Source organism: Elephas maximus, chromosome 2, assembly GCF_024166365.1.
Source record: "Elephas maximus indicus isolate mEleMax1 chromosome 2, mEleMax1 primary haplotype, whole genome shotgun sequence".
In the NCBI taxonomy this organism is placed as follows: domain Eukaryota; kingdom Metazoa; phylum Chordata; class Mammalia; order Proboscidea; family Elephantidae; genus Elephas; species Elephas maximus.
The window spans coordinates 200276792-200348880 of NC_064820.1; the positions used below are offsets into that span (position 1 = coordinate 200276792).

General features: G+C 39.9%; 2 protein-coding genes across 2 annotated transcripts in view; both read left to right on the forward strand.

The window, feature by feature from the left end:
- The window catches only part of LOC126067398 (olfactory receptor 2T1-like), a 7531-nt gene extending 3811 nt beyond the window's left edge, over positions 1–3720 (forward strand). Inside the window, exon 2 of the mRNA XM_049869215.1 lies at positions 3668–3720. Within this exon, the coding sequence (XP_049725172.1) occupies positions 3668–3720 (53 nt within the window). The remainder of the gene's footprint in view (positions 1–3667) is intronic.
- A 20694-nt stretch (positions 3721–24414) lies between these two features.
- LOC126070353 (olfactory receptor 56-like) lies at positions 24415–25362 on the forward strand. Its single transcript, XM_049874484.1, has one exon. It carries the CDS (start codon positions 24415–24417, stop codon positions 25360–25362), a length of 948 nt encoding a protein of 315 aa, XP_049730441.1.
- The last annotated feature ends 46727 nt before the right edge of the window (positions 25363–72089 follow it).

Consider the following 72089-nt stretch of genomic DNA (forward strand, 5'->3'; position numbering starts at 1 on the left):
TGTAGTCACACCTCAGCAAAAGAGAGATGAGGCACAAGTGCAAACCTGAGTGATACTTTTGAAAGACTGTGATGACTAGGTTGGTGTTTTTCATGGAAACCTGTATTTAATTAAACCTGTGTTTAATTTCGTTAGGAATTCATCAGCCTTTACACTAAAAGGGTTCTTTCATTGTAGCTTCTGTGACATGCACTGAGAGTTGGATAAAGCCAAGTGGCTTCAATCTTTATGTTTTTCACCATTTTGTATCTGTCCAGGCCACAGCCAGCCTCTGTCAGGGGCTGACAGTTGGCAAGATGAGTTGAGCAAAAGGGAGTCAGTAAGGATACCTAGAGGATAGAGGCATGTCATCTTAATGTTTGACCCTGGTGGAAAGACAAGAGTAGAAATGCCTGGGGTAAGTGGGTGAGGGTGGAATAGAGTGAGGATTTTTTTGAAAGATGATGACATCTGACTTCTAGATTAAGGTGCTATGGTGCATTCACAAATTGTAAACATCTCTTCTCAAAAACATATAGTGATAACAGATGAAATAGTAAAAGAGGAAACCAAAAGGACACAGCTGCTTTCAAATATAAGCAAATTCATAGGATAGAGAAAATAGAGAAGTGCTAAAAAGTGAGCAGGACCAAAACCTTGGTCTTGCTGAGGTGTAAGCTTTAACATCTCCACGGTGGAGAAGAGTCCAGATCCTGTAGAATGAAGGACACTAAAAGATTCCATGCATGACGAGGAACAAGAGCCACACTTGCAGGCTGGAGCTAACAGCTGTGGAGGGACTAACACCCCACCCCACCCCCAAAACAAACTGAAAAATCTGCTGCCAAGTGCTGCCCGGGGTCCAGTTCCCAGTGAGCTGCAGGCCAGGGGAGGCACAGCTGGAGTCTGGTGGCAACCACTTAGCTCTGCCACAGTGTCAGCGTCGCATGGGAAGCAAGTCCAAATTCTCATTTCAAGACTTGCTTCAGAATATGGTACCCAGCAGTCTGGAAAGAAGCAACCAGAAACCACTGAGCAGAGCACGGTGGGGGCAGGGTATGTGCTTTTTTGGGAGGGCATGCATGTGAGAGACCAACAACAACAACAAAAAGATAAAAATATAAAGCCTCCCCTTCAAAACGAGCCTGAAAACAAAACAGAACCAAAACAACTTAAACCGTGAGCCAAATTTTGATGGTAATAAAGAGAGGTAACAAAATTAAAACTCAGAACTATAATTCACTGAAGATAAAATTCCTTTTATAGAAGCATTGGACAAAGAATTTAAAATAATATTTTGAAGGTGTGTAAAGAGACAAGCGAAGGTGTATTTCCCATCAAAATAGAATAGAAAACAGTAAGCAAAAACAGTAAAAAAATGAGCTATCAATATCGGCTGTGCAAAAGAACCGATTAAGATATTCGAGATAAAAAATCACATTAAAATAAAACATTGCAATTATTGGAATAAACTCCACACTGGATCCAGTTGAACAGAAAATTGGTTCATCATAAGATGGTCCCAAAGTATTCACTCAGAATTCAGCCTAAAGAAGAATAGAATATAAAAATATGAAAAGTTAAGAAACCTGGAATATAGACCAAGGTGCTTCAAATTAGTTTAATGTGAATTCTAGCAGAAGGATTCAACCATTTCAGGAGGCAGCATATGAGCACATGATCAAGAACCGATGGTATTGAAGGAAAAAGTCCAAGTTGTACTGAAGGCATTGACAAAAAACAAGGCTCCAGAAATTGACATAATACCAAAACTGAGATGTTGCAACAAACATATGCAATGATGGAAGCTCTCTCTGGTCTATTCCAAGAAATTTGGAAGACAGCTACCTGGCCAATCGACTGGAAGAAATCCATATTTGTGCCCGTTCCAAAGAATGATCAAACAGAATGTGGAAATTATCAAACGATATCATTAATATCACATGCAAGTAAAATTTTACTGAAGATAATTAAAAAATGGTTGCAGCAGTACATTGATCGGGAACTGCCAGAAATTCAAACAGGACTCAGGAGAGGACATGGAACCAGGAATATCACTGCTGATGTCAGATGGATCTTGGCTGACAACAGAATACCAGAAAGATGTTTACCTGTGTTTTATTGACTACACAAAGGCATTTGACTGTGTGGATCATAACAAATTACAAATAACACTGCAAAGAATGGGAATTCCAGAACACTTAATTGGGCTCATGAGATGCATAGATCAAGAGCCAATCACCTGATAGAATAAGGAGATACTGTGTGGTTTAAAGTCAGGAAAGGTGTGCATCAGGGTTATATCCTTTCACCATATTTATTCAATCTGTATGCTGAGCAAATAATCCAGGAAGCTAGACTGTATGAGGAAGAACGGGACATCAAGAGTGGAAGAAGACTCATTAACAACTTGCAATATGCAGATGACACGACTTTTCTTGCTGAAAGTGAAGAGGGCTTGAAGCACTTACTGATGAAAATCAAAGACTACAGCCTTCAGTATGAATTGCACTTCAACATAAAGAAAACAAAAATTCTCACAACTGGACTAATAAGCAGCATCATGATAAATGGAGAAAACATTGAAGTTGTTAAAGATTTCATTTTGCTTGGATCCACAATCAATGACCATGGAAGCAGCAGTCAAGAAATCAGGGGACATATTTCATTTGGCAAATCTGCTGCAAAAGCCTCTTTAAAGGGTTAAAAAACAAAATGTTGAGGACCAAGGTGTGGCTGACCTAAGACCTAAAAAAAAAGCCATGGTTATTTTCAATTGCCTCATATGCATGTGAAAGCCGGACAGTGAATAAGGAAGACCGAAATAGAGTTGATGCCTTTGAATTATGGTGTTGGCAAAGAACATTTAACATACCATAGATTGCCAGATAGGTGAGTAACACCTTTTCTAGGGTGACTACTGTCAGGAGTAGAGGAAAAACACCAGAGAATGGAAGGCTGCCACTGATATGAGCACCTTTTCCATGCTGGGCATTTCACACCTCTTATTGTACTTATCTTTCTAGCAGCTTTATAAAGTCTTTATTTCTATTTTACAGCTGAGTATGTATCAGTGTGTCATTTCTTTTTTATACCTGAATAATATTCCATTGTACAGATATACCACATTTTGCTTACCCAATCAGTTGCTGATGGACATTTGGGATGTTTCCACGTTTTAGTTATTTTGAATAGTGCTGCTATGAATATGTATGTACAAGAATTCATTTGAGCCTGTGTTTTTAATTCTTTCCGGTATCTCCCTGCGAGTGGAGTTGTTGAGTCATACGGCAGCTCTATGTTTATATTTTTGAGGAACCACCAAATTGTTCCACAGTGGCTGAAACATTTTACATTCCCATGCCTGTCTGTTAGGCCTAGTGGGTTTCTAGTGGGTTTGTTTTTCAAATCCTCTATTTCCTTATTGATTTTCTGTCTAGATCTTTTACCCATTATTGTAAGTGGGATATTGAATTCTCCAACCATTATTGTAGAACTGTCCATTTCTAACTTCAATTCTGTCAATTTTTGCTTTATGTATTTTCAGACTCTCTTGTTAGCTTCATATATGCCTATAATTGTTATATCTTCTTGATGAAATGACCTTTTTATCATTACATAATAAACCAAAAACCAAGCCCATTGCCGTGGAGTTGATTCCAACTCGTAGCAACCCTATAGGACACAGTACAACTGTCCCATAGGGTTTCCAAGGAGAAGGTGGTAGATATGGACTGCTGACCTTTTAGTTAGCAGCCAAACGCTTAACCACTGAGCCACCAGAGCTCCATCATTATACAATGGCCTTCTTTACCTCTCGTAACAGTTTTTGACTTAAAGTCTCTTTTGTCTGATATTGGTATAGCCACCCCAGCTCTCTGTTGTTTACTATTTGCACGGAATATCTTTTTTCATTCTATCACTCTCAACTTACTAAGTCTCTTGTAAATAGCATACAGTTGTTGTCAGATGCCATTGAGTTGGTTCTGACTCATAGTGACCTTATGTACAACAGAATGAAACACTTCCTGGTCCTTCACTATTCTCACAATCATTGTGCTTAAGCTCATTGTTGCAGCTACTATGTCAATCCTTCTCTTCATGGTCTTCCTCTTTTTCGCTGGTCTTCTACTTTACCAAGCATGATGTCCTTCTACAGGGACTGATCCCTCCTGATAACATGTCCAAAGTATAGTGTCACCATCCTTGCTTCTAAGGAGCATTCTAGATGTACTTCTTTCAAGACAGATTTGTTTGTTCTTTTGGCAGTCCAGGATATATTCAACATTCTCTGCCAATACCACAATAGAAAGGCGTCAATTCTTCTTTGGTTTTTCTTATTCCTTGTCAGGTGATTGAAAACATCATGGCTTCGGTCAGGCACACCTTAGTCCTCAAAGCGACATCTAACTGGAGGACTCCCTTTAGTATTTCTTGTAATTTTGGTTATAATATGTCTTGGTGAATTTCTTTTAAAATCTACCCTATGTGGAGTTCGATGAGCATCTTGAATTGATATCTTCTCATCTTTCATGATATCAAGGAAATTTTCTGCCAACAAATCTTCAACAATTCCCTCTGTATTTTCTGTTATCCTTCCCTGTTCTGGTACTCCAATCACTCGTAGGTTATTCCTCTTGATAGAGTCCCACATAATTCTTAGTTTTCTTCATTAAAAAAAATTCTTTTATGTGATTTTTCCTCAAATAAGTTGGTGTCAAACACTTTATCTTCAATCTCACTGATTCTGACTTCCATTGCCTCAATTCTGTTCCTATGACTTTCTATTCAGTTGTCTAATTCTGAAGTTTTATTGCTAATGTTTTGGATTTCTGTTTCCTGTCTCTGTATGGATTCTTGGAGCCTGTTAAATTTGTCATTATGCTCTTGTATAACCTTCTTAAGTTCCTCTATTTGTTTGTCTGTGTGTTCCTTGGCTTGGTCTATGTTTTGTCTGATCTCCTTCCTGATCTCTTGAAGAGCTCTGTATATTAATCTTTTGAATTCTACCTCCTGTAATTCCAAGATATTGTCTTCCTCTGGGAGGTTTCTTGGATTTTTGTTTTGGTTACTTTCTGAAGCCATCATAACCTGTCTTTTTATGTGATTTGTATTGATTGTTGTCTCTGAGTCCTCAATATGTACTTACTTATTTTATGTTTGCTTAGTGTGTCCTAGCATTTTGTTTTGTTTTGATATGCCCAAATAGGTTGGTCGTGTGAGCTACTTTGATTATTGGCATCTTTGAAGCTCTCATGTTCTGTGACCATGTTGTTAGAGCCATTAATAGGATTGTGAGCCCTGGAGTTCATTTGCTTTTCTTGTATGGATTCAGCCCACGTGTCCAGGCCGTCAGTCACTGAGTGTGTGGTGCAGGGTCTCACCTACAGTCCTAGATGGGCAGGGGTGATTCATGTAGGCACAGGTATCTGGCTGCAGTAAGGGGTCATGTGCTGACAAAAGTAGGGGGTTGACAGCTCCCCGAGTGTCTAGATAGAAGGTGTGTCCCTGTTCCCTTCAGAGCTTAGATGGGTGGGTTTTGCATCTGGATTGTGGGCACCCAATGCTGATGGCTGTAAGGACTGGGAGGCACCACTTATTCTTGGACTCCGGTTGTGGGTGGCTATGTGGCATGGGTGGAGCCACCAGTCCTTAGGCCCTTGATGTGGGTGGGTGAGGACCCTGCTTAATGGGCAGTGTGGTTTCAAATGTCATGAATCTGCCACTGTCCTTTATAGCCAATGCAATTGAAAATAGGTTTCATGTATATAGCCTGTTGTACTGCGTTAATTAGGGTCTACCCTGTTGAAATGGGCCCACACATGTCTGTGCAGGGGTGAAAAGCATCCAGAGCCTGTGGACCCCTTATGCCTGTGCCTAGGCAAAGGGGCTGTGCCTGCTCTGAGTTCCTGGCTTAGGAGAGCTGGCAGATTATTTTTTTCTGTTTATTTGTTCTCTCTCTAAAACTGGGAGAATGGCTCAGGATGAGCAACGGATCTTACTTCTGGCCAGGGGACAGACACCACAATCACTGAAGCCAGACCGGAAGTGGAGTAGAGCAGGGAGGGGCAGGTAAATGGGAGAGAGGTACTTCCCAAAGGGTTTTTAAATTAATTTTTTTAAATTATGCCTAAGGGTTTTTTTGATCCATGAAGTAGGTTAGACGCTTGTGCTTATCTTTCGCCTATTGATTGCCGCTTCTCTCTGGCTCTGGAGGCTTGATCAGACTCTTCACCACTCAGGCTCTCCTGATGTGGAAAACATGTCCCAAGTGCCACTGCTTGCCTCACCCTGCATGTGCCAGCTGAACCAGCCTCCAGGGTAGTGCTGGCCAGGTCAGTTCTGGCAACTCCTTGCTGCTTCTGAACCGTCTCTCCCTCCCCCTGCCACTCAGCCCAGTTGCTCAACTTCAATGTTCTGGGCTCCTAGATTGTCATATATAAATGATTCTTTTTTTTTTTTTTTTTGGTCTTTGCTGTAAGAGGGACCACAGAAAGAATCTGACTACTCTGAAGTCTTGGCTCTGCACCCTGAGTATAAATTTTTGATTGAGTAATAACTTATGCTGTAAACCTTCACCTAAACACAATAAAAACAAAACATTAAAAAAAAAAAAAAAACACTAAAACTACGAGGAAAAGGCAAATGATTCCAGACAAAAACATGGAAATTGAAGAGTAAAGAGAAGGGCAAACATGAGAATAAATTTACATGACCCAGGGGAAGATTGATAACAAGTACTTTCTCCAGAGCCACCACAGAGGGAAAGAATTCCCGTGGAGTTAGCCTCCTAAACTGTGAGAGAATAAATTTCACTTTGTTAAAGCCACCCACTTGTGGTATTTCTGTTATAGTAGCACTATACAATTAAGACATTTCCCCACAGTACCATTTTCACCATCATCCCTTTCAAAATATTGTTACCCAGTTGGAGTCCCTGTCCTAGAGCAGTCGAGCCAATGACACATACTCCAAGTAAGAAAGAGAGAGAAAAGTTTACTAGGAGGTGATGCCAATGGGCAATTTGGCAGCAATGCAGCCTGTCTTTATGGTGTCCTGAAAGGCAATTACTACATCAGAACTTATATATCATTTTTGCAAGTGTTACATAGTATCTGGAGACATGTAGCCCACAGACGGTCGGATGACTATACATTACCAGACAATTTCAAGGAACTCTTCATTAGACTAAAGATATGCATGCCAGACATATAGACTCTAATCTTTATTTATGTAACAGGCAAAAAATTTATATAAATATCTCTCAGGTAGTGGTACTCGCCTGTGAAGTTTACTCTGACTGAGATAAGTAGCAAGAAGGAAAGAAAGTTGCAGACCAAAAGCACCAGACAGCCTTCCTAGCTGCCGCCCTGTAGGCTCAAGGCTATCCCCCAAGAGAACAAAGAAAAGGAGGGAAACCAAGGCCGCAAAAGCTGAGAAGGCACCCTCCTCCGGAAAGAGACCATTGCAGCTGGTGTAATAAAAAAAAGAAAATTGAAAGTGAGAATGTACAAAACACTATGCCAAAAAAAAAAAAAAAAACCTTCTAGGTTACTTAGAGTATCATTATGGTGTTAGTTATGTAAAACCTCAATAGCCTGTTTTGAAAAGGAGAAAGCATGCTGTGACGTATTAGGGTTACAATATTGTCCTATTTCCAGGGATTTTTTTTTTTTATTAACTTTTATTGAGCTTCAAGTGAACGTTTACAAATCAAGTCAGTCTGTCGCATATAAGTTTATATACATCTTACTCCGTACTCCCACTTGCTCTCCCCCTAATGAGTCAGCCCTTCCAGTCTCTCCTTTCATGACAATTTTGCCAGCTTCCAAATCTCTCTATCCTTCCATCCCCCCTCCAGACAGGAGATGCCAAAACAGTCTCAAGTGACCACCTGATACAATTAGCTCACTCTTCATCAGCATCTCTCTCCTACCCACTGTCCAGTCCCTTTCACGTCTGATGAGTTGTCTTCGGGGATGGTTCCTGTCCTGTGCCAACAGAAGGATTGGGGACCATGACCGCCGGGATTCCTCTAGTCTCAGTCAGACCATTAAGTATGGTCTTTTTGTGAGAATTTGGGGTCTGCATCCCAATGATCTCCTGCTCCCTCAGGGGTTCTCTGTCGTGCTCCCTGTCAGGGCAGTCATCTATTGTGGCCGGGCACCAACTAGTTCTTCTGGTCTCAGGATGATGTAGGTCTCTGGTTCATGTGGCCTTTTCTATCTCTTGAGCTCTTAGTTGTCATGTGACCTTGGTGTTCTTCATTCTCCTTTGCTCCAGGTGGGTTGAGACCAATTGATGCATCTCAGATGGCCGCTTGTTAGCATTTAAGACCCCAGACGCCACATTTCAAAGTGGGATGCAGAATGTTTTCATAATAGAATTATTTTGCCAATTGACTTAGAAGTCCCCTTAAATTCTGGTCCCCAGACCCCCGCCCTTGCTCCGCTGACCTTTGAAGCATTCATTTTATCCCGGAAACTTCTTTGCTTTTGGTCCAGTCCAATTGAGCTGTCCTTCCATGTATTGAGTGTTGTCCTTCCCTTCACCTAAAGCAGTTCTTATCTACTAATTAATCAGTAAAAAACCCTCTCCCTCCCTCCCTCCCTCCCTCCCCCCTCTTAACCACAGAAGTATGTGTTCTTCTCAGTTTATACTATTTCTCAAGATCTTATAATAGTGGTCTTATACAATATTTGTCCTTTTGCCTCTGACTAATTTCACTCAGCATAATGCCTTCCAGGTTCCTCCATGTTATGAAATGTTTCACAGATTTGTCACTGTTCTTTATCGATGTGTAGTATTCCATTGTGTGAATATACCACAATTTATTTACCCATTCATCCGTTGATGGACACCTTGGTTGCTTCCAGCTTTTTGCTATTGTAAACAGAGCTGCAATAAACATGGGTGTGCATATATCTGTTTGTGTGAAGGCTCTTGTTTCTCTAGGGTATATTCCGAGGAGTGGGATTTCTGGATTGTATGGTAGTTCTATTTCTAACTGTTTAAGATATTGCCAGATAGATTTCCAAAGTGGTTGTACCATTTTACATTCCCACCAGCAGTGTATAATAGTTCCAATCTCTCCGCAGCCTCTCCAACATTTATTATTTTGTATTTTTTGGATTAATGCCAGCCTTGTTGGAGTGAGATGGAATCTCATCATAGTTTTAATTTGCATTTCTCTAATGGCTAATGATCGGGAGCATTTTCACATGTATCTGTTAGCTGCCTGAATATCTTCTTTAGTGAAATGTGTGTTCATATCCTTTGCCCACTTCTTGATTGGGTTGTTTGTCTTTTTGTGGTTGAGTTTTGACAGAATCATATAGATTTTAGAGATCAGGCACTGGTCGGAGATGTCATAGCTGAAAATTCTTTCCCAGTCTGTAGGTGGTCTTTTTACTCTTTTGGTGAAGTCTTTAGATGAGCATAGATGTTTGATTTTTAGGAGCTCCCAGTTATCTGGTTTCTCTTCATCATTTTTGATAATGTTTTGTATTCTGTTTATGCCTTGTATTGGGGCTCCTAAGGGTTGTCCCTATTTTTTCTTCCATGATCTTTATCGTTTTAGTCTTTATGTTTAGGTCTTTGATCCACTTGGAGTTAGTTTTTGTACTTGGTGTGAGGTATGGGTCCTGTTTCATTTTTTTGCAAATGGATATCCAGTTATGCCAGCACCATTTGTTAAAAAGACTATCTTTTCCCCAATTAACTGACACTGGTCCTTTGTCAAATATCAGCTGCTCATATGTGGATGGATTTATATCTGGGTTCTCAATTCTGTTCCACTGGTCTATGTGCCTGTTGTTGTACCAATACCAGGCTGTTTTGACTACTGTGGCTGTATAATAGCTTCTGAAATCAGGTAGAGTGAGGCCTCCCACTTTCTTCTTCTTTTTCAGTAATGCTTTGCTTATCCGAGGCTTCTTTCCCTTCCATACGAAGTTGGTGATTTGTTTCTCTATCACCTTAAAAAATGACATTGGAATTTGGATCGGAAGTGCATTGTATGCATAGATGGCTTTTGGTAGAATAGACATTTTTACTATGTTAAATCTTCTTATCCATGAGCAAGATATGTTTTTCCACTTAAGTATGTCCTTTTTAATTTCTTGTAGTAGAGCTTTGTAGTTTTCTTTGCATAGGTCTTTTACATCCTTGGTAAGATTTATTCCTAAGTATTTTATCTTCTTGGGGGCTACTGTGAATGGTATTGATTTGGTGATTTCCTCTTCGATGTTCTTTTTGTTGATGTAGAGGAATCCAAGTGATTTTTGTATGTTTATCTTATAACCTGAGACTCTGCCAAACTCTTCTATTAGTTTCAGTAGTTTTCTGGAGGATTCCTTAGGGTTTTCTGTGTATAAGATCATGTCATCTGCAAATAGAGATAATTTTACTTCCTCCTTGCCAATCTGGATGCCCTTTATTTCTTTGTCTAGCCTAATTGCTCTGGCTAGGACTTCCAGTACAATGCTGAATAAGAGTGGTGATAAAGGGCATCCTTGTCTGGTTCCCTTCTCAAGGGAAATGCTTTCAGGTTCTCTCCATTTAGAGTGATGTTGGCTGTTGGCTTTGCATAGATGCCCTTTATTATGTTGAGGAATTTTCCTTCAATTCCTATTTTGGTGAGAGTTTTTATCATAAATGGGTATTGGACTTTGTCAAATGCCTTTTCTGCATCAATTGATAAGATCATGTGGTTTTTGTCTTTTGTTTTATTTATGTGGTGGATTACATTAATGGTTTTTCTAATATTAAACCAGCCTTGCCTACCTGGTATAAATCCCACTTGATCGTGGTGAATTATTTTTTTGATATGTTGTTGAATTCTATTGGCTAGAATTTTGTTGAGGATTTTTGCATCTATGTTCATGAGGGATATAGGTCTATAATTTTCTTTTTTTGTGGTATCTTTACCTGGTTTTGGTATCAGGGATATGGTGGCTTCATAGAATGAGTTAGGTAGTATTCCGTCATTTTCTATGCTTTGAAATACCTTTAGTAGTAGTGGAGTTAACTCTTCTCTGAAAGTTTGGTAGAACTCTGCAGTGAAGCTGTCCGGGCCAGGGCTTTTTTTTTGTTGGGAGTTTTTTGCTTACCGTTTCAATCTCTTTTTTTGTTATGGGTCTATTTAGTTGTTTTACTTCTGAATGTGTTAGTTTAGGTAGGTAGTGTTTTTCCAGGAATTCATCCATTTCTTCTAGGTTTGCAAAGTTGTTAGAGTACAATTTTTTGTAATAATCTGATATGATTGTTTTAATTTCAGTTGGGTCTGTTGTGATGTGGCCCTTCTCATTTCTTATTCAGGTTATTTGTTTCCTTTCCCGTATTTCTTTAGTCAGTCTAGCCATTGGTTATCAATTTTGTTAATTTTTTCCATGGATATTTTTAAAATGAATGATCTAAAAATATATTTTTAAATTCCAAACACGTAAAAATTTTGTAGCTACTTCTTAATATTGATTCCTAGCTTAATTCCACTGTGGGAACGTCATACACTTTAGATGATTTCAATCCTTTCATATTTTTTGCTTCTTGCTGTATAGTCCACCATAAGGTAAATTTTGATAATTGTTGAAACCAATAGGTTTTCTGTAGTTGCTGTGTGTGATGTTCTATACATATTATTATAGATCAAGTATTGCTGATCATTTTGTTCAGTTTTTCTTTATACTTATTGCTTTTTCGTCTTTTCATTCTATCAGTTACTAAGAGAGGAAAGTGAAAATATTCTATTAAAATATGAATTTAACTATTTCTTCATTTCTGTCTTTTTATGTATTTTGAGGCTATATTTAAATTCATACAAATTTAGAATTTTATTTCTTAGTTGATTGGCCCTTTTATTATTATAAAACATTTCTATTTATTTTTAATAACGCTTCTTGCCTTAAAGTCTCTTTTGCCTGATATTAGCTTAACTACACCAGCTTTGTTTTGCTTAGTGTTTCAAGATACTACATGCCATAATATATGTCTTAGTCATCTAGTGCTGCTATAACAGAAATACCACAAGTGGATGGCTTTAACAAAGGGAAGTTTATTTCCTCACAATAAAGTAGGCCAAAAGTCCATATTCAGGGCATTGGCCCTGGGGGAAGGCTTTCTCTCTGTGTCGTCTTTGGAGGAAGCTCCTTGTCATCAATCTTCCCCTGGACTAGGAGCTTCTCTGCACAGAGACCCTGGGTCCAAAGGACATGCTGTGCTCCTGGCACTGCTTTCTTGGTGGTATGAGGTCCCCATGTCTGTCTGCTCACTTCTCTCTTTTATATCTCAAGAGATTGACTCAAGACACTGTCTAATCTTGTATATCTCATCAGTGTAACTGCCACTAATCCATCTCATTACATCACTGTGATAGGATTTACAACACATAGGGAAATAACATCAGAAGACAAAATGGTAGGACAATCATATAATACTGGAAATCATGACCTAGCCAAGTTGACAGACATTTATGGGGATACAATTCTATATGTATGTATGTGTATGTATAACTCTTCTATACCCTTATATCTATTTGCAGTGCATTGTTGGTTTGACTGTCTGTTTTTCCATCTAGCTCAGCTCTCTATGTCTTCTAGTTGTTGTATTTTTCCAATGCAGTGGGTTTGGTTTTTGGTATCTTCCTCAAAAGAGGACTCAGTTTTGCTCTAGGAAGATAATTGTTGTAGTTAGGTGTCATCAAGTCAGTTCCAACTCATAGCAACCCTGTGCACAACAGAATAAAACACTGCCCGGTCCTGAGCCATCTTCACAATCCTTGCTATGCCTGAGCTCACAGTTGTAGCCACTGTGTAAATCCACCTCACTGAGGCTCTTCCTTTTTTCTACTGACCCTTACTCTGCCAAGCATGATGTCCTTCTCCAGGGACTGATCCCTCCTGACAACATGTCCAAAGTATGTGATGCTCAGTCTCAGCATCCGTGCCTCTAAGGACCATTCTGGCTGTATTTCTAAGACAGATTTGTTCGTTCTTTTGGCAGTCCATGGTATATTCAATATTCTTCACCAACACCATGATTCAAAGGTGTCAATTCTTCTTCAGTATTCCTTATTCATTGTCCAGCTTTCACATGCATATGATCCGATTGAAAATACCATGGCTTGGGTCAGGTGCACCTTAGTCTTCAAGGTGACATCTTTGCTCTTCAACACTTCAGACAGGTCCTTTGCAGCAGATTTACTCAATGCAATGAGTCATTTGATTTCTTGACTGCTGCTTACATGGCTGTGGATTGTGGATCCAAGTAAAATGAAATCCTTGACTTCAATCTTTTCTCTGTTTATCATGATGTTGCTCATTGGTCCAGTTGTGAGGATTTTTGTTTTCTTTATGTTGAGGTGCAATCCATACTGAAGGCTCGGTCTTTGATCTTCATTAGTAAGTGCTTCAAGTCCTTTTCACTTTCAGCAAGCAAGGTTGTGTCACCTGCATAACACAGGTTGTTAACGAGTCTTCCTCCAATCCTGATGACCCATGCTTCTTCATATAGTCCAGCTTCTCATATTATTTGCTCAGCATACAGATTGAATAGGTATGGTGAAAGAATACAGCCCTGACACACACCTTTCCTGACTTTAAACCAATCAGTATCCCCTTGTTCTGTCCAAACAACTTCCTCTTGATCTGTGTAAAGTTTCCTCATGAGCACGATTAAGGGTTCTGGAATTCACATATTTCACAATGTTATCCATAATTTGTTATGATCCACACAGTCGAATGCCTTTCTGTAGTCAGTAAAACACAGGTAAACATTCTTCTGGTATTCTCTGCTTTCAGCCAGGATCCATCTGACATCAGCAATGATATCCCTGGTTCCACATCCTCTTCTGAAACCACCCTGAATTTCTGGCAGTTCCCTGTTGATATACTGCTGCAGACATTTTTGAATGATCTTCAGCAAAGTTTTACTTGTGTGTGATATTAATGATATTGTTCTATAATTTCCACATTTGATTGGACCACCTTTCTTGGGAATAGGCATAAATATGGATCTCTTCCAGTCAGTTGGCCAGGGAGCTGTCTTCCATGTAACTTGGCACAGACGAGTGAGCACCTCCAGCCCTGCATCCGTTTGTTGAAACATCTTCAATTGATATTCCATCAATTCCTGGAGTCCTGTTTTTCGCCAGTGCCTTCAGAGCAGCTCGGACTTCTTCCTTCAGTACTATCGGTTCCTGATCATATGCCACCTCTTGGAATGGTTGAATATGGGCTAATTCTTTTTGGTATAATGACTCTGTGTATTCCTTCCATCTTCTTTTGGTGCTTCCTGCATCATTTAATATTTTCCCCATGGAATCCTTTACTATTGCAACTCGAGGCTTGAATTTTTTCTTCAGTTCTTTCAGCTTGAGAAACGCCGAGTGTGTTCTTCCCTTTTGGTTTTCCATCTCCATGTCTTTGCACATGTCATTATAATACTTTATTTTGTCTTCTCGAGAGGCTCTTTGAAATCATCTGTTCAGTTCTTTTACTTCATCAATTCTTCCTTTTGCTTTAGCTGCTCGATGCTCAAGAGCAAGTTTCAGAGTCTCCTCTGACATCCATTTTGGTCATTGCTTTCTTTCCTGTCTTTTCAATGACCTCTTGCTTTCTTCAAGGATGACGTCCTTGATGTCATTCGACAACTCGTCTGGTCTTCAGTCACTAGAGTTGAATGCGTCAAATCTATTCTTCAGATGGTCTCTAAATTCAGGTGGCATATACTCAAGGTCATGTTTTGGTTTCTGTGGACTTCCCCTGATTTTCTTCAGTTTCAGCTTGAACTTGCATGTGAGCAATTGATGGTCTGTTCCACAGTCAGCTCCTGGCCTTGTTCTGACTGGTAATATTGAGTTTTTCCATCATCTCTTTCCACAGATGTAGTCAATTTGATTTCTGTGTGTTCCATCTGGCGAGGTCCATGTGTATAGTTGCCGTTTATGTTGGTGAAAGAAAGTATTTGCAATGAAGAAGTCGTTGGTCTTGCAAAATTTATCATTCCATCTCCAGCATTGTTTCTCTCATCAAGGCCATATTTTCCTACTACTGATCCTTCTTCTTTGTTTCCAACTTTCGCATTCCAATTGCCAGTAATTATCAATACATCTTGATTGCATGTTCGATCAATTTCAGACTGCAGTAGGTGACATAAATTTCTATTTCTTCATCTTTGGCCCTAGTGGTTGGTGCTTAAATTTGAATAATAGTCATATTAACTGGTCTTCCTTGTAGGCATATGGATATTATCCTATTACTGACAGCATTGTACTTCAGGGTAGATCTTGAAATGTTCTTTTTGACAATAAATGCAACACCATTCCTCTTCAAGTTGTCATTCCAAGCATAGTAGACTATATGATTGTCCAATTCAAAATGGCCAATACCAGTCCACTTCAGCTCACTAATGCCTAGGATTTCGATGTTTATGCATTCCATTTCATTTTTGATGATTTCCAATTTTCCTGGATTCATACTTTGTACATTCCAGGTTCTGATTATTAATGGATGTTTGCAGCTGTTTCTTCTTATTTTGAGTCACGCCACGTGAGCAAAAGAAGGTCCCGAAAGCTTTACTCCATGCATATCATTCAGGTCGACTCTACTTTGAGGAGGCAGCTCTTCCCTAGCCATCTTTTGAGTGCCTTCCAACCTGGGGGGCTCATCTTCCAGCACTATATCAGACAATGTTCCGCCTCTATTCATAAGGTTTTCACTGGCTAATACTTTTCAGAAGTAGACTGTCAGGTCCTTCTTCCTAGTCTATCTTAGTCTGGAAGCTCAGCTGAAACCTGTCCTCCACGGGTGACCCTGCTGGTATCTGAATACCGGTGGCATAGCTTCCAGCATCACGGCAACATGCAAGACCCCACAGTACTTGGGGGTTGGAAGATAGAGTAGTTTACAAATCAGCACATTTCAGTTTAGTAATTGTGTTGATTTGGAGCTGCATTCAGTCTTTGTAAAAACTGATCTATTTACAGCTCACCATTGCTTTTAGGGTACAGTCTTTCCAGCTTTCCAAATGAAAGTCTTAGTTTTGGGGGAAGATGCCTCATTGCTCAGCCTTCATACCAATTTTTGGGTGTCCAGGACAAGAACTGGCAAAAGATCTGCTCAGCTCCCAACCCTTTTAGTCTCTGTTTTATGTTCAGTTTCTCACCCTCTGAGCCCTGTGTTACTTATTAATCAACAGACATTTCAAGGAGAAAAGCACACATAATATTGAGCTCATGTTAGTATATTTCCCTTCTGTCCATAATTTTGACCCCTGAGTCCCATCTGTCGGGCACCTTTCTGGTGCTTTCAAACATACTCCTTTTTTTTTATTTTATTCAAAGCTTTTCTAGTATTTTTCCAAACTGGAAGACATTGTGGGCAGAAAAATTGTCTTTTTGATTCAATTTTGCTATTTTTAATTATGTAAAACATTTATCTGATATCAAAGACAAAAATATCATTGATATCTATCAGTCAAAGACCACCAGGAACACATCTGTGGGCAGACAAAGCTGGAGACTGCATTTTTGAAAAAGGATAGGTGTATTGTATACTTAAGATGAAAAGAAACAAAGAAAAAACAAGATAGACATTATCTTGTATATCAAGTTCAATAACAAATTCTATAGCAAATTCCTCAAAACACACTCTCACTGTGACACTCTTTGTTTCCCATGCTGCATGGGATCCTTTCTGCACCAATAAATGCAACTTTAAGTACAGTAGAATTTCCCTTCTCTGCTTCCTGAATAAGAGAGGATTCAAAAGTACTCCTCCTATACAAAGGGAAATTGGCAGCTAGTTCCCTGGATGCATGCTTTGTAGCTAGAGAAATTCCTGGGCCTGATTCCATGGAGTGGAGCCAGGGAAATGATCTCCAGGGAGATCCTGGCATGTGTGTTCCAGGGAGCTTGCAGACATAGGTAAATGCGTAACAGGTACCTGGATGATTCTGAAGTAGTGAGACAAGCTGGGGCATCTCTCATTGACAAGAACAAAATATAGCAACAGTCCAGTGTTTGGGATGACTGGCTGGCATGTTTCTGAAGTGGATGCTTTGGAGGGTCACCATCTAAAGCTTTCTTGAAAAATAGTGTTTTTGAGGGTGGTCTGTGTAAAGGCCTGAAAGGAAAATTCTAGGGACAGGAAATGGGAGGTGGTCACAAAATGTCAACTAGAGAGCACATACCCATAAAGGGGAAGTGTCACTGCAGCGGTCTTAGAGGTGGGGAGGATGCTCAAGATCCCCAATGTACAGAGATGATAGATGATAGATAGATTGATAGATAGATAGACAGACAGACAGACGGACAGACGGATAGATAGATAGATAGATAGATAGATAGATAGATAGATAGATAGATAGATAGATAGATAGATAGATAGATGATAGATAGATAGATAGATAGATGATAGATAGATAGATAGATAGATAGATAGATAGATAGATAGATAGATAGATAGATAGATAGATAGATAGATAGATAGATAGATAGATAGATAGATAGATAGATAGATAGATAGATAGATAGATAGATAGATGACAGAAAGAAAGATAGATTGGACTTTGGATATCTCAACTGATGTCCTCAACATATTGCAAAATTGTCCCATATTTCATGATCCTTCCTGCAAACTCCAGCACTCAAGGAAGGAAGAGAGATTCATAGAATGAGAGGAGGGAGAAGAAGAGTAAAAGGAAGATTCTTTACCTTTGTCATACAGTGGGTCTCCAAGTCTCCAATTAGGCCGGAGGTAGGCAGGAACAGGGGTGAGACTTTGAACTGGATGGGAAATTTAAGTTGTGACTTGGATGGGAATGAACCTTAGCCTGCTTGAAAAACAATCTTGATTAGCTAAGTGAGACTTAGACTAATAACTGAAGGTGAGTAGACAGCTCTGGGGTAAGCCTGATGTGTCATCAAGAGTAAAGTTGTTTGTACACAATCAACTTTCACACAATCAATATGTAGGTTAGATAAACAGTAGTATAACCGATTTCACGTGACAGAACAGGGTAAATTGCAAAATGTACAAGCAATAGTCTGCAGGAACTCATGGAGGCTGAGGTCCCTGAGTACTGATTGAATCTTTTGGAAGGTCAGAATGGTAAAGATGATAAAATATATATTTATTTATTTATTTTATTGAGTTTGAGGTGAAAGTGTACATAGCAAATTAGGTTCCAGTCAACAATCCATACACAAACCGTTGCATGACATTTATTATAAAGGAAGATGGGTCTTTACAGAATGAATTATGTTTGAGTAAGAAAAGGCAAAGCAGGCAAAGATGTTCCAATGGGGGAAATAGCTTGAACAAAAGTGTATAGGAAGAAAAACATCAGCTACATATGGGGAACAAGAGTACGTCAACCGCTTGAGGAAGAGAAACAAGAGGCTGGAAGAAGAGAAAACTATGAGATGGCTCTGGGGAGAGTCTTCAAAAGCCAATTTTCTGTGCCTAAAACCAGTTTGTCAGGAGGCTTCTTTTTCCTATGTCCTTTGTTTTCTCTCCTTCTTCTGCACCTCCATATTTCCAAACCTCCCTTCAAGCCCAATCTCTCAGATCTCTGATCTCTCCTCTCTGCTTGTCAGCCTTCAACAGCTGACCAAGAACACTGTTTGAGCAAGTGACATGTATTTATTGCCACTGTGAAAATAAAGTGAAAACCAGTCAAATAAACTTTAAGAATTAAGGGGAAAATATAACATGATGATTTGACCATGTGGTTTCCAATAAATTGGCCTTTTGGAAAACTAATGATGAATAAATTGACCTGCTTCTGTGGGACATAAAGTCAAAAATAGAGTGACCCCATAATTTATTAGCCACCTGTGAATCTCTTGAGGGTGAGGTGGCTTCTATTTATACTTATACCTGGTCAACAAGTATAGCTGTAAACAACACTGTCTACTATAAACCATGAAGTACAATGACCTTACAGAAAAATCTGACGCCATGCTCTCTGAGTCTTGTGAAGGTGGGTGCTCTTCTTTCTCTCCTACTAGGACCAGGAATGTGGATGCTCTTATTTCTCTCCCACTAGAGAGTGAGTGAAATGGAATGCTATACAAAATTAAACTGGAGCAACAGGCATTATTATTGTAGACAAAAGGACTGTCTACAGCAAACTATGAAGAGTGGTGATCTTATAGAAAACTCTGACAGTAATTGGGATGAAACCGTGCTCTTATGCTACCATCTGAATCCCTTGAATGCCTCATGCCAAGTGTATTTAAACGCCCCATGCCAGGAGCTGTGTTCAGCTCCCATCTTTAACTCAAGCACATCTTACCCAGTACTCTGCATAATATGGGTGCTCAGTAGAGGTTGGCTGACTTCATGGGGGTAAAAAAAGGACAGGTGTGGATGATGGGGTGCAGGAAAGGGAAGGCTGAGGCAGTAATAGGTGGAGACCCCAGAAGGGTCTGAGTGTCACTGGGAAGTTCTGAAATGTGGAGGGAGTATGGATCACAAGAACAACTTGCCCCCATTCCTTTTCCTGCCTGGTCCTATGGCCTCCCGCTGATGGTTTCATCACACTCTCCCCACTGACTTGCTGCCAATCCTGTCCCCAGGCTCCTTGTTTGGATTTCATTGTCAACTTTGGAGCTGCTATTCCAGGGCTGGATTTTGTTGACTCCTCCGGGAGCCTTCAGTTTTACCCTCCTCACTCAGTTTCTATGTTAAGTAGCTGGGTGAGCAGTGGCAGAGGGTACTGCAACTTGGACTGAGGGGCAGGGCTCTGGGGAAAGTGGGCAGGTAGCAATGTGTGGCGTGGATGCAGAGGTCCTGGCTCTGATCCCATCTGCCCTGCATCATCTCCTTGACCAAGTCACCTTCTTCTTTTACCCTTTTGCCGATAGGAGGCTTTTGTCTGTCTAAGATGCCCTGTCTGACCTAGAGAGTCCACTGTCAGGCTGAGGGTGACACATGCATCCAAAGCCAGGCTGACAGGTAGTGGGGAGCTAAGGAAAGGATCAGATCTTGGTGGGGGGCTCCTGCCTGTCCACTCTGACCCTGTTTGTGCAAACACAGAAGGAAGTTGAAATGATTTTGATGCTAGAGACTTCTCCACAGGGTTTCTCTCCTGAATTTGTTTTCCTCCAGGTGACCCACCCAAAGGTGAATGAGGGCATCTCTGCATTTTTCCCTTTCTTGCAGTTCCTGTTATTGGTTTTGCCAGCTCATCTCTCCATTTCTACTTGTTTACCAGCATTTCCCTTTTCTCCTTTATCTGCCTCTGTCCTATCTTTTTTTCTGGGTGTGGAGGGAGGGAATTAGGGGGCATTCACTTTCTGCAGTTTCTGTGTTTTGTCTTTTTTTCTAGTCCTCCTCTTCCTTTTATTTACTTCTCTCATTTTCTTTTCCTAGTACTATTTTAACCTCTGTCTTGAATGCGATGGATGTGGTCAACAATGGGTTTCTGGATTGAAGAGTGATCTAAAGCAGGAAGACTAAAGAGTAGAGAGAAATGAAAGAGAAGGGGCAGGAAGAGGGGGCAGATATGGGAAATAGAGTTACACTGTACTGAGACAACACTGAAGAGGCAAAAAGGGTCCTTTTGGGTGCTTCTGAGGAGCACTATGAAGCCATTAACTAAACCCACAGCAGAAAGGACTGAAGCTAGAGAGCAAGTAAAATGAGCGTGTGAGATGCTAGAATAATTTCTTGAGATGTTTTAACATCGTGCAAATATTATTCAACAAACACCTCCTGAGAAGATAATAGATTCCAAAAGCTGTTTTAGGAGTCCAGGATCCCGCTGTCAGCAAAATGGAATCAGGGAACATAGGTTCTATTGGAAAAGCAGAAAACAAACAAATCCCTATGAATAAGATGCATCTTGTCAGAAGGCTTTGAGTGCTATGGAAAACATAAGGCACAGAAGGGGAATAGGGGACAAAGGGATTGGAACTTTAATTAGGGTGTTGAGGGAAGACCTCACTGATATGGGATTAGAACTTTAATTAGGGTGTTGAGGGAAGACCTCACTGATATGGGACAGAAGGAGGTAAGTGAACAATGCAGAGGATATCTGGGGAAGAGACTTCCCTGACAGGTAAGAACCAGTGTGGAGCTCCACCCAGGGATGGTGTCTGCCTGCTGTAAGGGAGGAACAGGGAGGTTGGGGAGCCTTGAGACAGGAAAACACCCTTATTTCCAAAAACCCAGAAAACCCAGTGCCGTCGAGACGATTCCGACTCATAGCAAACCTATAGGACAGAGTAGGACTGCCCCACAGAGTTTCCAAGGAGCGCCTGGTGGATTTGAACTGCCGACCCTTTGGTTAGCAGCCGTAGCACTTAACCACTACACCTCCAGGGTTTCCTTATTTCCAAAGAAGGTAATATTTACAAGTGTAAGGGTTAGAGCTTCAACATAACTTTGCCTGTGTTTGTGTGTGTGTGTGTGTGTGTGTGTGTGTGGTGAATATATACAGAAGATAAAAATTTTTTATTTTTGACATAACCTTTTGGAGGACACATCAGGTGCCATTGCAATCCTCCAGGGAGCAGGGACAATGTTGTGGGGAGGGTGGCAGCAGGGGAGGGGTGAGAAGTACTCAGGGGGTGGAGATATTTTGGAAAGAAGAGCCAGCCATTAACTGAAATGGGGAAGAAGGTGGGAGGACACAGGGCTCTCTAGAATAGAACCAAGAGCTCTATTTTTTCACTTCAGATGGGATGAACCTCTTGGATACCTGAGGGAAGAGGCTAAGAACACAGTGTACATAAGAATCTAGAGCCCAGGGGAGCCATCTGATATGGAGAGATAAATGTTGCTACTCATTGACATGGTATTACTGCTAGTAAACTGACATGTTAGAGCTCTTTTCTGGAAAATTCCACATAAACTTTCTCATCAGAGGCTCATGAGAGCACAGCGATGGGGAACTGGCATAATTATCCTCATTTTACAGATGATGCAAGTGCCTCTGGCAGAGGCTGGGAGTCCTGGATGAGGTTCACAGTCAGTGGTGATAGAAGAGATGGTTCTTGGACCCAGGGCTCGGATGTCCTTTCTGGCTTTCTGTCTGTTATGTTTGCTGTTTCTGCAAAGGAAAGGCTTTCCTATGGAGTTGCACATGTTATGTAAGTGTGTGGTGACCAGAAGGAAGTGAGAAAATTGTGAGAAGTGATGAGAGAAGAAAGAGAGGGAAAGAAAGAGAGGCTGAAAGCATGTCTCCTTGAAGGTTGGAGTTGGGTAGGGTGTACATGGCTGAAGGTCTCTGCACACAGTGGGCAGCACTGGACATTCTTAGCACATGGGCAGGCCCATCCTAGCTTGGAAGTATACATGGGCCTTTACACAGAGACCAAGGCACTGGAGTTGCCTTGTTTCCTCTTTGCAGTGAGCAATGGTCCACGTGAACACACCAGCATATGTATGTCTTCTAGATGTCAATAACATCCATTTGTAATAACATGATTATCTTTTCTAAATACCTGAAGATATTTCTTACTTTATTGCTGACTATCCTCCAGAAAAGAATGAAGCAGTGAACTTGTACTACATTCATATGAAGAAGATGTTCTCCTGTAATGAAAGTGGCAGGCTTTCTGCTTTTTAGAAAGTGGAAATTGCATACTACTTCACTGTGTATTATTTTATTCAGCCAACTTTTAAATGTTGAGCTCATACTATTAGCCGAGCACCATTCTAGGGGATTTCAACATAATAATGAACAAAACCAGTGCTCCTATTGTAGCCGGATGTGACAGGTAGTAAAAGTATAAACAAGCAGATATGCGTCAAATGGTCTAAGTGTTGTGGATAAACTAAAGTAGGCAATTGGCTAGACGGTGGAAGACATTTATAGCTTTTAATTTGGCTTTCATGGAAAGGTCTCTTTAAAAAGTTGCCATTTGAGTAAAGGTCTGAAGCATATGAGAGAGAGAGAGAGAGAGAAGCCTGGAAAAGAAAAGAGAAAATGTAAATGGCAAAGGTAGGAGTGTGCATAGTTTTATTCTCATGAAATTCATTGAGTGAGGGGGAAGCACAATAAGTGTGGGGGAGGAATGGTAGGAGATGAGATCAAAGTATAGCATTTGTGATAGCGGAGGATCATATAGCACACTCAGTGCTGCTTAAAGGATTTTGGCTTTGTTTGGTGTAATTCAAGAAGTCACTGATAAACTTTCAGCTTGCGAGTTACATCATATGACTTACATTTTAGTAGAGCCATTTGAATTGCTATGAGAATAGTCTCAAGGGGTTCAAGGGTAGAGACTAGGAGAGAAAGAATTATAATCTTGCTCACTTGGACCAAGAAGGCAGCAGTGCAGGTGGTAAACCCTAATTGGATTCTGAGATATTTTGAATGTGGAGCCAGCCAAGTGGCTTTCCTGGTTGTTTGAACAGAGAGATGAAAGAAACAGAGGCATTAAAACTGATCCCAAGATTTCTGGCCTGAGTAAATAAAGACTAAAGAAAATCTTAAGCTTTTATTACTTTCCCTTATTGTAACACATATAAATTATATTTTGGATATAAAATGGCCCTAGTCCCATTAGAGATAGTTTTCCAATTCCATGTGATCCCAGATAAGACAGTCAGTGTGACATGGTGTTGCCAAATCCTACAAGGCGGGTTTTCTCAGGCATGCTCAGGCCTGCCAATAATCTGCCTTTGCAATAAAGTTACTCTCTCTTTCTCAAAGGCACCTGCCTTTGAGAAAGAGAGAGTAACTTTATTGCAAAGCGCAGACCAAGGAGCCAGGAGGAAGTGCCTCACATCCCAATCCCTGAGCTATGGGGAAGCAGGGCTTATATGGTGGCCACACAGGCATACTGGGGAGGGGAAATTCTAGAAGGAATACATAGGGAAGACATTGCAGGAATTATGGTGGCCAGGAAACAGGAGGTGATATGATTCTTGTCAAACCTCTTGCTTCAGAATGGGGTCTGGGTGATGATTTTCCTTCTGATTCATTCCACCTGTTGCTTCATCCTCTGTAGAGGTCAACTAACAGTCACAGCTGGCCCTTGTTCACATGCGAGGTGGGCCGAATCTAGCTTGGTCTGCTTTAAAGCAGTGCTTTCTGACTACTGGAAATTTACTGACATTTGTGGGGTCAGGTTGCAATAGCAAAGCCAAGACTTTGCCTACAGAAGCAAGTTTATGCAATAGTCTTTTCAAGACTATTTATATTATATTGGAAATACAAAATAACTCAGTTTCCACACTTGGAATGGATACATACAAATACTGATATGCAGTCCAATTCTATAAGCTAGCAGAGATTCTATCATCTGTGTCATAGAATATGAAAGAATGTCCTTTTTTATGTCCCAAAGCTTATGTTGCTGACATCTGATAACTTACAAAGAAAATGACTATCTGAAGAGGCAGAATGCAAACATGTGTCAGTCATTTCATGAACATTTTTTTTTTTTTGACACGTTTTCAGGTGACAAGGAACAACTGAGCCATGGACACCTGGTTGAATCAATCATACACAGATAACTTTGTCCTCTTGGGCATCTTTTCGTACTGTGCAACTGATCTTGTTCTTTTCTCTATGGTCATGATGGTCTTCACAGTGGCCCTCTGTGGGAATGTCCTACTCATCTCCCTCATCTACATAAATCCTCGACTTCATACACCCATGTACTTCTTCCTTAGTCAGCTTTCCCTCATGGACCTCATGTTGGTATGTAACATTGTACCAAAGATGGCAGTCAACTTCCTGTCTGGCAGAAAGTCCATCTCCTTTGTGGGTTGTGGTATACAAATTGGCCTTTTTGTCTCTCTCGTGGGCTCTGAGGGGCTCTTACTGGGACTCATGGCTTACGACCGCTATGTGGCCATTAGCCACCCACTTCACTATCCCATCCTCATGAGCCAGAGGGTCTGTCTCCAGATTGCTGGAGGATCCTGGGCCTTTGGCATACTAGATGGAATGATCCAGATGGTGGCAGCCATGACCTTCCCCTACTGTGGCTCCAGGAATGTGGACCACTTCTTCTGTGAGGTGCCAGCCTTATTGAAGCTGGCCTGTGCAGACACATCCCTTTTTGAGAACCTGCTATTTTCTTGCTGTGTCTTCATGCTCCTCCTTCCCTTCTCCATCATCATGGCCTCCTATGCTCATATTCTGGCTGCTGTGCTCCGTATGAACTCTGCTGAGTCCCGTAAAAGGGCTCTGGCCACCTGTTCCTCCCACCTGACAGCAGTATCCCTCTTCTATGGGGCAGCCATGTTCATCTACTTAAGGATTAAGCACTACGGGACCCCTAGCCATGACAAAGTGGTCTCTATCTTCTACACAGTTCTTACTCCTATGCTCAACCCCCTTATTTATAGCTTGAGGAATGGGGAAGCCATGGGGGCACTGAGGAAGGGGTTAGACCGTTGTAGGATTGTCAGCAAGCATTGATATTTCAGGATACTTGGTGCATGACTCTGCCATTTCTTGGCTGTATAACCTTGGTACATCATTTACTCTTTGTGTCTGTTTCTTCATAATAAATGAGAATCATGGCATTTGTTCTACCTCACAGGGATGTTGTGGAGACTGCTGCATGTAAATTAAAGCCCCATACAGAAGCAATATATGCTATTATTGTTAGTATTGATTGTTTATAAAGTTCTTAAAGTAAATTCTCTCTTTTTAATTCTTCTTTGTAATAGTTGTCTTTTACTGAGGACTTACTAAGTGCTACACACCGTCTTATCTATCTTATTATCTAATTCATGATTCAAGGTAATAAATGTGAATATATTAAATGGAAATGTTCTAGTTTTAGAAATTGAGTCTCTAGAATTTTTCTTGGATTTTTCCTAGCCTTCTCCTTTGTTCCATTAGAAGTTTTATAATGCCTCCTTTAAGAAACAAAAATATATCTCTGCTATTTAGAAGTTCTCCCTGCAGGGGTAATGCCTTGTGTGTTTGTGTATTACCAATGCCTGGCCCTGTGCCCTATAAAACCTTTATTGTTGCTCAATAAATCCTTACTGAACGAATGCAAGAAGAGAGTATAAAATGACATAATGTATACAAAAGCATTTTGTAAAGTATTATTCACATGCCAAATTTTCTGTGGCAGCTGTGATTCATTTCAATACTTCAAGTTTTGCAACAGTGAAATTATATGTGTTTTGGAGGATGAAGATTGGAACAGAAATGAACATAATATTTGAGCCATTATTTTAAAACAGATTAGTCAGATTCCAGTCAGAAATTAAACTACATCTGTTACTTTAATAAAGAGAACTGAATATAATCTTTACTCAGATATTGGAAAAATGAAATGGCAAAACAGGAAGTCTAAGATTCTCAAAAGGAAAAACTACAGTAAGAAGCTACTATCCCTAGGCCTGGGAGATCTAAGGTAAAGTGTTGGGGTTATTAAAACCTGGAATACTGGAGCCAAAATATATAAGTTGTGGGCACAGGTCACCTGGTATTTATACCTCAGAAACATTTGTATAGAGGTGACAGACAGTCTGAGAAGACTGCCTTGCCCTGACTTGTGGTGGTACCTCCAGAACTCAGAGGAAGGAGAGGAGCTTGCAGAGCTGGAGCCCAGACTCCTGAGAAGAGAGTGCTGCCCAGATTCCTGAGAAGAGACACCAGGAGTTCAGAGGGGGGTCCCTGGTCTCTTCTCAGACCTCTGAGGAATGGTGCTGATCAGCTGATGTTTGTTTCTCTGAAGGACAGGATGAGACTGGTTCTGGAAGTGTGAAAATTAAGTCTGTAAAGTGGAGCCAACTGCCAGAATAGAGAAACATTTTTTACAATGATATCCATAGAAGCAACAGGAAATCATGAAGGAACTAGTTTCTTTTCCCCTTTTACTGGCTTACAATCTCCTTTTGGTTCCCCTATTGGCAGATACTTGTGTGAAGGAACCATGGTTGACCAGTGGGTAAAGTGGTTGGCTGCTAGGCTTAAACCCATTAGCTGCTCCACAGGAGAAACATGTGGCAGTCTGCCTCTGTAGAGATGTACAGCCTTGGAAACCCTATGGGGCACTTCTTCTCTGTCCTATAGAATCACTGTGAGTTGGAATTGACTCCCTGGCAATAGGTCTGGTTTTTTGTTTTGGTATGAAACTAAGGAGCCCTGGTAGTGCAGTGGTTAAGAGCTCCGCTGCTAACTGAAAAGACAGAAGTTCCAAGCCACCAACCACTCTGTGGGAGAAAGGTGTGCAGTTTGCTTCTGTAGATTACACACTTGAAAACCCTATGGCACAGTTCTACTCTGTCCTAAAAAGTCACTGTGTGTTGGAATCAACTTGATGTCAATGGGTTTTTTTGGTGTGAAACTTGATGACAGAAAGTAACCGCTACATCACAAAACAGGATACAGAAGTATTGATTTGGAGCTGAGGCAATAGCTTAACAACTGGCATAGTCCACCCCTTTGGCAACACAGCATCCATATTTGAACTTACTTAAAAATGGTAACAACATTTTTGGTTTTGCCGAACAAGGTGTTAACTGTCCTTCATACACATGGTATCCATTTGTTGGCAAAGTTAATTATACCTAAAATTCATTCACAGTCTCATCTGAATATTAACCATCAACAAGAATCAGAGAGAGAATGAGATGTGCGCACACACACACACACACACTCCCATAAACACCAACACATCAACATACCCATTGGTCATGAGGCCATAACTCATACTTATAACTTCTTTCTTCTACTTCCCTTTCCCTATTTCCTTTGCCCCCAGCTAGAACCTCATCTGGTAGGAATTATATACCTGGTAATATAATCAACACCTCCATTTCAAAAACGTCTTAATCCTCAATGGTACTGTTTTTGGTTGCTTGCTTTAGTTTTCCATTATCTTTTACTGATGGACATGGAAATACTCATAGGTTTCCCAGAGAATCTCTAGTTCCAGAAAATAACCCCCTCTATTCTTTGTGTTTAGTAGCAACCCAATTTCCCGTTGGTAATCAGTATCAATCACCCTTCTCCACTTTAGTAAAGCTGTTCTCTTATTTCCCTACTGGTCACTGACATGAAAAGCCCAAAAGGAACAGACGAAGTTTCAACTTCCAATTCAGTGGGGCCATTGTTTCGTACATATTGTAAAAAATAGTACAATATATTGATCACTAATTCAAAACACATATTGCATTCTGTAAAATAAACCCATTGCCATTGAGTGAATTCCAACTCATAGCAACCTTACAGGACAGAGTAGAACTGCCCAATAGGGTTTCCAAGGCTGCAATTTTTTTTTTTAAATAATTTTTATTGTGCTTTAAGTGAAAGCTTACAAAGCAAGTCAGTCTCTCACACAAAAACCCATATATACCCTGCTACACAATGCCAATTACCCTCCCCATAATGAGACAGCCCACTCTCTCCCTCCACTCTCTCTTTTTGTGTCTATTTCGCCAGCTTCTAACCCCCTCCACCCTCTCATCTCCCCTCCAGGCAGGAGATGCCAACATAGTCTCAAGCGTCCACCTGATCCAAGAAGCTCACTCCTCACCAGCATCCCACTCCAACCCATTGTCCAGTCCAATCCATGTCTGAACAGTTGGTTTCGGGAACGGTTCCTGTCCTGGGTCAACAGAAGGTCTGGGGGCTATGACCACCGGGGTCATTTTAGTCTCAGTCAGACCATTAAGTCTGGTCTTATGAGAATTTGGGGTCTGCATCCCACTGCTCTCCTGCTCCCTCAGGGGTTCTCTGTTGTGTTCCCTGTCAGGGCAGTCATCGGCTGTAGCCGGGCACCATCTAGTTCTTCTGGTCTCAGGGTGATGTAGTTGCTGGTTCATGTGGCCCTTTCTGTCTCTTGGGCTTGTAATTGCCTTGTGTCCTTGGTGTTCTTCATTCTCCTTTGATCCAGGTGGGTTGAGACCAATTGATGCATCTTAGATGGCTGCTTGCTAGCGTTTAAGACCTCAGACGCCACTCTTCAAAGTGGGATGCAGAATGATTTCTTAATAGATTTTATTATGCAAGGCTGTAATCTTTAGGGAAGCAGATTGCCACATCCTTCTCCTGTGGAGCTGCTGGTGGTTTTGAACCGCCGGTTTCTCGGTTAGCAGCCAGGTGCTTAACTACTGCTTCAGCAGGGCTCCTATGCTGTAAGACACACTTCCATTTTTTCAGCTTACTTTTTCTGATCTACACCTGTGAAAAAACTGATACCATAACTGAGGCCAACTACTTCTGGGTAATGGGGTATACATAAGACCAGTAAATTACATGGACACTAGTCCATTCCTGCCCTCTTTCTTGTGAAACAAGTTTTTCATCAGAAGCAGTATTGTACAGAACCTTGATGGTATCTGTAAGTACATGGATGATGGTAGTGTCAGTAGCTTTATAGGCCAGGATAGCAAATTCATTTCTAGAACACATTCCAGTGAGGTCAAATTTCTATCGTATTCATGGTGAAAGGAGTCCAATATGATCAATCTGCTCCCAGGTGGCTAGTTGCTTCCCCAAAGGAAAGGCACCATGCTGGGGCTCAGAATTGGTTTCTATTCCAGGAACGTTAGGTACTTAGTGATAATATTAATCAAGTCCGCTTGGTGAGGAGAAATTCATGTTGGTGAGCCTATCTGTAGCTTCCATCCCTAACAACATTGTTACTTTGCACACAGCCCATTGAAAAAACACAAGAGTTGTCAGGAAAGAGGCTGACTGATGCCCACAGAATACAATGTTCTGTGGAATGTTAAAGTGATCAAGATCTCTGTAGAATACATTATGAAGTAGGAGAATTGATGTAGTACTGAGGCGAGATTGTGAAGGTAAGCGCCCTTCTTCTAGTGATAACCAGATATCAGGGGCTGTGTTTATGTGCCCCATCTAATAAAGATGACCACTTCTGTAACAGCAACTGTGGTTAGAGTCACCACCTGATTAACTTCAAAATGATTCACTCTAATTCTCTAGGATCCACTCACCTTTTGTACAGGCCAAGAAGACAAATTGCAGATGTGTGTATTATAAGTATTTTATTGTGATGCTAATATCTGTAATTTCCAGTGATGCAGAATTGATTTTGATTTACTCTCCTGGTCTCATTAAAAAAAAAAACCCACTGCCATCGAGTCAATTCGAACTCTTAGTGGCCCTATAGGACAGAGTCGAACTGTCTCAAAGGGTTTCCAAGGCTATAGTCTTTATGGGAGCAGACTGCAACATCTTTTTCCTGCAGAGTGGAAGGTGGGTTGAAATTGCTGACCTTTCAGTTAGCAGCCGAGTCCTCAACCTCTGTGCCACCTACTGTCCTGGTAGGGAACAGAAATTCCTAAGCTTCTACTGGCCTTTCTACCATAATGGAACTCACTCCATAGGTCAGAGGTGGTTTCTACCAGTTTCGGAATACGTCAATACCAAATATGCATCAAGGACTTCGAAAATAACCACAGGGTAGGTCTGCAGAGCTGTTTGGCTCACTGTAATTTGAAGTTCGGCTGGCATGCTACTTATTACCTCATCAGATTATAAGCCCCACTTTGGTGGACCATAGTGGTGTTTTGGGTCACAAGAAATTAGTATCAAGTTAGTGTCAGTGTCTAGAGAAAACTAAGATTATCTGCATTCTAGTGGGTTAATTATCAGGACTCGAAAGTAAGGCTCCTATGTCAATATGGCATTGCTATTTATTCCAAGAAATTCCTACCCAGTAGGATAAGGCTAATAATTAGAACATAACTTCATTGTTACCTTTGTCTTAGCAATAGACTGCTCAACCAGCCCCCCTTTCAAGACAATAGATGACTCACTTGGGCAAACTCAGCTTCTTATCAAACAACTATTTTCTCATTAAGACTCCTCCACAACTGATACTCATGGTATCCACCATTCCTATTATATCATGGATTTTGACAGATTCCAGTCAAATTCTTGCATTACAAGGGCTTCCTGAAACTACTCAAAACCAGATCCTCTATCTACCCTTGATCTTCCCCTTCTGAGATACTACTAAGATTTTGTCAAGATGGTGTTTATCTTTACTGTGTAAGTAATGAACCTGGCTTTGTTTGATCAGCAGGTTGTTCTGGTGGTCTTTTTTGGGATGCCAATAGTCAACACTGTTAATTCCTAAAAGGGTTGGGTATTTTCTTTTCTCCCATGCATGACCACTCTAGTAAATGGCAACAGATTCTTTTGGGGAGTGCCTTCGAAGATTTACAGTACTGAATGTATTTGTGTCTTGGAAGAAGCACAGCCATAATGCTCCTTATAAGACAGTATGGTGAGACTCTGTCTCATCTACTTTGGACATGTAATCAGGATCGACCAGTCCCTGGAGAAAGACATCATGCTTGGTAAAGTAGAGGGTCAGTGAAACATAGGAAGACCCGCAATGAGATGGATTGACATTGACACAGTGAGTGCAACAATGGGCCCAAGCATAACAATTGTGAGGATGGTGCAGGACTGAGCAGTGGTTTCTTCTATTGTACATAGGGTCCCTATGAATTGGAACTGACTCAATGGCACCTAACAAGTGACTAATGATTTTATCTTTTCATGTGCTTATTGGCTATTTGTTCATCTTCTTTAGAGAAGTATCTATTGAAATCCTTTGCCCACTTTAAAATTGTGTTCTTCATCTTTTTTTATAGGAGTTCTTTATATATATCTGGATATTTCTCAGGTATATTATTTGCAAATATTCTCTCCTATTTGGTAGCTTGTCTTTTCACTTTCTTGAAAGTGTCTTTTTGATACACAATGTTTTTAATTTTGATGAAGTCAAATTTATCTCTTTTTTTTCCTTTATCGCTTGTGGTTTGATGCATATCTAAGAATTTATTGCCAAATCAAAGGACATGAAGATTTAACCCTGTTTTCCTCTGAAAGTTTTGTAATTTTAGCCTTTATATTTAGGTCATTGATCTATACCCTCTCCTCACTTATCGATGTGGTTAAGTTCCAAAGACCAGGTTATTATGCAAAATTCACCTTACGTGAATGTGCAGTGCCTACTTCTTCCATTTCAAACAGTTATAGAGGTCCATTCTGTCAGTGGAACAGTAGCTTCCCAGTAACCTGAGAGGCAGAAAATATAGGTGGGTGCTATATGTCCCACTGGTCTTGTTAATACTACACAAAATAGATAACAGATTTTTATACTATTGTCATAAATGAGAGAGTTGATAAGTGAGGAGAAGGTGTATTTTGATTTAATTTTTGTATAGGATGTGAGATAGGGGTTCAACTTCACCTTTTTGCATGTGGAGATCCAGTTTTCCCAGTATCATTTATTAAAGAGTCTATTTGTTCCCCCATTAAATGGTCTTGTCAAAAATCAATGGGCCATGAGGTGGGGCCAAGATGGTGGAGTAGCCAGATGTTTCTGGTGATCCCTCTTACAACCAAGTTCTGAAAAAACAAGTGAAACAATTATATTTACGACAAGCTAGGAGCCCTGAACATCAAGGGGAGAGTTGTAGAATGGACTGAGTGGCAGGGAGAGGGAGAGACAGTTCAGAAGTGGAGAGGAGTTGCCAGACCTGAATCTCCGGAAACCCTCAGGCACCATTCCTGGGAGCTACTGCAGCGGGCTGGTGGTAGCATTCGGCAGCAGTTTCCTCAGGGAGAAACAAAAAGCCACACAGCTTACTCACACCTCCAGAACCAGAGAAGAACAGTGCTCTTGGCGAAAGCTAAGTACTTGTGTATATTTTACCATGCCCCCAGCCCCCAATCCGGCTCCAGTGTCTGTCGATTTCCGTGGGCCTGAGATAGGCTCTGTTGAGCATCCTAAGCCATTCTCCCAGCCTTGGAGAAGGAATAAATTAGCAATTAGGGAAAAGATAATCTGCCAGCTCCACTAACCTGGGGAGATCAGGACAGAAAGAGCTCCTGTCCGGGTATAAACAGTCCATGGACTTTGAATACTTTTCCCCCAGCATGGACCTGTGTGGGCCTATTTCGGGAAACCAGGCTCTTGTTGACAGACTGTAACTATTTCAGCTGTGCGGTGGAGAGGTGGGCGTTTGATGTTTGACTCCACATTGCCTATTAAACAGGGTCCTCACCTACCCACATCAGGGGCCTAAGGACTGATGGCTCCACTCACATCACCCAGCCACCCATGACAGGGGTCCAAGGATAACTGGTACCTCCCAGTTCTTATAACCAAAAACATTGGGTGCCCATGATCCATTTGCATAACCCACCAACCTGTGCACTTTAGGGACCAGGGACGCACTTTCTTCAGAGACACTCGGAGGTCAGTTCTCAGCCCCCTACCTTGTTCAGAGCATGACCTCTGCTGTCGGTATCTGTACCTACACCAATCACCCCTGCCCATCTAAGACTGTAGGGCAGAGCCTGTACCACACACCTTATGACCAACTATCTGGACACCTAAGCTGAATCCATACAAAAAAAAATGAATGGACTCCTAGGCTCAAACTCCTGATAACAGTTCTAGCCATCTGGTGACAGGATGTTAGAGCTTCAAAGGAGAAAATAATCAAGCTAGCTCACTCAAGAAACTTATTTGGGCATATCAAAGCAAGAAGCTAAGATACAGTAAAAAAATATAAAATAAACTAATATAATAACTTATAGATGGCTTGGAGACAATAAAAAAAAAACCTATAGATGGCTTGGAGACAATAGTCAATATCAAATCACGTAAAGAAGCAGATCATGATCACTTCAACAAGCTCTCAAAGCAAAAAATTAAGGGATGCTGTGGATGAAGGTGCCTTCCTGGAATTACCAAATGCAAAATACAAAAAATTAATATACAGAACTATTCAAGACATCAGGAAGGAGATCAGGCAAAACACAGAACAAGCCAAGGAACACACAGATAAAGTAGTTGAAGAAATTAAAAAGGTTATTCAAGAACATAATGAAAAATTTAATAAGCTGCAAGAATCTGTAGAGAGACAGCAATGAGGAATTCAGAAGATTAACAATGAAATTACAGAATTAGACAATGCAATAGAAAATCAGAGGATCAGAATTGTGGAAGTAGAAGCCAAAATTAGTGAGAATGAAGATCAAACACTTGGCACCAATATATTTGGAGAAAAATCAGATAAAAAAATTTTTTAAAAATGAAGAAAACCTAAGAATCACGTGGGACTCTATCAAGAGAAATAACTTACCAATGACTGGAGTACCAGAGCAGGGAGGGATAACAGAAAATACAGAGAGAATTGTTGAAGATTTGTTGGCAGAAAACTTCCTTGATATCATGAAAGATGAGAAGGTATCTATCCAAGATGCTCACTGAACTCCACATAAGGCAGACCTTGAAAGGAAGTCACCAAGACATATTATAATCAAACTTGCCAAAACCAAAGATAAAGAGAGAATTTTAAGAGCAGCTAGGGATAAATGAAAAGTCACCTGCAAAGAAGAGTCAATAAGAATAAGCTCGTACTACTCAGCAGAACCTATGTAGCTTATTCAATATGAATGAGGTCAGGTTATTCAGCAGAAACCAAGAAGGTAATGGGATGACTTATATAAAGCATTGAAGGAAAAAAATTGCCAGCCAAGAATCATATACCCTGCAAAATTGTCTCTCACATATGAAGGTGAAATTAGGACATTTCCAGATAAACAGAAGTTTAGGGAATTCGTAAAAACCAAACCAAAACTACACGAAATACTAAAGGCAGTACTCAGGTTAGAAAACAAATAATATCAGATATCAACCCCAGGCTAGAACACAGGACAGAGCAACCAGATGTCAACCCAGATAGGGAAATCACAAAAATAAATCAAGATTAAAAAAAAAAAGCTCAAAATGGAAATAGAGATGTTATTACATAAGAGAAGACAAAATTAAAACAATAAAGGGGGACTAACAAATGTAGTCATAGATCTTTCAAATGGAGAGGAAGACAAGGTGATATAAAGAAATAGAAGGTAGGTTGGAACTTAGAAAAATAGGAGTAAATATTAGTGTAACCACAAATGAGACTAACAATCCTACTTATAAAAATAAAATTAAGAAAAAATAGAGAATCAGCAGAAACAAAATCAACAACAACAAATAAGAGGAAAAGACAATATGTAAAGATAAACTACTCAGGACAAAAAATTAAGTGGGAAAGCAAACAGTCAACAACACACAAAAAAAGACACCAAAATGACAGCACTACACTCATACCTATCCATAATTACCCTGAATGTAAATGGACTAAATGCACCAATAAAGAGACAGAGAATGGCGGAATGGATCAAAAAACACGATCTGTCTATATGCTACCTACAAGAGACACACCTTAGACTTACAGACACAGACAAACTAAAACTCAAAGCCTGGAAAAAATATATCAAACAAACAACAATCAAAAAGAGCAGGAGTGGCAAAATTAATTTCTGACAAAACAGGATTTAAATTTAATCCACCACAAAGGATAAGGAAGAACATTGTAAAATGACTAAAGGGACAATATAGCAGGAGGATACAACCATATTAAATATTTATGCATCCAATGGCAAGGCTGGAAAATACATAAAACAAACTCTAACAGCATTGAAAAGTGAGATAGACAGCTCCACAATAATAGTAGGAGACTTCAACACACCACCTTCAGTGAAGGACAGGACATCCAGAAAGGAGCTCAATAAAGACATGGATATCTAAGTGCCACAATGAACCAACTTGACCTTGTAGACATATACAGAGCACTCCACCCAACAACAACCAAGTATACTTTCTCTTCTAGTGCACATGGAACATTCTCTAGAATAGACAACATATTAGGTCATAAAGCAAGCCTTAGCAGAATCCAAAACATTGAAATATTACAAAACATCTTCTCTGACCATAAGGCCATAAAAGTGGAAATCAATAATAGGAAAAGTAGGGAAAAGAAATCAAACACTTGGAAACCGAATAATACCCTGCTCAGAAAAGACTGGCGTATAGAAGACATTAAGGATGGAATAAAGAAATTCAGAGAATCCAATGAGAATGAAAACACTTCCTATCAGAACCTTTGGGACACAGCAAAAGCGGTGCTCAGAGGTCAATTTATATCAATAAATGCACACATCCAAAAAGAAGAAAGGGCCCAAATCAAAGAATTATCCCTAGAGCTTGAACAAATAGAAAGAGAGCAACAAAAGAAACCCAGAGGAACCAGAAGAAAACAAATAATAAAAGTCAGAGCAGAATTAAATGAAATAGAGAACAGAAAAACAACAGAAAGAGTTAAGAAGACCAAAAGGTGGTTCTTTGAAAAAATTAACAAAATTGATAAACCACTGGCCAAACCAAGGAAAAACAGGACAGGAAGCAAATAACCCAAATAACTAATGAAATGGGCAATATCACAACAGACCCAACTGAAATTTAAAGAATCATATCAGATTACTATGAAAAATTGTACTCTAACAAATTTGAAAACAGAAGAAATAGCTGAGTTTCTAGAAACACACTACATACCTTAACTAACACAAACAGGTAGAACAACTAAATAAACCCATAACAAAAGAAGAGATTGAAAAGGTAATCAAAAAACTCCCAACAAAGGACAACACTCAATACATGGAAGGTCAGCTCAACTGGACTGGACTGGACCAAAAGCAAAGAAGCTTCCGGGATAAAATGAATGCTTCAAAGGTCAGCGGAGCAAGGGCGGGGGTTTGGGAACCATGGTTTAAGGGGACTTCTAAGTCAATTGGCAAAATAATTCTATTATGAAAACATTCTGCATCCCACTTTGAAATGTGGCATCTGGGGTCTTAAAAGCTAGCAAGCGGCCATCTAAGATGCATCAATTGGTCTCAACCCACCTGGAGCAAAGGAGAATGAAGAACACCAAGGTCACACGACAACTAAGAGCCCAAGAGACAGAGAGGGCCACATGAACCAGAGACCTACATTATCCTGAGACCAGAAGAACTAGTTGGTGCCCGGCCACAATCGATGACTGCCCTGACAGGGAGCACAATAGAGAACCCCTGAGGGAGCAGGAGATAAGTGGGATGCAGACCCCAAATTCTCATAAAAAGACCATACTTAATGGTCTGGATGTGACTAGAGGAATCTCGGCAGTCATGGTCCCCAAACCTTCTGTTGGCACAGGACGGGAACCATCCCCGAAGACAATTCATCAGACATGAAAGGAACTGGACAGTGGGTGGGAGAGAGATGCTGATGAAGAGTGAGCTAATAATATCAGGTGGACACTTGAGACTGTGTTGGCATCTCCTGTCTGGAGGGGGGATGGGAGGATAGAGAGAGTTGGAGGCTGCCAAAGTTTTCACAAAAGGAGAGACTGGAAGGGCTGACTCATTAAGGGGAGAGCAAGTGGGAGTAAGGAGTAGGATGTATATTAACTTATATGTGACAGACTGACTTGATTTGTAAACGTTCACTTGAAGCTCAATAAAAGTTAATAAAAAAAAAAATTCTTTAAATGCTAAAAAAAAAAAAAAAAACTCCCAACAAAAAAAAAAAGCCCTGGCACAGACGGCTTTATTGTAGAGTTCCATCAAACTTTCAGGGAAGAGTTAACACCACTGGTACTAAATGTATTTCAGAACATAGAAAAGGACGGAATAGTCCCAAACTCATTTTATGAAGCCAGCATACCCCTGATACCAAAACCAGGTAAAAAAAAAAAAAAAAACACCACAAAAAAAGAAAATTACAGCCCTACATCTCTCATGAACTCAGATTAAAAAATCCTCAACAGAATTCTAACCAATAGAATTCAACAACATATCAAAAAAAAAAAAAAATTCACCATGACCTAGTAGGATTCATACCAGGTATGCAGGGATGGTTCAGCATTAGAAAAACAATTAATGTAATCCATCATATAAATAAAACAAAAGACAAGAATCACATGATCTTATCAATTGATTCAGAAAAGGCATTTGACAAAGCTCTACACCCATTCATGATAAAAACTTTCAGCAAAATAGGTGTAGAAGGAAAATTCCTCAACATAATAAAGGGCATTTATACAAAGCCAACAGCCAACATCACCCTAAATGGAGAGAGTCTGAAAGCATTCCCCTTGAGATCCGGAACCAGAAAAGCATGCCCCTTATCACTACTCCTATTCAACATTGTGCTGGAGGTCCTAGCCAGAGCAATTAGGTTAAAAAAAGAAATAAAGTGCAGCCAGATTGGTAAGGAAGAAGTAGAAGTATCTCTGTTTGCAGCCGACATGATCTTATACACAAAAAACTCTAAAGAATCCTCAACTAAACTACTGAAACTAATAGAAGACTTTGGCAGAGTATCAGGATACAAGATATACAAAAATCAGTTGGATTCCTCTACACCAACAAAAAGAACATCGAAGAGAAAATCATTAAATGAATATCTTTTACAGTAGCCCCCAAGAAGATAAAAATACTTAGGAATAAATCTTACCAGAGACTTAAAAGACCTGTACAAACGCCGGACTTAATGGCCTGACTGAGACTAGAAGGACCCCAGAGGTCATGGTCCCCAGACCTTCTGTTATCCCAAGACAGGAACCATTCCCAAAGCCAACTCTTCAGACAGAGATTGGACTGGACTATGGGATAGAAAATGATACTGGTGAAGAGTGAACTTCTTGGATCAAGCAGACACATGAGAGTATGTGCGCAGCTCCTGTCTGGATGGGAGCTGAGAGGACAGAGGGTGTCAGAAGTTGGCCAGATGGACCCCAAAATAGAGGGTGGAAAAAGGAGTGTGTTGTCTCATTAGAGGGAGAGCAACTAGGAGTACATAGCAAAAAAAAAAAAAAAAAGAAAATTATTTATTTTTTATATAGCAAGGTGTATATAAATTTTTATATATATAAATTTTTGTATGAGAGACTGACTTGATTTGTAAACTTTCACTTAAAGCACAATGAAAATTTTTAAGAAATCAATGGGCCATACCAATGGAACAGAACTGACTTAGGAGTGGATGTAAATTCATCCACTTATGAGCAGCTGATATTTGACAAAGGCCCAAAGTCGTTAATTGGGGAAAAGAGAGCCTGTTTAACAAATGTTGCTGGTGTAACTGGATATCTATCTATAAAAAAATGAAACAAGACCCATACCTCACACCAGGCACAAAAACTAACTCAAAATGGATCAGAAACCTAAACATAAAATCTAAAACGATAAAGATCATGGAAGAAAAAGTAGGAACAACGCAAGGAGCCCTATACATGTCATAAATAGTATACAAAATCCTGCGCAAACACCAAAAGAGAAACTAGGTAACTGGGAGGTCCTGAAAATCAAACACTTATGCTCATCCAAAGACTTCACCAAAAGAGTAAAAAGACAACCTACAGACTAGGAAACAATTTTTGGCTACAACAAATCCAATCAACACCTAATCTCTAAAATCTACAACATAGTACGTCACCTCAACAACAAAAAGAGAAACAACTCAATTAAAAAATGGGCAAAGATACGAACAGGCACTTCTCCAAAGAAGATGTTCAGGTGGCTAAGAGATACATGAGGAAATGCACACTATCATTAGCCATTAGTGAAATGCAAATCAAAACAGATACCATCTCACCCTAACAAGGCTAGCATTAATCCAAAAAACACAAAATAATAAATGTTGGAGGGGTTGTGGAGAGACTAGAACACTTTTACTCTGCTGGAGTGAATGTAAAGTGGCACAACCACTTTGGAAATTGATCTGGGGCTTCCTTACAAAGCTAGAAATAGAAGTAACAACCCAGAAGTACCTAAGGATCCAGCAATCCCAATCCTTGGAACATATCCTAGAGAAATAAGAGCCTTTACAAGAACAGATATACGCACACCCATGTTCATTGCAGCACTGTTTACAATAGCAAAAAGAGGGAAACAACCTTGGTGCCCATCGATGGATGAATGCATAAACAAATTATGGTACATTCACACAAGGGAATACTATGCAACAATATAGAACAATGATGAATCCGTGAAACATAACGTGGAGAAATCTAGAAGGCATTATGCTGAGTGAAATTAGTCATTTGCAAAAGGACAAATATTGTATGAGACCACTATTATAAGAACTCAAGAAAAGGTTTAAACACAGAAGAAAACAGTCTTTGATGGTTACGAGGGTGGGGAGGGAGAGAGAAGGGTATACGCTAACTAGATTTAAAAAAAAAAAACTAGATAGTAGATATGAATTACGTTAGGTGAAGGGAAGGACAAAATACAATACAGGAGGAGTCAACACAACTGGACTAAAATAAAAGCTAAGAAGTCTCCCAAATAAAACCAAACACTTTGAGCGACAGAGTAGCAGAGGCGGGGATCTGAGGACCACGGTTTCGGGGGATATCTAGGTCAACTGGCATAACAAAGTTTATTAAGAAAACCCTCTGCATCCCACTTTGGTGAGTGGCATCTGGGGCCTTAAAAGCTAGCAAGGGGCCATCTAAGATGCATCAATTTGTTCCATCTCACCTGGAGCAAAGGAGAATGAAGAACACCAAAGACACACGGAAAATATGAGCCCAAGAGACAGAAAAAAAAAGGGCCACATAAATCAGAGACTCCATCAGCCTGAGACCAGAACTAGATGGTACCTGGCTACCACCAATGACTGCCCTGACAGGGAACACAACAGAGAGTCCCTGACAGAGCAGGAGAAAAGTGGGGTGCAGAGCCAAATTCTAGTAAAAAGACCAGACTTAATGGTCTGGAGGGACCCCCAGAGGATATGGCCCCTGGACTCTCTGTTACCCCAAAACTAAAAGCATTCCCAAAGCCAACTTTTCAGACAAAGATTAGGCTGGACTATAAGACATAAAATGATACAGATGAGGGGTGTGTTTCTTAGCTCAAGTAGACACATGAGACCATGTGGGCAGCTCCTGTCTGGAGGTGAGATGAGAAGGCAGAGGGGGACAGGAGCTGGTCGAATGGATTTGGGAAATACAGGGTGAAGAGGAGGAATGTACTGTCACATTACAGGGAGAGATAATAGGTATGTTTCTTATACACACGTGGTGATGTGTGTATAAGTTTTTGCATGAGAAACTGACATGAATTGTAAACTTTCACTTTAAAGCACACACACACACACAAAAATCAATGGGCCATAGATGTCTGGATTTATTTCTGGACTCTCAATCATATTCCATTGGTCTATATGTCTATCCTTATGCCAGTACCACACTGTTTTAATTACTGTAGGTATTTTCATTATTATTTTTTATTGTGCTTTAGGTGAAAGTTTACACCTCAAGTTAATTTCTCATACAAAAATTTATACACATATTGTTATGTGGCATTAGTTACAATTCCTATAAAGTGACAGCACACTCTCCTTTTCCACCCAGGGTTTCTTGCGTCCATCAACCAGTTCCTATCCCTACCTGCCTTCTCATCCTGCCTCCGGACAGGAACCACCCATTTGGTCTCGTGTATCTGATTGAACTAAGAAGCACACTCTTCACGAGTATTATTTTATGTTTTATAAAAATATATATATATATATAGTCCAGTCTAATCTTTGCCTGAGGAGTGGGTTTCAGGGATGGTTTCATTTCTGGGTTAACAGAGCGTCTGGTGGCTATGGCTTCAAGGGCTCCTCCAGTCTCAGTCAGACAATTTAGTCTTTTTACCTGAATTTGAGTTCTGCTCCACACTTTCTTCTCGCTCTGTCAGGGACTCTCTGTTGTGTTCCCTGAGAGGGTGGTCATTGATGGTAGCCGGACACGGTTTACTTCTGGTCTCAGGCTGATGGATTCTCTGGTTGTTTGTTGCCTTTTTGTCTCTTGGGCTAATATTTTCCTTGTATCTTTGGTGTTCTTCATTCTCCTTTATTCCAAGTGGGTTGGGACAAATTGATGCATCTTAGATGGCTGCTCAGAAGCTTTTAAGACCCCAGACACCATTCGCCAAAGTGGGATGCAGAATATTTCTTAATAAACATTGTTATGCCAATTGGCGATGTCCTGATGTCATTCCACAACTCATCTGGTATTCTGACATTAGTGTCAAATGCATCCAATCTATTCTTGACATGGTCTCTAAATTCAGGTGAGATATACTCAAGGTTGTACTTTGGCTCTCGTAGACTTGTTCTAATTTTTTTCAGGTTCAACTTGAACTTGCACATGAGCAATTAATTGATGGTCTGTTCCGCTGTTGGCCCCGTCCTTGTTCTGAGTGATATTAAGTTTTTCCATTGTCTCTTTAGACAGATGTAGTCTATTTGATTCCTGTGTATTCCATCTGGTGAGGTTTACCTGTACTGTTGCCATTTATGCTGGTGAAAAGAAATGTTTAGAATGAAGAAGTCATTGGACTTGCAAAATTTTATCATGTGATCTCCTGCATCGTTTCTATCACCACGACCATATTTTCCAACTTCTTTGTTTCCAACTTTCACATTCCAATCACTGGTAATTATGATGCATCCTCACTGCATGTCTGATCAATTTCAGACTGTGGAAGTTTGTAAAAATCTTTAATTTCTTCATCTTTGGCCTTAGTGGAAACGCTGGTGGTGTACTGCTTAAAAGCTACAGCTGCTAACCAAGAGGTTGGCAGCTGGAATCTACCAGGCGCTCCTTGGAAACCCTGTGGGGCAGTTCTATTCTGTGCTATAGGGTCTTTATGAGTCGGAATCGACTCGATGGCAATGGGTTTGCTTTGGGGTTTTTTTGGCCTTAGTGGTTGGTGCATAAATTGACCTAGATGTCCCCTGAGACCATGATCTCCAGGCTCCAGCCCCAGATACTCTGTCCCTCAAAGTGTTTGGTTGTGTTCAGGAAACTTCTTAGATTTTAGGTTTAGTCCAGTTGTGCTGATTTCCCCTGTATTGTGTGTTGTCCTTCCTTCACCTAAGGTGATGCTTGTCTACTGTGTAGTTAGTGAATACCCCCTCCCTCCCTCCCCACGTTCCTAACCATCGAAGAATGTTTTCTTCTGTGTTTAAACCTTTTCTTGAATTCTTATAATAGTGGGATCAGACAATATTTGTCCTTTTGCAACTGGCTAATTTCACTCAGCATAATACCCTCCAGATTCATCCGTGTTGTGAGATGTTTCTCTGATTCATCATTGTTCTTTATCATTGGGAAGTATTCCATTGTGTGAATGTACCATAATTTGTTTATTCATTCATATGTTGATGGGCATCTAGGTTGTTTCCATCTTTTTGCTATTTTGAACAGTGCTGCAATGAACATGGTTGTGCATGTATCTATCTATTCTTGTGACAGCTCTTATTTCTCTAGGATATATTCCAAGAAGTGGGATTGCTGATCATATGATACTTCTATTTCTAGCTTTTTCAGGAAGGGCCAAACTGATTTCCAAATTAGTTGTAGCATTTTGCATTCCCATTAGCAGTGCATAAGTGTTCCAGTCTCTCCACAACCTCTCCAGCATTTATTATTTTGTGTTTTGGGGTTAGTGCCAGTCTTTTTAGGGTGAGATGGTATCTCACTGTAGCTTTGATTTGCATTTCTCTAATGGCTAATGATTTTGAGCATTTCCTCATGTACCTGTTAGCCACCTGAATGTCTTCTTTAGTGAAGTGTCTGTTCATATCCTTTGCCCATTTTTTAATTGGGTTATTTGTCTTTTTGTTGTTGAGGTGTTGCAGTATCTTGTAGGTTTTAGAGATTAGACCCTTGTTGAATATGTTGTAGCCAAAAATTGTTTCCCAGTCTGTAGGTAATCTTTTTACTCTTTTGGTGAAGTCTTTGGATGAGCATAAGTGTTCGATTTTTAGAAGCTCCCAGTTATATATTTCTGTTCTGGTGTTTGTGCATTGTTAGTTAGGGTTTGTATTCTGTTTATGCCATGTATTAGGGCCCCTTGCATTGTCCCTATTTTTTCTTCTGTGATCTTTATCATTTTAGATTTTATGTTTAGGTCTTTGATCCATTTTGAGTTAGTTTTTGTGCATGATGTGAGGTTTGGGTCTTGTTTCATTGTTTTGTAGGTGGATATCCAGTTATGCCAGGACCATTTGTTAAAGAGACTGTTTTTTCCCCATTTAACTGACTTGGGGCTTTTGTCAAATATCAGCTGCTCATAGGTGGCTGAATTTATGTCTGGATTCTCAATTCTGATCCATTGGTCTATGTGTCTGTTGTACCATTACCAGGCTGTTTTGGCTACTGAGGCGGTATAATAGATTCTAAAATCAGGTAAGTGTGAGGCCTCCCACTTTGTTCTTCTTCAGTAATGCTTTATGTAGCCTGGACCTCTTCCCTTTCCATATGAAATTGGTGATTTGTTCCTCCATCTGGTTAAAAAATGTCATTTGAATTTGGGTCGAGATTGCGTTGTATCTGCAGATTGCTTTGGGTAGAACTGACATTTTCACGTGCTATCCAGGAGCACGGTTTTTCCACTTAACGTTGGTCTCTTTTGGTTTCTTGTAGTTTTCTTTGCATAGCTCTTTTACGTCTTTAGTAAGATTTATTTCTAAGTATTTTATCTTCTTGAGGGCTATTTTAAATGGTATTGACTTGATGATTTCCTTTTCGAAGTTCTCTTTGTTGGTGTAGAGGAATCCAACTGATTTTTGTCTGCTTATCTTTATCCTGGTGCTTTGCTGAAATCTTCTATTAGTTCCATTAGTTTCCTTGTGCATTCTTTGGGATTTTTTGTGTATAAGATCATATTGTCTGCAAATAGAGACACTTTTACTTCTTCCTTACCAATTTGGATGCCCTTTATTTCTTTTTGTAGCCTAATAGCTCTGGCTGGGACCTCCAGCACAATGCTGAATAAAAGTGGTGATAAAGGATATCTTTCCCTGGTTCCCATTCTCAAAGGGAATGGTTTCAGACTCTCTCCATTTAGGATGATGTTGGTTGTTGTCTTTGTACAAATGCCCTTTATTATGTTGAGGAATTTCCCTTCTATTCCTACTTTGCTGAGAGTTTTTATTATGAATTGGAGTTGCATTTTGTCAAATGCCTTTTTTGCATCTATCGATAATATCGTGTGGTTCTTATCTTTTATTTATGTGATGGATAACATTTAATTACTGTAGTTTTGTAGTACGTTTAAAAATTGGGAGGTGTTAGTCCTACTTTGTTTTTCTTTTTTGATGTTGTTTTGAGTATTCAGGATCTCTTGCAATTCCATTTGAATTTGCAGGTTGGCTTTTCTACTTTTCAAAAAAAGGCTATTGGATAGTTGATACAGATTGCGTAGAATACATAGATCAATTTAGGTAGTATTGACATCTTAACAATATTAAGCCTTCCAATCCATGAATGCAGATGATTTTCCCATTTATTTGTCTTCCTTAATTTCTTCCGGCAATATTTTGTAGTTTTCAGTTTCCAAGTCTTTTACCTCCTTGGCTAAATTTATTCCTAGGTATTTTATTCTTTTGGGTGATATTGTAAATGGAATTATTGTTCTTTTTAATTTTTGTTTTGGATTGTCAAGGTGTTATATAGAAGAGTAAATGATCTTCTGCACGTCATCTTGTAGCCTGAAACTTTGCCGAATTAATTTATTAGCTCTAATAGTGAGTGTGTGTGTGTGCGCGTGTGTACATTCTTTTGGATTTTGTATAAACAAGATCGTGCCATCTGTAAATAGAGATAGCATTGTTTCTTACTTTCTAATTTAGATTCCTTTTATTTTTTATTATTATTTTTTTTTTTGCCTAATTTCTGTGACTACAAGTTCCAGTGCAATTTTGAATAGCACTTGTGAAAGTGAGAATCCTTGTCTTGGCCCTGATCTTAGGTAGAAAGCCTTCAGTCTTTCTCCAATGAGTATAATGTTAAAATTTTTCATAAATGCCCTTTATCATATTGAAGTGGTTCCCTTCTATTCTAGCTTGCTGAGTGTTTTTGATAGTAAATGTTATTGGATTTGTCAAGTACTTTTCTGCATCATTTGAGATTTGTTTCCTTTGTTCTATTAACTGATTGATATTTGTATGTTGAACCACTCTTGCATTCCTGAGATAAATTCCACTTGGTCATGTAGTATAATCCTTTTAATATGCTGTTAAATTTGGATTGCTAGTATTTTGTTGAGGATTTTTCCCATCTATATTCATATGGGATATTGGTCTGCAGTTTTCTTGTGGCATCTTTTTCTGACTTGGTATCAGGCTAATGCTGGCCTCATAGACTGAATTAGGAATTGTTTCTTCCTCTTGAAATTTTTGGAAGTTTGAGAAAGATTGGTGTTATTTTTAAAAAAGATTTTTTTTTTTTTTTGGTAGAATTTACCAGTGAAGTTATTCTCTATACTTGTTACAGGTCTGTTTAGATTCTTTATTTCTTTCTTTTTATATAATATTTTATTGTGGTTTTGGTGAAAGTTATACAGCAAATTAGATTCTTATTCAACAGTTTCTACACAATTGTTCATTGACATTGGTTACATACTTTACAATGTGTCAGCATTCTCATTACTTCTGTTCTGGTTGTTCTATTTCTAGTAATTTACTTTCCCTGTACCCTAACCTTCTCATCTTTGTTTTAATGTAATTGTTGACCATTTGGTCCCATATAAACGATTTTTTCAAAGGAGCACAACCCTCACATGTGATATTCTTTATTTTGTGAGCCAATCTGTTATTTAGCTAAAATGTGACCTCAGAGGATAGTTTCAGTTCAAGGTTTAAAGAGTATCTGAGGGCTATAGTCTCGAGGAGTCCTCTAATTTCAACCGGTCCAGTAAGTTTGGACTTTTTTAAGAATCTGAGTTCTGTTCCATATTTTTCTTCTATTCTATCAGAATCCATTTATGGTGGCCCTAACCAAAACAATTAGTAGTGGTAGTCGGGTACCATCTATTTCTTCTGGTTGCAGCATCGATGAGGTTCCTGCAGACAGTTTGTCCTGTAGGCTAATTTCTTCTCTGAGACTTGGATTTCCTTCTTTTTCTTTTGCTTCGGATGAGTAAGAACCAACATTTGTATTCCAGATGGCCACTCACAAGCTTTTAAGATCCCAGACACTACTCACCAAACTGGAATGTAGAACATAAACTTTATGAACTGTATTATGCCAATTGACTGAGTTGTCCCATGAGACTATGGTCCTAAGCCTTCAAACCAAAAAAGCAATTCCTTGAAGTATTTGGTTATATAAGTATTTGTAACTGTATCCTCCTATGTATTTTATTATAATTACATACATATATATCTGCATGCATATATATACCCCCATATTTTATACATACATACATATATATCCACACATATATTTTTTGATTGTTGTTGCTTTTGTTGCAATATTTGTCATAGCATTTATCATAAAAAGGATTAGTGTGGGATGCAGCACCATTACGCAGGTCATAGCCCTGATCTGACATAAGGTGAGTTTCCCTGCATCATCTTTACCTGACAAGAAATGAAAGAAGAGAAGCAGAGAGAGGGACCTCCTACCACCAAGAAAGATCCGGGAGCGGACACATCCTTTGGACCTGGGGTTCCTGTGCTGAGAAACTCCTAGACCCAAGGGAAGAATGATGACAAGAATCTTTCCTCAGAACTGACAGGGAGGAAAAGCATTCCCCTGGAGCCAGCACCCTGAATTAGGACTTCTAGCCTCCTATACTACTATTACACGATAAATTTTTGTTTGTTAAGCCCATCTATTTTTGGTATTCCTGATGTAGCAGCACTAGACAACTAAGAGATCTGGAAATTTTTTGTTAGGTACATTGATGTTTATAGTTGTTGTATCTTTGACGAATTGCACCTTTTATTAATATATAATATCCTTCTTTGTCTCTACTAACAATTTTTGGGTCAAAGTCTATTTTACCTGATATTAGCATAGTCATCTAGCTCTCTTTTGGTTATGATTCGCATAGAATATTTTTTCCCATTTTTTACTCTCAAACAATTTGTGTCTTTGAACCTAAAGTGAGTCTCTTGTAGACACATATACTGTAAAACCTGTGAAAGCCAAAACCTGTGTAAGGCATAAACCTATCAGAAAAGAAAAACTCAGTAGGTGTTTACAAGGTAAGATTCTTAATAGAGAGTGATAGAAAGGTGGTAAGCACTCTGTCAAAGGTGGTAAACTTGCAAAACCTGGGAAAAACAAGGCAGTCCTGTCAAATTTCAGCTCTCACAGTTTTCACTGTAGTTGGATCATATTTGTCCTTATCCCTTCTAGCAATCTATGCCTTTTGATTGGGGACCTTAACCATTTACATTTAAAAGTAATTACTGATAAGGAAGTACTTATGCCATTTTGGTGTTTGCTTTTTATATCTTTTTTTCCCTCTCATTTTCTGCATTAATGCCCTCTTTTGTGTTTAACTGATTTTCTGTAGTGTACTATTTTTGTCACTTACTTATTTTCTTTTGTGTGTATTTTTAGATAGTTTCCATGTGGTTACTATGGGGGATTACAATTATCATCTTAAATTTATAAAAATATAGCTTGAATTGATGTCAATTAAGCTTCAATAGCATACAAAATTTGCTCCTATATAGCTCCAGCCCTGTATTTTATTTTGTGGTTGTCACAAATTACATCTTTATACATCATGTGCCCATTAACATAGATTTATTAAAAAATTATAGTATTATTAATAATTATATTATAATCAATTATTCATAATTATTGTTTTATACATTTGCTTTTTAAATTATGTAAGAAATAGATGAGTCACAAACTGAAAATACAACACTGGCTTTTATATTTACTGATATAGTTACATTTTCTTGAGTTCTTTATTTCTTCATAAGGGCATGAATTACTGTTCAGTATATTTCACTTTGGCCTGAAAGACTCCATTTACCATTTCTTGAAGAACAGGTCTACTAGCAAAGAACAACCTCAGCTTTTGTTTATCTGGGAATGTCTTGGAAACCCTGGTGGCGTAGTGGTTAAGTGCTACGGCTGCTAACCAAAGGGTCGGCAGTTTGAGTCCACCAGGGGCCCCTTGGAAACTGTATGGGGCAGTTCTACTCTGTCGTATAGGGTTGCTGTGAGTTGGAATCGACTCGATGGTACTGGGTTTGGTTTTTTGGGGGAGGGAATGTCTTAATTTTCTTTCATTTTTGAAAAATATTTTTGTGAGATATAAAATTCTTGGTTGAAAACAAAAAAAAATTTTTTTCAGCATTTTTAAACACATCATCCCAATTCTTCTGGCCTGTGTAGTTTTTGATGAGAAATCTGCTATTAATTGTATGTAATGAGTCATTTCACTCTTGATACTTTCAACATTCTCTTGTTCTTGGCTTTTGACGTTATTGTAATGTGTCTCAGTGTGGTTCTCTTGGTGCTTATACTTCTTGTAATCTGTTGAGTTTCTTGAATGTATAGATTCATGTCTTTTATCAAATTTGGGGAGTTTCTGGCTATTAATTTCTCTTGTCTCTTTCTCTTCCTGATGACCCCCAGGGAATCCCATTGTGTATATGTTGGTATACTTGATGTTGTCACCAGGTCTCTTAGGCACTTTTCATTTTTATTTATTGTTTTTTTCTTTCTTCTCCTAAGGCTAGAAAACTTCTTCCAAGACAGATTTGTTCTTTCTTCTGGCAGCCCATGGTATATTCACTATTCTTCACCAGCACCATAATTCAAAGGCTTCAATTATTCTTCAGTTTTCCTTATTCATTGTCTAGCTTTAACATGCATATGAGCTGAATGAAAATATCATGGTTTCAGTCAGGCTACCTTAGTCCTCAAGGTGACATTTTCATTTTCCAACACTTTAAAAAGAGTTCTTTTGCAGCAGATTAGCCCAATGCAATATGTCATTTGATTTCTTGACTCCTGCTTCCATGAGTGTTGATTGTGGATCCAACTAAAATGAAATCCTTGACAACTTCAATATTTTCACCATTTATCAGGATATTCCTTATTGGTCTGGTTGTGAGGACTTTTCTTTTCTTTATGTTGAGGTATAGTCCATACTGAAGGCTGTACTCTTTGATCTTCATCAGTAAGTGATTCAAGTCCTGTTTGATTTCCTCAAGCAAGGTTGTGTCGTCTGCATATCTCAGGATGTTAATGAGTCTTCCCCCAATCTTGATGCCATGTTCTTCTTCATACAGTCCAGCTTCTTGAATTATTTGAAAGGATACATCCCTGATGCACAGCTTTCCTGATTTTAACCTATGCAGTATCCATTTGTTCTGTTCTGATTGCCTCTTGGTCCATGTACACGTTCCTCATGGCACAATTAAGTGTTCCGGAATCCCCTTTCTTTGCAGTGTTATCTATAATTTGTTATGATTCACACAGTCGAATGCCTTTGCATAGTCAATAAGACACAGGTAAACAGCTTTCTGGTATTCTTTCCTTTCAGCAAAGATCCATCTGACATCAGCTATGATATCCCTGGTTCCACATCCTCTTCTGAATCCAGCTTGAATTTCTAGCAGTTCCCTGTTGATGTACTCCTGCAATTCTTTTTGAATTATCTTCAGCAAAATTTTACTTGCGTAGGAAATAATTTCTGCATTATGCTGGATCACCTTTCTTTGGAATGATCATGCATATGGATCTCTTCTAGTCAATTGGCCAGGTAGCTCTCTTCCAAATTTCTTAGCATAGATGAGGGAGAGCTTCCATTTTTTTGAAACATCTTAACTGGTATTCCAGCAATTCCTTGAGACCTTTTTTTTTTTTTTTTTGGCCAGTGTCTTCAGTGCAGGTTGGACTTCTTCCTTCAATGCAATTTGTTCTTGATCATATGCTACCTCATGAGATGTTTGAGTGCCAACCAATTCTTTTCGGTGCAGTGACTCTGTGTATACCTTCTATCTTCTTTTGATGCTTCCTGTGTCATTCAATATTTTACCTATAGAATTCTTCAATATTGCAACTTGACGCTTGAATTTTCTCTTCAGTTCTTTCAACTTGAAAAATGCCAAGCATGTTCTTCTCTTTTGGTTTTCCAGTTCCAGGATTATGCACATATTATAATAGTACTTTACTTTGTCTTCCTGAGCTGCCTTTTGAAATCTTCTGTTCAGCTCTTTTACTTCATCATTTCTTCCATTTGCTTTGGCTACCCTATGTTCAAGAGCAAGTTTCAGGGTCTCTTCTGACCTCCATTTTGTTCTTTTCTTTCTTTCCTGTCTTTCTAATGTCCTTTTGTTTTCTTGATGTATGATGTCCTTGATGTCATCCCACAGCTCATCTGATCTTTGGTCATTAGTGTTCAATGTGTCAAATCTAATCTTGAGATGGTCTCTAAATTCAGGTGCTGTTACCCAAAGTCTTATTTTGGCACTTGAGGACTCATTTTAATTTTCTTCAGCTTCAACTTGAACTTGCATGTGAGCAATTGATGGTCAATAGAGAGACTATTCTGATTATTCCTTTGACTCCACTATCCATTATGCTAATCACACCCACTTTGTCTTTGTTGTTTAGTGCTGCTGTGTGGCCCCAACCACCACAGAATCCAGTCATCTCCATTGTAGTCTTATTTTAGTTAGGTTAGTTTGACTTTCAAACCTGACTCACATAAAATAGTAATCACAGCAGTTTCTAAGGATTCTGCGGCTCTGTTCACAATTTTTTTCCTCACCATTCTGGTAAAAGGTGTGTCCTCTGGGTACTCCATGTATGGGTCTGTGGGTCTAACCTGTTAAATCCACTCTAACATGTCAATTTCCCTAAGCCTTTGAATATGTTCTTCTACAGTATACCAAGGCGGGTTTGGTAGTTCAACTTGAGTAATGGAGGCTACTGCATAATCCATGCTTCAGCAAAGAAACCAAGTAAACTATTAGACCCTTTCCTAACCTCTCAAGCTGAAACATTAAATGAAGAATCTGTGCTTAGTGGGCCTATATCGATAAAATCAGACTGATCCAACTGTATGTTCCTGGCACCATTATCCCACAGTCTTAGTAGCTGTCCCCACACATATTCCCCAGGCTTCTGTTTGTAGATACCAGAAAAGTTAAGCAGTTTTTTTTTTTTTTTTTAGTGTAGTGTACATCCTAGTTGGTCACACTTTGTATTTCACCTTTTAGGGCTTGCTGGGACTTAAGTCTAGTTATAGCTCTAGAAACACAAATGGGTGGTGGGATTATGTTCTGAGAACATTCAGCAATGTCTTGCAAGGCATCTGCCTCAGGCGATGCCCCAAACAATGACTCAGAACCTCCCCAGGTGATGACTCAGTCAAAGGCTCATCAGATGGAGGTGGAGAGGCTAATGGTTTTGCTGGGAAGGGTTTCTTAGCAGACAAAGATGGAATAATCTCTTCAGATGGGAGTGAGAAGGCTAGTTCTGTTGGCAGAAGTGATTCTACAGGATTTAGGGACTCAGTGTCCCCAGCTTCCTGATTATCTGCCCATATATCCCCATCCCAAGGTTCAGGGTCCCATTTCTTTCCAGTCAATACCCTCACTTAAACTTTAGACACCACTGAGGTTGGGAATTCAATTGGCATTGAAATTCATTCACCCTTACGATAAGCCTCTGGGTTTGGTTTTCGAAAGCATCCGCTATTACTATAAGAAATAAGGCTTTCTTTCAGGGCAGAAATGACAACTTTGAGGATGTTTATGAGCACTTGAACTGGGACTCTGAAGCCCTCAGCTCATCTCTTTCTTTCACCATTTTTTCTAGTGAAAGTAGGACCAACCAACCAGCTTCCTTATACTTCTCATTCTGACAAAATTGTAGAAAAGTATCAATCATGCAATCACTTAGAGCCTTGTCTTTCACCAGTACATGATCTGTTGGTGGTGATATTTTGCATATTTCTATTTCCACCTAACACCATGAATTAGCAGTGCCCTGTTTATTACTGGAAGCAGAGACATCAACATCTTTAAGACTAACAGACTTGAGAGCCAATTTAGAAAACTCATCCTTACAATATTGTTCCTCTAGAGTTCCAAATGTCTCAGTACCAAATGTCTTAGGCTAGGTTCGCTAAAGAAGCAAAATCAGTGACGCATATATATATATTTATATTATTTCCTTGAGATAAACATATCTATTTACCTCAAGGAAATGGCTCACACAGTTGTGGAGGCTGGCAAGTCCCAAGTCCAAGGGTCAGACAACAGGCTAGAGGTTTTTTCTTATTCACTTAGTTATAGGGGCTAACAAACCCAAGATCAGCAGGTAAGCTGCAAGCTCAAGTCCCAGGAACTGAAGGTCAAATGATGATGAGCTGGATGCAGGATGGGGAGAGAGAGCCTTGCTGGAACATCCATTTTGTAGTGGAGGCAGGCCGCACACCCAAGAAAACTCCATTTCAATGGATTGATGGCTCATAGCAGATCTCATCATGGGGTTGATTACATCATTGCTTAACTGCCAAACTGTATAATTACATAACTGCCAAACTACATCATAATTGCCAAACCATTGAGAATTACGGCCAGCCAAATTGACACACAAAGTTAACCATCATAGCATTATTAACTGGGCTTCTTTGCAGACGTGTAAAATATTATCCTATCACTGACAGCATTGTACTTCAGGATGAATCTTGAAATTTTTTGATGATGAATGTTACAGCATTCTTTTTCAATTTGTCATTCCCAGCCAGAACATATGATTGTCTGATTCAAAATGTCCCGTCCCAGTACATTTCAGCTCATTAATGCCTAGGACACAGGTCTTTATGCATTCCATTTCATTTTTGACAACTTTCAATTTTCCTAGATTCATACTGCATACATTCCACATCCTGGTTATTAATGGATATTTACAGCTATTTCTTCTCATTTTGAGTTATGTCAGACCAGCAAGTTTAGTTCCTTGTAGCTTTACTCCATCCATGTCATTAAGGCTGACTGTACTTTGAGGAGACAACTCTTCCTCAGTCATATTTTGAGTGCCTTCCAGCCTGAAAGGCTCATCTTCCAGTGCTATTATCAGTCAATGTTATGCTGCTATTCATAAGGTTTATACTGGCAAATATTTTTATAAATAGATTGCCAGGGCCTTCTTCCTAGTTTGTCTTACTCTGGAAGCACCACTGAAAACTGTCCACCATGAGTGACCCTGCTGGTATTTGAAACACCAGTGGCATAGCTTACAGCATCACAGCAACGTGCAAGCCACCACAGCATGACAAATTGACAGATGAGTGGTGGTTCTCAGGGATAGTTTCTGTTAATTTCTTCTGTGAATGAGATATACTTTCTTGTTTATTTGGCTGCTTTGTGATTGTTTGTTGAAAATTGGACATTTAGCATATTGTAATGTGACAACTCTGTAAATTGGATTCTTACCCTCCTTAGGATTTTTGTTGTTCCTATTTGTTTACTGACTTTTCCAGGCTATTTTTTAAAGATCATATTTTTTTATGTGTGTTCTCCTGAGTCTCTGTCCCTTTGGCTTTTGTTCAGCTGGTGTTTTCACAGAGATTTCCTTGAATGCTAGGGACACACACACACACAAACAGAGAAACTGGCAGAGAGAGAAAGGAAAATAAATCTCCCCAGTGTTTCCAGATTAACTCTGTGTTGGGTAATTCCTTGACTTCTTAGCCAGGATGTTTACAACTCTACCTTAGCCTTTAGTTACTGCTTGCACTGAGCCTAGGAACCAGGTAGAGGTGAAAGCTTCCCTAGACTTGTCCTGACTTTTTCAACAACTCCAATTTGAATGCTCCAATTTCCCAAATAAACTTTATCTTCAGCTTTTTCTTCCAGGCTTTTGACACTCTATTCTTTGCCTCAATTGTAATATTTTGCCCAGGCAGTTGTGGGTTTTTGGTTTGCCTTGTAGAGTTTTTGAGGGATGGCCACAACTTTTCTGCTCTGAGTGAGTTCTCAGTTAAGCCAAACAAAGAAAAGTGCCTTGTGGAAGACCTTCAGGCATCACCCAGACTGGTTAGAAGAGACAAACCAAATTCTTTGAGGATGACATACGCTGTACTACCTCCAGAATCAAGGATTAGAATCTTACACTGGAAACATGAGATGTCATCTTCAAAACCACTTCTAAATCGGGGAGGGTGGGGCAAAAAAAAATAAAATACCATGAGGCCTCCTACCACTTATTTTTTTATAATTTTTATTGTGCTTTAAGTGAAAGTTTACAAATCAAGTCAGTCTCTCATACAAAAACCCATACCCCTTGCTACACACTCCCAATTACTCTCCCTGTAATGAGATAGCCCGCTCTCTCCCTCCACTCTCTTTTTCATGTCCATTTCACCAGTTTCTAACCCCCTCCACCCTCTCATCTCCCCTCCAGGCAGGAGATGCCAACATAGTCTCAAGTGTCCACCTGATCCAAGAAGCTCACTCCACACCAGCATCCCTCTCCAACCCACTGTCCAGTCCAATCCATGTCTGAAGAGTTGGCTTCAGGAATGGTTCCTGTCCTGGGGCAACAGAAAGTCTGGGGGCCATGACCACCGGGGTCCTTCTAGTCTCATTCAGACCATTAAGTCTGGTCTTATGAGAATTTGGGATCTGCATCCCACTGCTCTCCTGCTCCCTCAGGGGTTCTCTGTTGTGTTCCCTGTCAGGGCAGTCATCAGTTGTAGCCAGGCACCATCTAGTTCTTCTGGTTTCAGGGTGATGTAGCCTTTGGTTCACATGGCCCTTTCTGTCTCTTGGGCTCGTAATCACCTTGTGTCCCTGGTGTTCTTCATTCTCCTTTGATCTAGGTGGGTTGAGACCAATTGATGCATCTTAGATGGCTGCTTGCTAGCGTTTAAGACCCCAGATGCCACTCTTCAAAGTGGGATGCAGAATGTTTTCTTAATAGATTTTATTATGCCAATTGACTTAGATGTCCCCTGAAACCACGGTCCCCAGACCCCTGCCCCTGCCACGCTGGCCTTCAAAGCATTCGGTTTATTCAGGAAACTTCTTTGCTTTTGGTTTAGTCCAGTTGTGCTGACCACCCCTGTATTGTGTGCTGTCTTTCCCTTCACCTAAAGTACTTTTTATCTACTATCTAATTAGTGAATGCTCCTCTCCACCCTCCCTCCCTCCCCCTTCTCATAACCACGAAAGAATGTTTTCTTCTCAGTTTAAACTATTTCTCAAGTTCTTATAATAGTGGTCTTATAGAATATTTGTCCTTTTGCGACTGACTAATTTCACTCAGCATAATGCCTTCCAGGTCCCTCCATGTTATGAAATGTTTCACAGATTCCTCACTGCTCTTTATCCATGCGTAGTATTCCATTGTATGAATATACCATAATTTATTTATCTATTCATCCGTCGACAGGCACCTTGGTTGCTTCCATCTTTTTGCTATTGTAAACAGTGCTGCAATAAACATGGGTGTGCATATATCTGTTCGTGTTGTTGTTGTTACGTGCCGTGGAGTCAGTTCCAACTCACAGCTACCCTATGTACAACAGAACAAAACAATGCTCGGTCCAGCGCCATCCTCACAATCATTGTTATGCTTGAGCTCCTTTTTGCAGCCACTGTGTCAATCCACCTCGTTGAGGGTCTTCATCTTTTCTGATTACCCTGTATTCTGCCAAGCATGACGTCCTTCTCCAAGGACTGATCCCCCCTGACAACATGTACAAAGTATGTAAGATGCAGTCTCGCCATCCTTGCCTCTAAGAAGCATTCTGGCCGCACTTCATCCAAGATGGATTTCTTCGTTCTTTTGGCAGTCCATTGTATATTCAATATTCTTCGCCAACACCACAATTCAAATGTGTCAACTCTTCTTCGGTCTTCATTATTCATTGTCCAGCTTTCACATGCATATGATGTGATTGAAAATACCATGGCTTGGGTCAGGCTCACCTTAGTCCTCAGGGTGACATGTTTGGTCTTCAACACTTTGAAGAGGTCCTTTGCAGCAGATTTGCCCAATGCAATGTGTCTTTTGATTTCTTGACTGCTGCTTCCATGGCTGTGGATTGTGGATCCAAGTAAAATGAAATCCTTGACAACTTCAATCTTTTCTCCATTTATTATGACGTTGCTCATTCGTCCAGTTGTGAAGATTTTTATTTTCTTTATGTTGAGGTGTAATCTATACTGAAGGCTGTGGTCTTGATCTTCATTAGTAAGTGCTTCAAGTCCTCTTCACTTTCAGCAAGCAAGGTTGTGTCATCTGCATAATGCAGGTAGTTAATGAGTCTTCCTCCAATCCTGATGCCCCGTTCTTCTTCATATAGTCCAGCTTCTCGGATTATTTGTTCAGCATACAGATTAAATAGGTATGGTGAAAGAATACAACCCTGACGCACACCTTTCCTGACTTTAAACCAATCAGTATCCCCTTGTTCTGACCAAACAACTGCATCTTGATCTATGTAAAGGTTTCTCATGAGCACAATTAAGTGTTCTGGAATTCCCATTCCTCATAGTGTTATCCATAGTTTGTTATGATCCACACAGTTGAATGCCTTTGCATAGTCAATAATCTGTTTGTGTAAAGGCTCTTATTTCTCTAGGATATATTCCAAGGACTGGGATTGCTGGATCATGTGGTAGTTCTATTTTTAGTTTTTTAAGGAAGCACCAAATCAATTTCCAAAGTGGTTGTACCATTTGACATTCCCACCAGCAGTGTATAAGTGTTCCAATCCCTGCACAGCCTCTCCAACATTTATTGTTTTGTGTTTTTTGGATTAATGCCAGCCTTGTTGGAGTGAGATGAAATATCATTGTAGTTTTGATTTGTATTTCTCTAGTGGCTAATTATCATGAGCATTTCCTCATGTATCTGTTAGGTACCTAAATGTCTTCTTTAGTGAAGTGTCTTCATATCTTTTGTGAATTTTTTAATTGGGTTGTTTGTCTTTTTGCAGTTGAGTTTTTGCAGTATCATGTAGATTTTAGAGATCAGGCACTGATCAGAAATGTCATAGCTAAAAACTTTTTCCCAATCTCTAGGTAGTCATTTTATTCTTTTGGTGAAGTCTTTGAATGAGCATAGGTGTTTGATTTTTAGGAGCTCCCAGTTATCTAGTTTTTCTTCTACATTCTTTTTAATGTTTTGTATACTGCTTATGCCAAATATTAGGGCTCCTAACATTGTCCCTATTTTTTCTTCCATGATCTTTATCATTTTAGATTTTCTATTTAGGTCTTTGATCCATTTTGAGTTAGTTTTTGTACATGGAGTGAGGTATGGGTCTTTTTCATTTTTTTTGCAGATGGATATCCAATTATGCCAGCACCATTTGTTAAAAATACTGTCTTTACCCCATTTAACTGTTTTGGGGCCTTTGTCAAATATCAACTGCTCATATGTGGATGGATTTATGTCTGGATTCTCAATTCTGTTCCGTTGGTCCACGTATCTGTTGTTGTATCAGTACCAGGCTGTTTTGACTACTCTGACGGTATTAAAAAAAAAACCCTTTGCTGTCGAGTCGATTCTGACTCATAGCAACCCTACAGGACAGAGTAGAGCTGCCCCATAGAGTTTCCAAGGAGCGCCTGGAATATAATAGGTTCTAAAATCAGGTAAAGTAAGGCCTCCCACTTTGTTCACTTTCCTTTCCATATGAAGTTGGTGATTTGTTTCTCAGTCTCATTAAAGAATGTCATTGGGATTTGGATCGGAATTGCATTAAATGTATAGATCACTTTTGGTAGAATAGACATTTTTATAATGTTAAGTCTTCCTATCCACGAGCAAGGTATGTTCTTCCACTTATGTAAGTCTCCTTTGGTTTCTTGCAGAAGTGTACTGTAGTTTTCTTTGTGTAAGTCTTTTACATCTCTGATAAGATTTATTCCTAAGTATTTTATCTTCTTGGGGGCTACTGTAAATGGCATTGATTTGGTGATTTTCTCTTCGATGTTCTTTTTGTCATTGTAGAGGAATCCAACTGATTTTTGTGTGTTTCTCTTGTATCCCGGTAGTATGCTGAACTCTTCTATTAGTTTCAGTAGTTTTCTGGAGGACTCCTTAGGGTTGTCTGTGTATAAGATCATGCCATCTGCAAATAGAGATACTTTTACTTCCTCCTTGCCAATCTGGATGCCCTTTATTTCTTTATCTAGCCTAATTGCTCTGGCTAGGACCTCCAGCACAATGTTGAATAAGAGTGGTGATAAAGGGCATCCTTGTCTGGTTCCTGATCTCAGTGGGAATGTTTTCAGCCTCTCTCCATTTAGGGTGGTGTCGGCTGTTGGCTTTGTATAAATGCCCTTTATTATGTTGAGAAATTTTCCTTCTATTCCTATTTTGCTGAGTTTTTATCATGAATGAGTGTTGAACTTTGTCAAACGCCTTTTCTGCATCAATTGGTAAAATCATGTGATTCCTGTGTTTTGTTTTATTTATGTGGTGCATTACATTAATTGTTTTTCTAATGTTGAACCCTCCCTGCATACCTGTTATGAATCCCACTTGGTCATGGTGAATTATTTTTTGATATGTTGTTGAATTCTATTGGCTAGAATTTTGTTGAGGATTTTTGCATCTACATTCATGAGGGATATAGGTCTATAATTTTCTTTTCTTGTGGTGTCTTTACCTGGTTTTCGTATCAGGGATATGGTGGCTTCATAGAATGAGTTTGGTAGTATTCTGTCCTTTCCTATGCTCTGAAATACGTTTAGTAGTAGTGGTGTTAATTCTTCTCTGAAAGTTTGTTAGAACTCTGCAGTGAAGCCATCCAGACCAGGGCTTTTATTTGTTGGGATGTTTTGATTACCTTTTCAATCTCTTCTTTTGTTATGGGTCTATTTATTGTTCTACCTCTGTTTGTGTTAGTTTAGGTAGGTAGTGTGTTTCTAGGAATTCATCCATTTTTTCTAGGCTTTCAAAATTGAGTATAGTTTTGCATCGTAGTCTGATATGATTCTTTTAATTTCAGTTGGGTCTGTTGTAATATCACCCATCTCATTTCTTATTCAAGTTATTTGCTTCCTCTCCTGTTTTTCTTTTGTCATTTTGGCCAAAGGTTTATCAATTTTGTTGATTTTTTCAAAAAAACCAGCTTTTGATCTTGTTAATTCTTTCGATTGTTTTTCTGTTTTCTATTTCATTTAGTTCAGCTCTAATTTTTATTATTTCTTTTCTTCTGGTGCCTGTGGGTTTCTTTTGTTGCTCTCTTTCTATTTGTTCAAGCTCTAGGGATAATTCTTTGATTTGGGCCCTTTCTTCTTTTTGGATGCGTGCATTTATTGATATAAATTGACCTCTGAGCACCGCTTTTGTTGTGTCCCAAAGGTTCTGATAGGAAGTTTTTTCATTCTCATTGGATTCTCTGAATTTCTTTATTCCATTCTTAATGTCTTCTATACGCCAGTCTTTTCTGAGCAGGGTGTTATTCAGTTTCCAAGTGTTTGATTTCTTTTCCCTGCTTTTCCTGTTATTGATTTCCACCTTTATGGCCTTATGGTCAGAGAAGATGCTTTGTAATAATTCAATATTTTGGATTCTGCTAAGGCTTGCTTTATGACCTAATATGTTGTCTATTCTAGAGAATGTTCCATGTGCACTAGAAGAGAAAGTATACTTGGTTGTTGTTGGGTGGAGTATTCTGTATATGTCTACAAGGTCAAGTTGGTTGGTTGTGGCATTTAGATCATCCGTGTCTTTATAGAGCTTCTTTCTGGATGTCCTGTCCTTCACCGAAAGTGGTATGTTGAAGTCTCCTACTATTATTGTGGAACTGTCTATCTCACTTTTCAATGCCGATAGGGTTTGTTTTATGCATCTTGAAGCCCTGTCATTGGGTGCATAAATATTTAATGTGGTTATATCTTCTTGGTGTGTTGTCCCTTTAATCATTATGTAGTGTCCTTCCTTATTCTTTCTGATGGATTTAACTTTAAAGTCTATTTTTCAGAAATTAATTTTTCCACTCCTGCTCTTTTTTGATTGTCGTTTGCTTGATATATTTTTTCCATCCTTTGAGTTTTAGTTTGTTTGTATCTCTAAGTCTAAGGTGTGTCTCTTGTGGGCAGCATATAGACGGATCGTGTTTTTTAATCCATTCTGCCACTCTCTTTATTTCTGCATTTGGTCCATTTACATTCAGGGTAATTATGAATAGGTATGAATTTAGTGCTATCGTTTTGATGTCTTTTTGTGTGTGTTGACAGTTTCTTTCTCCCACTTGATATTATGTGCTGAGTAGATTTTCTTTATATATTGTCCTTTCCTCATATTTGTTGTTGTTGACTTTGTTTCTGCTGAGTCTGTATTTTTCCCTTCTATTTTATTTTGATGAGTAGGATAGTTTGTCTCCTTTGTGATTATTTACCCCTAATTTTCTAAATTTAAAAATAACATTTATTTCTTTGTATCTCCGTATCTTCCTCTCCAAATGGAAGGTGTATGATTACATTTCTTAGTCCCTCTTTATTATATTAATGTTGCCTTCTTTTATATAATAACATCGCTGTTACCCTGTTTTGGGCTTTTTTTTTTTTTTTAATAATCTTGCTTTGGTATTTTGGATTTCCCTGTCTGGGTTGACTTCTGGTTGCTCTGCCCAGTGTTTGAGTCTTGGGTTGATACCCGATATTATTGGTTTTCTAACCAAAGAACTCCCTTTAGTATTTCTTGTAGTTTTAGTTTGGTTTTTATGAATTCCCTCAACATGTGTTTATCTGGAAATGTCTTAATTTCACCTTCATATTTAAGAGACAGTTTTGGTGGATATATGATTCTTGGCAGGCAATTTTTTTCCTTCACCTTTTTAAATATGTCATCCCATTGCCTTCTTGCCTGCATCATTTCTGCCAAGTAGTCCGAGCTTATTCTTATTGGCTCTCCTTTGTAGGTGACTTTTCCTTTATCCCTCGCTGCTCTTATAATTCTCTCTTTATCTTTGGTTTTGGCAAGCTTGATTATATGTCTTGGTGACTTTCTTTTAAGATCTACCTCATGTGGAGTTCGATGAGTATCTTGGATAGATATCTTATCTTTCATGATTATCAGGGAAGTTTTCTACCAAAAAAAATCTTCAACAATTCTCTCTGTATTTTCTGTTATCCCTCCCTGTTCTGGTACTCCAATCACTCGTAGGTTATTTCTCTTGATAGAGTCGCACTTGATTCTTAAGTTTTCTTCATTTTTTAAAATTTTTTTATCTGATTTTTCTTCAAATATATTAGTGCCAAATGATTTATCTTCAAGTTCAGAAATCCTAGCTTCTACTTGCTCAATTCTGCTCCTCTGACTTTCTACTGAGTTATCTAATTCTGTAATTTTATTGTTAAACTTCTGAATTTCTGATTGCTGTCTGTCTATGGATTTTTCCAGCTTATTAAACTTTTCATTATGTTCCTGAATAATCTTTCTAATTTCTTCAGTTGCTTTATCTGTGTGTTCCTTGGCTTGTTCTGCCTATCGCCTCATTTCCTTCCTGATGTCTTGAAGGGTTCTGTATATTAAACTTTTGTATTGTGCTTCTGGTAATTCTAGGAATGCACTTTCATCTAGAAGATCCCTGGATTCTTTGAGAGCCTGCTGAGGTGATCATGGTCTGTTTCTTTATGTGACTTGATATTGACTGTTGTTTCCAAACCATCTATAAGTTATTGTATTAGTTTATGCTTGCTTACTGTGTCATAGCTGCTTGCTTTGTTTTGCTTTAGTACACCCAGATGGGTTGCTTGAATGAGCTAGCTTGATTATTTTCTCCTTTGGAGCTCTGGTGTCTGGTCCCCCCAGCTGGCTAGAGCTGTTATCAGGTCTATTAATCTAGGAGTCCACTCAGTTTTCTTATATGAATTCAGCTCAGGTTTCCAGGTAGCTGATCATCAAGTGCGTGGTACAGGCTCTGTCCTACAGTCTTAGAGGGGCAGGGGTGATTGTCTTATATACCGGTATCTGAGTGGAGCAGGGGGTCATGCTCTGAACAAGGCAAGGGGCTGAGAACCGAGCCCCAAGTGTCTCTGAGAAAAACATGTCTCTGTTCCCTAGAGCTTGCTGTTAGTTGGGTTCTGCAGAGGGACCATGGGCACCCAAAGTTTTTGGTTGTAAGGACTGGGAGGTACCAGTTATCTTTGGACCCCTGTCGTGCGTGGCTGGGTGACCTGAGTGGAGCTACCAGTCCTTAGGCCCCTGATGTGGGTAGCTGAGGACCTTGTTTAATAAGCAAAGCAATGTTAAACGTCAAACACCCACCTCTCCACCACACAGCTGAAATGGTTGGAGTTTGCCAACAAGGGTCTATTCGCCTGAAATAGGTCCACGCAGATCCATGCAGAAGGGAAAGGTGCTCAAGGTCCACAGATGGTTTATGCCTGGACAGGAGCTGCTTCTGTCCTGAGCTCCCCCGGTTAATGGAGCTAGCAAATTATCTTCTCCCCCCACTTGCAAATTTTTTCCTTCTCCAAGGCCAGGAGAATGGCTCTAGGTGCTCACCAGGGTCTATCTCAGGCCCAGGTATTCAACTGCTGAAGCCGGTTTGGGGGTGGGGGGTGCAGTAAAATATACGCAAGTACTTAGCTTTTGCCGGGAGTGCCATTCCCCTCAGGTTCCAGAGGTGTGAGCAGGCTGTGTGGCTGGCTGCTTCTCCCTGAGGAAACTGCAACCAAACGCTAGTACCAGCCAACCGCTCCTGCCGCCGCCACCACTCTGGGAATGGTGTCTGAGGGCTCCCCACGATTCAGGTCCGGTAACTCCTCTCCACTTCTGAAGGGCCTCTTCCTTCCCCTGCCCCTCAGTTCATTGTCTATGCTTGCCTTTGATGTTCAGGGCTCCCAGCTAGTCACAGATATACTCGTTTCACTTGTTTGTTCAGGTCTTTGTTGTAAAGAGGGTTTGATGGAAGCATCTGTCTATTCCACTACCTTGGCTCCTCCTCCACCTCCAACCACTTTTAAGTTGCCTTATTCCTGGCTCAGCATTCTCTTAGTTGCTGCCTTTGTCTTTTTTCCAGTGTTTTAACAAAATTGGTTCTGACAATTTTTGCTTTAATTTCAATGTTTTTTATGGTGGGACTGGCCCTGAGAGCTGACTAGTATGTAATTTTCACTGATATCACTTACTTTGTTCCTTTTTGCAAAACAAAATAATTTTATCCTGGAAAAGTAGAATTTTCTGGAGAGATAGCTAGAAGAAGTGGTAAGGATTGGGTTCTCTGTGGTTAGGCCAAACAACAAGAAAATATCTTCAGCTTTCAGGAATTGGACAGAATAAAGGGCTGGCACTAATAGAAACCTCAGTTCTTAGGAACTACAATGGGTAGATGACAGTAGATTGTCTATTCAGTTTAAGTCTCACTACAGATATTTAGTGGTGGACATCATTATTCCAATTTTACAGATGAGGAAATTGGGGCTGAATTCTTTAAGTCCTTGCCCAAGGTCAGGTCTAGCTAATATTCCCACCCGGCCCTGACTCTATGGCTAAGTGTCCGTGCTATGCTACCTTTAATTTTTGAAAATTTTTAGTATGAGAGAGGCCCATTTGGGTGGTAGCTGACAGGGGCATGGACAGGAGGTGGTCAGTGTCAGCTAAAGGAACAGGATGACTTCCTGGTCATAGTAGACTGTGTTTGTTTTGACATTGACCCTTTGGGGACAGCATTTAATTCCAGTGGGGTTAAACTGTGAGATAAGAAGGATCAGTGTAACCTTAGGCTGAAGTTTCCTCATTCAGTCTAGGTAATTTGAGAAAGCGGAATGATGCAGAGGTGCAAGCACCTAGAAGACTCCAAACGGTGTCCTGTTAACTTCACCTTCATACATTATATAGAGGCCACGCCCAAGGCGGACAAAACAGAATGAAAACCAGTGTTTCTCATTCATATTTGGAATAGAGGGACAGCGAGTTCTTCCCAGATTGGCCCATAGAACCCCTCAGTCCCCAAGTTTCCTCTCCACCTTCCCCTGGGAGAGTGTTTGTTGGAACAGCTGAGATGATCAGAGAACTTTGCAGGAGGCTCCCTTCCCTTAGAGGTTTAATTGATAGAGACTGGGGACAGAGATGTGGCAGAGGAGGGCATCTCTGAGGATTTGTGAAAATGGAAGCAACTTTCCTGAGTCACAGCAGAGGTGGGAGAAGAGTTGGTGGGAGTGAAAGGTGGCACAGAATAAAATCTGTCAGCTGAGCACTGGACCTGGTCCAGGGAGGGGGTCTCTTGTACAAGTGGGAGGCTCTGCTCTGGACCCCAGGAGGAGCCCCTCTCCTCTTGGCCCAGCCTACTCCCATCGTCCTCTCATTTTGGATGAGAAGTGTATTTTCTCTCTGTGGTATTGTTTCTGGGAGGCATTTTCTTAACCCCTCAAGATTCTGCCAAGGTTTTAGGATGGGGCTTTCTCTTCTAGGTTTGTCTGTGTTCCTTCTTTCAGAAAACATTTTCTTCTCATTTTAACCAATCTTAGTGTATTTCTTCAAAACCTTTCCACAGCCCTAGTGGAAGGCACAGGGTTTTTACTGCCTGTGAGTGGGCTGTGCCCCAAGCATTTCAATCAAATCCTGTCTTCACATGATGGGAGGATACTTTAGAGTAGTTCCAAACGCAATGCCCTTTCTTTCTCCTGGAAATTTGTCTTCTCTGCTTCCCCTAGGTCTCTCCTGATCTAAAGGCCCATTTCTTTCAAGGAGGTAGAGGCACACTGGCCTCCCTGCACCAAGAGAAATCCTATGGCAGACCCAATTTATTGATCAGAGCACCTGTCCCTGAGTGGTGGTGAAGTTTGTTCACAAGGACATAAAGCTTCAGATAGGGATGCTACCCTCATGATTCCCCAGCCCTTCTTGGATTCCTTATGTGATTTCAGGTAAAGTTCTTCCTCTCTGTATATTTCCCCTCTTTGTTATCTTAGTGCTTAAAAATGTTTGTTCTTTATACTACCCTACAACAATTATCCCTGCCCAAATCCCGGCTATCTATGTCTCTTGAGGTAGAAAACTCTTCTATGGTTTGATTTGGCTTCTAAAATACTGAATTCTCACTCCTAATCCTTTATACATGGGTAGAAGCAGAGAAGACCTGAAGGGTTGTCTCATCCAGCCCCTTCCTGTTATAGTTGGGGAGGCTGAGACCCAAATGGAGAAAGTGACTTACTCAGACTGTCACCACAGGTATTAGGAAAGAAGGGTACTCTTCGGTCTTTTCAAGTCTATGGAGATTGCAAGAATGGCTGGATCCCCTGATAACCTCACATGGTGCCTCTTCAGTGTACTGAAGGAGTTATTTGTCCTTGATGATATTTCGTTGTTAGATTTTGTCTGAAGGGCAGTGGTAAAATCCACTCCTGCCCACCTACCACATGCACCTTATATTTCTAACTCTAAGAAATGAGTTTCTGTTTGTAGCACCATGCCCCTAACTGATATTTTTCCTGTCTGGATATTCTCTCCTACAACCTTTCTTTGAATATTTTCTCCTATACCTTTTCTTCTCAGAAAATATGTTTCTTGGATATCATGCTTCTCTGTGTATGCTCCCTTCTTTACCCACCCTGCAATTTCCTGTCTCTGAGAGAAAACCTCTATGGGGGAAATCCCTTTCTTTCTACTGCAGGGCTTGCCAACAAAATTTCCATATGTGACTCTGTAGGAGCCCATATGCACAGTCTATGCCTCTGACAAGGCCTGATTTGAGGGGTGCAGAAAGGCCTTTCTACCCTCAAATATCTCTTGTTGTTGCCCGATTGAAACTGTGTTGTAGCCACCTGGTACCTAAGGAGAAATTTACATCTCAATTGGTAACAAGGACTTAGATTACACTGGAGTGGGGTTGCCTTTATCAATTAATCTGATCAATTGATTTAAAAGTATTTATTGAAAACCAGTTGATTTACCTGATAAAAGAATAAACAGCATCTAAGTTCCCTTTCAACTTGGAAATCCTGATCTGTGCAACATGCTTTTTAATTTTTTTGATTTACTCCCTACTTTACAAGTTTCCTGCCACCAACTTAGATCAGAGCGTAAGGTAATGGAGGATGTAGACAAAGTAGCTGCCACCATTTAAAAAAAAAAAAAAGCCACCATTTATCAAGCACTTATTATGTGCTAGGCACTGGAGTAGGGACTTTTACATACACTATCCTATTTTATCTTCACAATTACCATTTGAGGAGATATTTCTAACTTAATTATTATCTCAGCTGTATAGATAATGAAACTGATTAAGTAACTTGCCCAAGATCACACAGCTGATGGCCATCCCCTACTTGGGCCACTGCAGTTACTTCCTAGCAGTTTCTCTTGCCTCTAGTCTTTTCTCCCCTACCTGATAAATGGTCTTAAACCTGCCCCTTTGCCAGCAGCTAACTATAGCACTGTTTGTTGAGCCTTTTCTATGTGAGCCGGGCAAGTGCCTTGTGCTTTTGAACACATTCACTTATTTAGTCTTCATAACCACACCAGGAGGTGATCGTTCCTGTCCTCATTTTACAGATGAGGTGAAAATCTCAGTGAGGACTTGTTCAAGTCCTAACAGTAGTAATTGGCCAAACCTTAGTTCTTAACCATGACTCCATAGTATTCAGGACCAGGCTCCCTCCCTGATCCTCTGTGTGGTCCTTCTACTTCGTTGGTGGGTCCAACTTGCCTTCCCCATCAATATTCTGCCTTCTTCTCTTTGTCTTGGGCTCTGGCTCTTTCGCCTGCCTGAAATACCCTACTGGCTTCTGTTCAGTCTTGGAGATTCTAATTGCCCTTTAGGATCCAGCTTCACTTCCTGGGCTAAGTCTCATATAATTCTTCCAAACAAATAAGAATTTCCACCCCATCAGGGAGATTGTATCCATGGTACCCTTTGGGCTACCACCTCTCTTGAGTGCTAGATATACTCAGCTGTGAATACATAATATGTGGAGCACACAGAGTCATACACTCAAGGTCTTTGTGCTCAATAAACCTGCCATGTCAATAGGAAATCTGACAACCAGGTTTGGAAATTTAAAAATCAAACCCACCAGATGAATAGCTTCAACAATAACAGGGACTTTTATGTTTGTTTTCACTTTTTAAAGGAATATATAGTAAAACTCTGGACTATGCACACAAACATTTATTTTTTATACGATGTCAGGGTTCATAGACCTCCCCCTTGTTAGGAACCTCTGATATTCTGTATGTCAACAAGGCAATACTTGATTAATCAGCAACTTATTTATTCTAGACACCAAGTGCTATAAGAAAGAGGAGAGGTCACTGAAGTTGCAGTGTGTCCGGACCGCTTCCCAGAGGAGAAGGGACTTGATGGAGGGGTGAAGGATAGAAGGGTTTGGGCATGGGAGGTGAAGGTCCTGAGAGTGTCACCTTCAGGACATAGACTGTGGCTGCTTGTTCCCTCTATTCCTAACACCTAGCAAGTGCCACAAAGCCTTAGTGGCACAGTGGTTAAGAGCTTGGCTGCTAACCAAAAGGTTGGCAGTTGGAATCAACCAGTCGCTCCTTGGAAACCCTATGGGGCAGTTCCACTCTGTCCTATAGGGTCCTATGAGTCAGAATTGACTCACCACCAATGGGTTTGTTTGTTTTTTTTAGTGCAGTGCATGGTGCATAGTAGGTCCTCAGTAAATATCTGCTGAATGAATGAATGATGAGGGAAGATGTTCCAAGCAGATGAAATGCTGTGGATACAAATGCAGAGTCTGGATGGTAGAGGCACACTCACAGACACAGTGAGTGGTCTCTGGCATAGTAACAAAACAACGGTTGCCACTGAATTGACTACAACTCCTGGCAACCCCATGTGTGTCATAGTAGAAGTGCCCGCCATAGGGTTTTCAATCGCTGATTTTTCAGAAGCAGAACACCGGGCCTTTCTTCTGAGGTGCCTCTGACTGAAAGTGAATCATGAACGTTAAAGTTAGCAGGTGAGTGCATTAACCGTTTGCACCACCCAGAGACTCCTTGGCACAGTAAGATGGAGAAGAAGGCTGGGACTGCATGGACAGACATGGAACAGCAGGATCTGCTTGAGTTTGCCTTGTGGGCTACATGGACCCCTGGTCACTTGGAAGAGGGTAGATTCACAAGAACGGGCACAGGACATTCCCATGGTTGGGAAGGAAATTGGGAAGGTCAGAGCATGACTGCTGCCTCTGGGGCCTGAGGACCTAAGAGCGTGAGGACAGGTATGAGAAGATCCTGAAGGGGTAAGGGGTAGTCCAAGAGAGAGCCAGAGGGGTTTGAAGACAATGCAGTCTGTTCCACAATTCTCAGTCCCAGGAGTCACAGAGCTCATTAAGGTGTTGGTAATGGGAGTGTTCTTTCCCTCTGTCCAGCTCCTCATTTCACTCGGGTACCCCTTCTCTTCCTGTTCTTTGCCCCGTCTTGCATTGTTCTCTTTCTCCTGATCTTTCTCTCTTAACATCTGCATTTTCTTTCTCCTAATGTCTATCTTCTGTGCCCTGTGTTGCATCACACCTGTTTTTTTGCTTTTGTCTCTTCTGGAGAAAAAAATCCAGTATTTTAATATATCTTCTTGTTTTTCTCCATTTCCTCACTTCTTTCCTCTGTTTCATTGATGTTTCCCAGTACTCATTTTATCTCTTCCATCCTCTCTTGGTCTTAGTTGGTGTTTCACCTCTTTCCCTTCCTTTCCAGGCCTTCATCCAATAATCAACTGTCTCTTCCTCCTGTGCCTCCCTTGCATTCTGTCCTGTCACTCTATGAGGAGGGTTGCCACCATTCCCTAGGGTGAGATTCTCAAGGCCCCTCATGTATTTGCTGCCTCACTGTATGACCGTAGTGTGCTCTCAGCCAGCTTTGGCAACAAAAGAGTCCTCCCACCACTTCCCAAAGGTGATACTGAGCATCCAATAGAAATTAACTTTTCTGTATAAAATATGAATTTATTACATCACTTTTTTCAAAAAAAATTTCTAATTGTTACTTGTTCTATATGTTTAAAAATGTTATGATACAAAGTAAGCTTAAGACTGTCCAGAAAAATCAGTTAAGTTCTGACAATTGTCACTTAAATTCAAGGAATATAAGAAAACATTCTTGTCAAAAACTGAAACATTGCAAGTCAAGCTAGAGTTTCTCTTTGATCACAAACCCCAATCCCCACCCCTTCTCCAGAGGTAACTACTGTTTTTTTATGCTCTGTATCCTATGCCATCTCATATTTTTCATAGTGTTGCCCACCCTTTATATTTCCAAACTCTATAATTTCTATCAGCTTATTAAGGAAACATGAGCCCTGGTGGTTCAGTGGTTAGGCACTTGGTTGTCAGTCAAAAGGCTGGTGATTTGAATGCTCTGTAGGACAAAAGATTTACAGCCTTGGAAATCCTACAGTTCTGCTCTGTCTTATAGGGTCACTTTGAGTTGGAATTGACTCGATGGGCAACAGGATTAATGGGAAAACAGCTGTATCTTTGTTTTCAGTTGAATTTCTCCAGTCAACTGTGAGATAAAGCAATCTATTTTTTTTTTATATGTATAATGTTTACTTGGATTTTCTTTTTTGAGAATTACTGCTTATTTTGTTTAACCTTTTTCTTATTAATATGTGGGCAGTCTTTATATATTTTGAATATGAACCAGTTTTCAATTCTATATTATAAATATTTTCTCCACTTCTTAAACTTATTCTGACTTATTTAATAAGGCTATTCCTACTAAAGAAGCCCTGGTGGTGCAGTGGTTAAAGAGCTCAGCTGCTAACTGAAAAGTCAGCAGTTCAAATGAGGAAGATGTGACAATCTGTTTCCATAAAGATTTACAGCCTTAGAAACCCTATGGGGCAGGTTTACTCCTATATTTTCCTCTATGAATGCTGTAATTTTTTCTCATTTAATTCTTTAATCAGCCAGAAATTTATTTTTATGTGTGGTCTGAGGTAGGAATCTAGTTTTATTTTTTCAAAATGGGTAGGCAATTGTCCCAAATCATGTACTGAATAGCCTTTCTTTCCCTAAACCAAACTGAACCCACTGACGTTGAGTTGATTTTGACTTATAGTGACCACATAGGGTTTCCAAGGCTGTAAATCTTTATGGAAGCAGACTGCCACATCTTTCTGTATGGAGCTGCTGGTGGTTTTGAACGGCTGACCTTTCATTTAACAGTCCACCACTTTAACCACTGAGCCACCAAGGCTCATTTCCCTACAGATGTTTGATTCTGTTGTTTAGATCAAATTGCCAATTTTCACACATAATATGGTCTTACTCTGGCCTTACTCTGTTCTTTTGGTCAATTTGCTTCTTTCTTCACCAATATCAGGCTATTTGACTTAATATAGCTTTATACGGGCGTACCTCATTTTTCTGTGCTTCCCTTTATTGCACTTTGCAGACACTGTTTTTTACCAATTGAAGGTTTGTGGAGACCCTGTGTCTACATCAAGCAAGACGATTGGCACCACTTTTCCAACAGCATATGCTCACTTTGTGTCATGTGTCACATTTTGCTAATTCTTGCAATATTTCAAACTTTTTCATTATTATTATATCTGTTATGGTGATCTGTGATCTTTGATATTATGATTGTTATTGTTTTGGGGCATCATGAACTGCACCTGTATAAGGCCATGAACCGAGCCCACATAAAGACGGTGAACTTAATAAATGTTGTGTGTGTTCTGACTGTTCCACCAACTAGCTGTTCCTCTGCCTCTCTCCCTCTCCTTGGCCCTACCTATACCCTGATACACAACAATACTGAAATTAGGCCAGTTAATAACCCTACAATGGCCTCTAAGTGTTCAAGTGAAAGGAAGAGTTGCACACCTCTCACTTTCAATCAAAAGCTAGAAATGATGAAGTTTAGTGAGGAAGACATGTCAAAAAGCTGAGATAGGCCAAAAGCTAGGCCTCTTGTGCCAAACAGCCAAGCTGTGAATGCAAAGAAAAAGTTCTTGATGGAAATGAAAAGTGCTACTCCAGTGAACACATCAATGATAAGAAAGTGGAAGAGTCTTATTACTGATATAAAGTTTTAGTGGTCTGGATAGAAGCGCAAACCAACACAACAGTCCCCTAAGCCAAAGCTGAATCCAGAGAAAGGCCCTAACTCTCTTCATTTCTATGAAGGCTGAGAGAGGTGATGAAGCTGCAGAAGGAAAGTTCGAAGCTAGCAGAGGTTGGTTCATGAGGTTTAAGAAAAGAAGCTGTCTCCATAACACAAAAGTTCAAGGTGAAGCAGCAAGTGCTGATGTAGAAGCTGTAGCAAGTTATCCAGAAGATGTGGCTAAGGTAATGGATGAAGACAACCACACTAAACAGCAGATTTTCATTGTAGACGAAACAGCTTTATATTGGAAGAAGATGCCATCTAGGGCTTTCACAGAGAGAGAAGCCAATGCCTGGTTTCAAAGCATCAAAACACAGGTTTACTCTCTTGTTAGGGGCTAACGCAGCTGGTGATTTTTTTTTTTTTTTTTATAATAACTTTTATTAAGCTTCAAGTGAACGTTTACAAATCCAATCAGTCTGTCACATATAAGTTTACATA

Coding starts and splice junctions, on each gene's coding strand:
- LOC126070353 (XM_049874484.1), top strand. CDS start 24,415: ATGGACACCTGGTTGAATCAATCATACACAGATAACTTTGTCCTCTTG.